Genomic DNA, 72,089 nt, shown 5'->3' on the forward strand with positions numbered 1-72,089 from the left:
AATCCAGCTGAAACTCAAATAGAAAAACAGAGCAAGAACTAAAGTTTTAATGGTTAAAAACTCACCTCAATCTCAGAATTACACCCTCTTCAATGGTGGAACACAACCCAAAACCTGCAAGGCTTGGTTCCTTAGCTTGGTTCCTCAAAAAAGCTTCAAAAATCAAAAGGAAACAGGAAGAGAAATGGTGTACGGGTGAGAAGGAAATGGTGCTCTATTTTGGTTAAATTCCACAGCCTTCTAATGGCTAAATATAACCTTAGGGTGAAAAGACTAAAATACCCCTAGGTCATTTAAAGTCTTCTTAAGGCCACCAAGGGCAAAACCGTCCTTTCCCACCTATTTCGTTAATCATAATTAACACCCTCCAATTCCCGTTATTTCCAATATTCTCAAATTCTAATAAATCATATCCCATTACCCTTTAATTCCCGGCAATGTTCTAATGACCAAATTACCCCGAGACTCACCCCGAGCCCCAAAACTAACCCTGTTGTGACCAGACCGATAACTTCAATTCAAAGATCGTCTCATGCCGAATGGCTCGAAAAAATCCACATATAATGTGGTATTATTCATAATTCTCCAACATGCATGAAAATACACAATTACGCCCTCAACGAGCCAAATTACCAAAATGCCCTTATAATTAAAAATAGACCCATATGCATGCATTTATCATCATATTATAATATAATTTACATAAACATGCATATAAATATCTAATAACTTAATAAATCAATTATGGCCCTCCTGACCTCCTAATCAAGGTCCTAAACCTTATTAGGGATTTTGGGGCATTACAACTTTAACTATTTGGGAGAGGCCTATGATGAGCTTATGCACTACTACGCTGAGCGAGAGAAGAACGAAGCCCCGACCATCCCTACCGAGCGGCCTCCAGCCTCCAGCCTCCGAGCCAGAGTCTGTCGTGCCACCCACTGTGCCAATTATCACAGCCCTTTAAGAGGATGCCTTGCCCCCTGGGCCAAGTGCTTCAACTGAGGTTCCAACCCTTGTCGACCAGTCCAGCAGCCTCCCGACCAAAAACCCTACCATTGAGCCCATCCAACAAATCCAAGGCTCTTAACAAACTCTATCTGTTTTTTGCTTTTAATGTTTCATATTCTTAAACTTCTTTCCTTTAGGCCTAAACAAAGTGGATGAGTCAGGCAGTCTTTATTCTCGTGCAATTATTTACTTTTTGTTGAAACAACATAGCTGAGCCGAGCAGCTTTTAATCTCGAGTACTTGACGCATATCTATAAGATGCCTCTTATTTGAGAATATTTCTGCTCGTACTTTATTCATTATTAATACTTTGCGTATACTACTTTTTGGAGTTGTGCAGCTGTCTTAATCGGAGCTATTCAATTTTTTCGAATGAGTTGTAAATAAAAGTTGTTCAACCCTATCTACAAAAATTATTTTATGGCTCTTTTTGTTGTCTGGATTATATCGAGCAATGCGCAAGCACTTTACACCAATAGGAGTATGTTGGATTTTTTGCGTCTTTCTTCAATCTGGTCTAAGGACTTGCTAGCAGTTAATGGTAACAATCTTGGTCATATGTTGTATGCCGGTGAGATGGTGGAGTCACCTCAACTAGAAGCATTGCTTCCTACCTATACGTGAGTGCAAATGAGCTATCACCAATATGTGTTCGCTCGGTAGTCCTGTATGACCAGAGTACCTTGGGCAATCTTTTGGGCCAATTTTGTTTGGCCTCTTCTAGACGCTTCTTTAGAGTATCTTTGAGAGTTTTGTTAACTGCTTCTACCTGTCCATTTTCTTGAGGGTGCAAGATTGCTAAGAAGTTTTTTGTAATACCATATGTAACGACCCGAATTTTCTAATAGGGCTTAGGGCCTTGATTAGTGTGCCTGGAGGGCAATAAATGATTTAATATGCCAATATGTGGATTTATGTGAATATATGATAAAGATGCATGTTTAGTTGAGCTAAATGTGCATGTGGGCCCCGTTTGGATATTAGGGGTATAAATGTGATAAATGCAATATATATGTGATATGTCTGTGCAGCACGATCCGAGACACTCCTGGGGAGTGGTTAGCCAGAAAGTCACAACGAAGTTGAGATTCCGACTCGGGGCGAATCGAGGGGTAATTTGGGTATTAGATGTGTTATGGGGTTATCGGGTTGTGAAAATAAATATTTGGATATATATTTGAGGATAGAATGTCTAGGAGGGAATATTGGGGAAATTTACCATTTTTCCCTCGGGGACGTTTTGGTACCCCGAGCCTTGAGGTAACCACATAGACTAAGTTAAATAAAACAAAGGGAAGAATCATTTACAAGCTTGTAGAAACCGACACTTATTTTCCTTCCAGCTGAAGATAGTTCTCATCTTCCTCTCTCTTTCACTCTCTAAGAAAAACTCAAGGAAAATTCTGGTGGAAGCTAGTTAAAACAAGGAATTGGGCTGGGAAATCTTAGGAGCTAAAAGCTTGAGGATTAAGGATCAAACTCAGAGATTAAAATCAGCAAAGGTAAGCTCTAACCATGGGAATTAAGCTTGAATTTCTGCTGTGTTTTTAGGGTATGCATGTGATTGGAACTTGATCTGTTCTTGAGTGTTTTAGTTGAGTTTTGGAGCAGGTTTTGATAGGTTTTGATGTTGATATTGAGCTGGAATGTTTGTGTTGATTATCTGGGATTGTTAGCTAAGTTTTGGGTGAATGGGCTTAAGGAAAAATGTAGAAAAATGATGAAGATTTCTGGGTTGGAGGTGAGGGCTGCAGCCCTAGGATGGGCATGCTGCGGCCCGTGTGGACGCACGACCATGGGAGGCCGAGAAGCTTCATGCGCGCCGCAGCGCTTGGTGATGTGCACCGCAGCCCGTGTGGGTGGCAGTGAGGTGCTAGCCTCTGTTTCGAGGCTAGCCGCGGTGCTTGTGGGTAGGGTCGCGGCTCTTAGTACCAGTTTGTTTTTTTAAGGGTGTTTAGGCTTGGGAACTCAGTGGTTAAGGCTCGGGATGGATTTTATCACCCGGATTGATAGAATTCAAGGTTCCGGAGGTTAGAGTTATGGCTCAAAGTTATTTATTAGATTAGAACTTGATGGATGGATATTGTTAATGTGTTGTGACTAGGGTTTCGGCGAGGCTCAAGTTAGAAAACTGTGCTTGGGACATCGGTGCTCGGAGAGCTCGGGACTCAGGTAAGAAAACCCTTGTTTCCATGGAGCTTGTATGTGGGGCTGAGCTCAATGTGCTTGAATTTCAAGGTGTAGCCCTTTGATTGAATTTTCTAGTATTTCGTACTTGTTTATTATGCTATGAATGCAATTATGTGAATGATTGGCAAAAGCCAGGAACGGTGTAGGCCGAGGTCGGTAGGGGCCGGGAAACGGCAAAGGGCTCGGAACGGTGTTAGGCACGTTGAGTGCAAGTCCGATTACGGCAAGGGGCCGGGAGTAGCGATGAGCACGTAGAGTGCGAGTTGCCAGGGCGAGTCCCTAAAGGATACCTAGGATATCCTCATAGTGTAGACCGCGATCCCAGGGCCTGGTAAAGTGCCTGGGACGACTTGGCCTTATGTGTTTAGCCTATTGATGGCCTGTTTGTATGATATGTGTTGATTTTTGCATATGTTATCTGTTATGGGTTTTCTTACTGGGCTTCGGCTCACAGATGCTCTGTGGTGCAGGTAAGGGCAAGGAGAAATCCAACCAACCATGAGTGTAGCAGGCGTGAGGCGGCGTGTACATGTTTGGCCAGCCTGGCTGCCACAGCCAGTGGATTTTGGGAGATGTTTGTAAATAAACTTAGATTTTGTCGTTTAGTCAACTTGGTTCAATTTATATGTTGTAAATGTTTCTAAACTGTATTTTGGGATCCCAGGAGTTAAATTTTTATGATTTTCAATGAAATGGAATTATTTCTAAAGTTTTTCCTCTGTTTATAGCTTAATTATACTATTTGACCTAAAACCTCGATCAGCGAGTTGAATGCACGTTTTGTAAACTCACTTAGTAATGGCTCTAAGAATGTAGGGCGTTACAACTTGGTATCAGAGCGAGTCAAGGTTATTGGTTCTGGAGATTGACCGAACATGTACGCTCGCTGTCAGTGACAAGCTCGACTCAGGGATGGTTGGTAAGATTGACTAATATGTTTGAATATGTGTTTGAATGCCCTGTTTGCCTGCTTATCTTATATAGAGCATGATGAATGAGTTAACATATGCATGATGTTAGGGCATGGCCCGTTGTGTGTTATATGCTACATGAGTTATTGCTTGTGGATGGCTAATGTGTTTGGGAGGTAGTTTTTGGAAGTTGTTATCATGCCTGATGAGCGGCGTCGTTGGTTGCAGGCATATTTGTTAAGATGCCTCGACAATCAGCTAGACTCCGCGGCAGTAGGGCCGAGGATGACAACCAGGGTCAGGACCCTCCACCTGCCCCACAGAATTGGCAAGAGATGTTTGCCGAGATGGAAGCAAGATTGTAGTGAACTGAGGAGGAGCTGCGACAGTTGAGGCAACGGACCTCACCTCAGGTTATTAGGCTGCCAGTGCAGCAGGTTGCAGTGCCAGTGCTAGTGCAGTCTGCTATGGAGAATAAGTAGGAACCTTTGTATGAGAGGTTCAGGAAGCAGCATCCTCCCACCTTCGAGGGTGGATCAGACCCACTGCGGGCAGAACAGTGGATGAATATGACTTCCTTAATTCTGGATTTTATGAGAGTTCAGGGGAATGAGAGGGTAGCTTGTGCTAGCTACATGTTTAGAGAGGATGCCCGCATCTGGTGGGACGTGGTGGTTCAGAGAAGGGATGTATCAGTTATGACTTGGGAAGAATTCAAAAACTTGTTTAATGAGAAGTATTATAGTGTGGCAGTTCGAGCTGCGAAGGTTGATGAGTTTATCGACCTAACTCAGAACCAAACGACAGTGACAGAGTATGCTATAAAGTTTGATAGATTGGTGAAGTTTGCGCCAGATTTAGTGCCGACGGATGTGGCAAGAAGGGACAGGTTTGTACGGGGGTTAAATGTTATGATCGCCCGCGATGTGAATATTACCTTGGATCCAGAGACTACCACTTATGGCCAGGTAGTGGACAAGGCCCTTACTGTTGAGAGGGTCGAAGATCAGATTTGAAAGGAAAGCGCTGTTAGGCGTGATGCTAGGAGGACAGTGCCTCCTTTTGTTGGATTTAGTCGTGGTGGTGGTTCTAGTGAGCAGAAGAGGAAGGCCCCAGATTCCTTTGTTCCTCTAGTTCAGATAGGAGGGCACGGGGTGCTTCCACTGGCCGTCAGGGTGGCAGTGACAACTAGAGGAGCTTTCTAGTGTGTCCGCGGTGCAGGCGACGACATCAGGGGGAGTGCAGGATCAGGGCCTGCTTTGTTTGTGGGAGTGCCAATCATTTGAAGAGGGATTTTCCTCAAGTTAAGAAGGAGGAGCAGAAGCAGAGTGACAGTCTTGCTCCTGCTAGGGGTATTCACTTTGACACAGACCGAGGCGGAGGCTAGCCCCTCAGTTGTGACAGGTCAGATCTCTAGTGCTGGTTCTCTGTATATTGCATTGTTTGATTCGGGGGCTACCCATTCATTTGTATCTGCTAGAGTGATAGATCAACTTTGTAGACCTAGTGGTGTGTATGATAGGGGATTTCAGACTTTGTTGCCAACAGGAAAACTGGTAGTCTCTAGGAAATGGATTAGAGCATTGCCGGTAGAGGTAGATGGTAGGGAACTGTCTGTTGATTTGATTGAGCTAGAGATGGATGACTTTGATATGATTTTAGGAATGGATTTGCTATCAAAGTATGGGGAAACAATTGACTGCAAGCGCAGAATGGTGACTTTTGAACCAGAAGGGGAGGTACCCTTTGTGTTTGTGGGGACATTTAGTGGACCGCGAGTACCAATGATTTCAGCATTGAAGGCTAGAGACCTGATGCAGGAAGGTTGCATGGGATTTCTGGCGAGCGTTGTGGATACCTCTAGAGTGGAGTCGGTTGGACCGGGTGAGACTAGATTGGTGTGTGAGTTTCTGGATTTGTTTCCAGCAGATTTTCCGGGGTTGCCGCTGCAGCAGAAGATTGACTTTGTTATAAAGTTGGTATCAGGAACGGAGCCAGTATCTTGGACACCTTATATAATGGCTCCAGCGGAATTAAAGGAGTTGAAGATTCAGTTGCAAGAGTCACTTGATTTGGGGTTCATCAGACGGAGTTTCTCACCATGGGGTGCTCCAGTGTTGTTCGTTAAGAAGAAGGATGGATCCCTTAGGATGTGTATTGATTATAGGGAGCTAAACAAGTTAACCATTAAGAACAAGTATTCACTGCCTAGGATCGACGATTTATTTGGCCAGTTACAGGGAAGAACACTATTTTCCAAGATAGATCTCCGATCAGGTTACCATCAGTTAAGGATTAAAGAGGAGGACATACCAAAGACTGCTTTCCGAATGAGGTATGGACATTATGAATTCCGGGTTATGTCCTTTGGATTAACCAATGCCCCAGCAGCCTTCATGGACATGATGAATAGGGTTTTCAAGGATTATCTGGACAAGTTTGTGATTGTATTCATCGACGACATCCGAGTGTACTCTCAGTCAGAGACAGAGCATGAGCAACATCTATGGTTGGTTCTACAGCGGTTGAGAGAGCATAAGTTATATGCTAAGTTTAGTAAGTGTGAGTTCTGGTTACCACAAGTTACATTTCTGGGCCATATTGTCAGTAAGGGGGGGGGGGGGGGGATTTTGGTTGACCCAAGTAAGATTGAGGCAGTCAGAGATTGGCCTAGACCGAGCAATGTTCCTGAAGTGAGAAGCGTTCTGGGTTTAGTAGGGTATTATCGACGCTTTGTTGAGGGATTCTCCAGAATAGCTACGCCATTGACAGAATTGACAAAGAAGAAGACAAGGTATGTCTGGACGGACAGATGTGAGAACAGTTTTAAGGAGTTGAAGCGGCGATTGATCACTGCGCCGGTGTTAAGCTTGCCGACAGAGAATGAAAAGTTTGTGGTTTACTGTGATGCATCCAGACAGGGTTTGGGGTGCGTCTTGATGCAAGCCGGTAAGGTGATAGCCTATGCATTGAGACAGTTAAAGGAATATGAGCAGAGATATCCTACGCATGATCTGGAGTTGGCAGCGGTGGTGTTTGCACTTAAGATTTGGAGGCATTATCTTTATGGTGAGAAGTGCGAGATATACACCGACCATAAGAGCCTAAAGTATTTCTTTACTCAGAAGGACCTGAATACGCGCCAGAGGCGGTGGCTGAAGTTGGTTAAGGATTATGATTGCGATATCCTATACAATCCTGGGAAGGCTAATGTAGTGGCTGATGCATTGCGTCAGAAAGGCCCAGGACAATTGTTTAGTTCGAGACAGATATCTGATAAGCTAGCTGAGGAGATGACCAGAGCAGGTATAGAGTTGGTGGTTGGTCAGTTGGCCAACATCACTCTTCAATCTACACTCCTTGACAGGATCAAGGAGGCGCAGGGGAAAGATTCTCAATTGAAAGGTCACAGAGAGAATGTCTTAGTCGGAGCGACTAAGGACTTTTCTATATCAGAGATGGGATTACTGAAGTACAAGGGTCGGATCTGCATTCCAATGGATTCTGATATCCGGCAAGAGATCTTAGATGAATCGCATACCACTCCCTATTCTTTGCACCCGGGTACGATGAAGATGTACCAGGATTTGAGAGTTTTGTATTGGTGGTCAATGAAAAGGGTTGTGGTGGATTATGTGGCCAAGTGCTTAACTTGCCAGCAGGTTAAGGCTGAGCATTAAAGTCCAGCAGGGTTGCTACAACCTCTGGGGATCCCAGAATGGAAGTGGGAAGATATCACTATGGACTTTGTGGTTGATTTGCCGAGGACTGTGGGACAGCATGACTCGGTGTGGGTGATTGTGGATAGGAATACCAAGTCTGCCCACTTTTTACCTGTTAGGACAACCTATACTATAGAGCAGTATGCTGAGTTGTATGTGAAGGAGATTGTTCGACTTCATGGGACTCCGAGGTCGATAGTATCCGACAGAGACCCCACCTTCACTTCCAAGTTTTGGGAGAGTCTGCAGAAGGCTATGGGCACGCAGTTACGGTTTAGTACCGCTTATCATCCTCAGATGGATGGACAGTCTGGGAGGACGATTCAGATATTGGAGGATATGCTACGAGCTTGTGTGCTAGATTTTGGGGGATCGTGGAGTAAGAATCTCCCTTTGATCGAGTTCTCGTACAACAACAGTTATCAGGCGACCATCGGAGTGGCTCCGTACGAGATGCTTTATGGAAGAAAGTGTAGATCACCTATTCATTGGGATGAGACAGGTGAGAGGAGATATCTGGGTCCAGAGATGGTTCAAAGGACCAATGAGGCAATTGAGAAGATTAGGGCGCATATTCTCACCTCCCAGAGTCGACAGAAAAGTTATTTAGACCTGAAACGCAGGAGCGTGGAATTTCAGGTTGGTGATCATGTGTTCCTTAGGGTTTCACCCATGAGGGGTGTGAAACGGTTTGGTGTTTGGGGCAAGTTGAGCCCTAGGTTTGTTGGCCCCTTCGAGATTCTGGAACGAGTTGGAGAGGTAGCTTACAGATTAGCGATGCCTCCAGCTTTATCAGGGGTTCATGATGTTTTCCATGTATCCATGCTCCGGAAGTATATTTAAGATTCGACGCATGTTCTAAGCTTTGAGAATCTGGAGCTTGATCAGAATTTTTCCTATGAGGAGAAGCCAGTTCAGGTTCTTGACCGGAAAGATAAAGTCTTGCGGAGCAAGACCATCACCTTGGTGAAAGTGCTGTGAAGAAACAGCAAGGTTGAGGAGGCGATGTGGGAACTTGAGTCAGAGATGAGGGAGCGGTATCCCGAATTGTTCAGGTAATTTCGAGGACGAAATTTATGTAAGAAGGAGATAATTGTAACGACCCAAATTTGCTAATATGGCTTAGGGCCTTGATTAGTGTGCCTGGAGAGCAATAATTGCTTTAATCTGCTAATATGTGTATTTATGTGAATATATGATAATGATGCATGTTTAGTTGAGCTAAATGTGCATGTGGGCCCCATTTGGATATTAGGGGTATAAATGTGATAAATGTTATATATATGTGATATGTCTGTGCAACACGATCCGAGACAGTCCTGGGGAGCGGTTAGCCAGAAAGTCACAACGGGGTTGAGATTCCGACTCGGGGCGAGTCGAGGGGTAATTTGGGTATTATATGTGTTATGGGGTTATCGGGTTGTGAAAATAAATATTTGGATATATATATTTGAGGATAGAATGTTTAGGAGGGAATATTGGGGAAATTTACCATTTTGCCATCGGGGACGTTTTGGTACCCCAAGCCTTGAGGTAACCACATAGACTAAGTTAAATAAAGAATCATTTAGAGGCTTGTAGAAACCGACACTTATTTTCCTTCCAGCTGAAGATAGTTCTCATCTTCCTCTCTCTTTCACTCTCTAAGACAAACTCAAGGAAAATTATGGTGGAAGCTAGTTAAAACAAGGAATTGGGCTGGGAAATCTTAGGAGCTAAAAGCTTGAGGATTATGGATCAAACTCAGAGATTCAAATCAGCAAAGGTAAGCTCTAACCATGGGAATTAAGCTTGAATTTCTGCTGTGTTTTTAGGATATGCATGTGATTGGAACTTGATCTGTTCTTGAGTGTTTTAGTTGAGTTTTGGAGCAGATTTTTATAGGTTTTGATGTTGATATTGAGCTGGAATGTTTGTGTTGATTATCTGGGATTGTTAGCTAAGTTTTGGGTGAATTGGCTTGAGGAAAAATGTAGAAAAATGATGAAGATTTATGGGTTGAAGGTGAGGGCCGCGGCCCGTGTGCGCGCACGGCCATGGGAGGCCGAGAAGCTTCATGCGCGCCGCGACGCTTGGTGATGCGCGCCACGTCCCGTGTGGGTGGCAGTGAGGTGCTAGCCGCGGCGCTTGTGGGTAGGGTCACGGCTCTTAGTGCCAGTTTGTGTTTCTAAGGGTGTTTAGGCTTGGGAACTCAGTGGTTAAGGCTCGGGATGGATTTTATCACCCGGATTGATAGAATTCAAGGTTCCGGAGGTTAGAGTTATGGCTCAAAGTTATTTATTGGATTAGAACTTGATGGATGGATATTGTTAATGTGTTGTGACTAGGGTTTCGGCGAGGCTCAAGTTAGAGGATTGTGCTCGGGACATCAGTGCTCGGAGAGCTCGGGACTCAGGTAAGAAAACCCTTGTTTCCATGGGGCTTGTATGCGGGGCTGAGCCCAATGTGCTTGAATTGCAGGGCGTAGCCCTTTGATTGAATTTGCTAGTATTCCATACTTGTTTATTATGCTATGAATGCAATTATGTGAATGATCGGCAATTGCCAAGAACGGTGTAAGCCGAGGTCGGCAAGGGCCGGGAAACGACAAAGGGTCGGGAACGGCGTTAGGCACGTTTAGTGCAAGTCCGAGTACGGCAAGGGGCCGGGAGTAGCGATGAGCACGTAGAGTGCGAGTTGCCAGGGCGAGTCCCTAAAGGATACCTAGGATATCCTCACGGTGTAGACCGCAAACCCAGGGTCTGGTAAAGTGCCTGGGACGGCTTGGCCGTATGTGTTTAGCCTATTGATGGCCTGTTTGTATGATATGTGTTGATTTTTGCATATGTTATATGTTATGGGTTTTCTTGCTGGGCTTCGGCTCACAGATGCTCTGTGGTGCAGGTAAGGGCAAGGAGAAAGCCAACCAACCATGAGTGTAGCAGGCGTGAGGCGGCGTGTACATATTTGGCCAGCCTGGCTGCCATAGCCAGTGGATTTTGGGAGATGTTTGTAAATAAACTTAGATTTTGTCGTTTAGTCGACTTGGTTCAATTTATATGTTGTAAATGTTTCTAAACTGTATTTTGGGATCCTAGGTGTTAAATTTTTATGATTTTCAATGAAATGGAATTATTTCTAAAGTTTTTCCTCTGTTTATAGCTTAATTACACTATTTGACCTAAAACCTCAATTAGTGAGTTGAATGCACGTTTTTAAACTCACTTAGTAATGGCTCTAAGGATGTAGGACGTTACACCATGCCTAACACGAGAATCAGTAAATAAATGGCTATCAAATTGCGTGCCATTTTCAAACACTATTTTCTGGGGTAGACCAGACCTACAAATTATATATTTTACCACGAAGTCCAGTACTTTTTTGGAAGTAATGGTTGCCACTGGCTCGACCTCCGTCCACTTGGTGAAATAATCCACTACTATTACCGCATACCATACTTCCCCATTTCCTTTTGGCAACCGACCAATAAGTTCAATTCCCCAAATGGAAAAGGACCACGTAATTTGCATCTGAGTAAGTTCTTTTGGGGCTGCCCGAGGGATTTTGGAAAACCTCTGACACCTATCGCACTTTTTAACATATGCCTTGGAATCCTCATTCATAGTTAGACAGAAGTAGCCTTGCCTTAGGATTTTCTTAGCTAAACCTTGCCCTCTGCATGGTCCCACAGAACCCTCATGCACCTCAGCAGCTATCCTGACTCTGTTTGGTTGGCACACCTAAGCAATGGCATGGAAAACCCCCTTGTGTACATAACCCTATCCAAGATTAGGTACCAAGCATATTTCCTCATTAGTTTCCTGGATTCATTGCAACTGCTAGGCAGGACTCCGTGTTCTAGATAAGCTTCAATCGGGGTCATCCAGGATGGACTATCGTCTATCAGAAGGACTGGTTCTGGCAGGTTGATACTAGGTTCGGTCAGGTATTCAATAAGAACGAGGTTGGTCCTATCCACCACAGCACTGCTGGCCAATCTAGCCAGTGCATCTGCTGTGGCACTCTGCTATCTTGGCACTTGTTGGATGATATATTTCTTGAGCTGAGCGAGCAGGTCTTTGATTTTACTAAGATAGGCCATCATTCTTTCTCCCCAAGCAGTATACTCACCAAGGACCTGATTGACAACAAGCTTCGAATCACTGTACATGTCCAAGAATTCAGCCTTTACTTCTTTTTCTAATTTCAGTCCCGCGATTAATGCTTCATACTATGCTTCGTTATTAGATGCATTAAACCCAAAATGGAGTGCACAGTGGATGTGTTGCCCTTCAAGTGGTTACATTCATTGGTTTCATGACCATAGTCATTATGAAACTGACAGAACTTAGTCATATCCCGTTTGTTAACACCCTTCCTCATTGGTGGAGGTCTTCTGTAAGGTAACACTGCCCGTGTAGCATTGAAAACATATGCACGGGGCTCCAACAGGATGGAGTATGTAGTAAACTTAGGAACATATTCTTGTGGTTTAGGCTGCTCGACGGTCTTAGGCTTCTTATTGTCATTCTGGTTACTGCTACTTCTAGCCCCATTACTGTGTTTGTCGTTCTTAGCCCCATTCTTACCTCCCTCTTCAGGGTTAGTGGTATTCCCAACATCTATTTTCCCCTGCTCAACAACTGTCTGAGTTGGATTATCCACCTTTCGCTCGACTTCCTTAAGCTTTATGAATTCCTCTGCTCGATCAAGGAACTCCTGGGTGGTACGCACAGACTTCCTTTTCAAACTGCTCCAGAACAGACCTTTTACTTTGAATCCCAAATTTATGGTTATCAACTTACCATCATCACTGAGGGATTTTACTCTGATGGCTTCCCAGTCATTCGGCTCGCCCGGAAGGGGCATTGCCGAAGAGAATTGGAAGTAGAATATGCGTACAAATCCATCCCATGATGTAATTGACCTGGTTGTAGCTTGAAGAACCATTGCTGGGTAATTTCCGACAGGGTGGCCGGGATGATCCTACACCTAGCATCATCTCGAGCCCCCTGGAGATCAGTTTGTAGTTTAAAGTGGTGAACATGGGATACTAGGTCTTCCAGTCCAGTGTACATCTTCCATGTCGGCATTTTGAATTTGAAAGTATGGCAAGTGATTAATATGATCCAAAAATGGGGAACCTCTCTACCTCTCCATTTCAATATTTGTTTACTTGAGGGTTGTAAAGTCCCTTACCAATTGGGTTAACGTATCCAGCTGGGCCTGGATGTTAGGGTCAGCAGCTGCCTGGGGTTGTGCTGCATTGCAGACCTCATCCATTCTCGGGTCCCGAACAGGCTTAGGTGGAGCTATGTTGTTCGAATCCCGATTTTCCTTGCTATGATTAAGAGCATCTCAAAGATCTTCACCTCCCATGGGACCCATTTGGTAGAAAACAGAGTTTGGCTGAGGCCTGCCCCCAACATTCTGGTTGTTTGCTCGACCTGGTACTGGAGGTATTCCCTAAAACCCTCCACCTCGGGGTGGTTGGTTGTTCGAGATATCCTGCCCTTGCGGGACAAACAGTCCTTCAGGCTGGTTACCTCTCTGACCTTGGTTATTCTGTTGGCCTTGATTATTTTGCTGGCGAACTTGACTCGCTACCTTATAATGATAATACCGTCCAGCATAGTGGGGTTTGTACACACTACTAACCTTCGGTTCCTCCCTTCTAGATCTTGTTTGGTATTCTTGGTACTGTCTATACCGACCAGGTTGTTGCTAGTAATTTTGGGATTGACCACTCCTATTCGGCGCTGGTGCTCGGGGGTTGGCATCCCATCCTACAACACCAGGATTTCTGTCATGGCCACCGACCTGAGATCTAGACTAAAATTTTCCTACTTGGTCCTATCCCATGTCGCGCCTTAGAAGGACCTGCTCACCAGGCAGTAAGGGTTGCCTATTATCGTTGGCTTGGGCGCCCCAACCAGAACTGTGACTCCTGGTCGGACCCTGATTCCCATTTTGACGTTGAGCCTCTGGTCCATGCATGACACTCTCACCAAAACCAAAAATGAGAGGACGTTGTTGGTTTTGGGCAGTAATTCTAGTTGCAGTTCCCAAACCTTAGGTTTGCTGCTGTTGCATATAATTATGGATGGATTTAGCAGCCTCCCTAGTCTGGTGCTCCACGTCTTCCTAATGGGCTTGCACCTCTCGGGCATGTCAATCCATCCATTCTTGGAAGTCTCTCCATTGTTTTTTTAGAGCCTCATTAAGGGCCTCCTAAGCAGTAGCTCGTCCCTGATTCATGGTGGCAAGCTAGTCTTGTATATGTCCTATGACTTCCTTTATCTGTTCCATTTCGGGGTCAAGTCCTTTGATGTCTATGTGGGGCTCATACCATTTAGGACCTCCAGCTCTTGGCCCTGGCTGCTCAGTGCCTCTTGCAGCAACTCCAATTTATGTTCCTGCATGGGTGATTCCAACAGAGGCAGCAACTCCGCGTCCAAGTGCAGTGGGCCCAGCGATTTGTCCCCCGACACCAGATGGGTTCCTAGGCGGAAAATCACCTCGCTGTCCATTCAAATTTCTCATAAATGGGACTTGGTGAGACTTCGGCCTCGGGCCCTAGAGGCTCTTGGTTTGACCTTTTGGTTGAGACTACCATTCTTGCAGCAATGGAATCTGAATGTGATTGTCTTGGGCTCTCAATGAAAGCACTAAAATGCTGACTGGTTTTCTAGTCAACTAACGTGGAGTTAAATTAATTAATTAGAGAGCTTTCAATTAGACAATCAATGAACCATAAAGAAGCCAAAAAAACTAATAACTATGAGCAATAAATGACAAGCAACACCAGAATTATAGAGGTTCGACCCCAAGAAATTGTAATGACTTACATCCTCTTAGATTTGTATTGATCTTAAGGGTTTACACAAGATTACCAGTGAATACAGATAGATTTCTAGGTGTAAAAGACAATACAAAATGTCAGAATCGCTGCTAAGTATCAAACCAAGCTGCTCGGTATGTTTCTGGTGCTGGTCGGTAGGCTAATTTTTGTGAACCCCCTCCACCCAAGGGTCGCTCCTGAGCGTAACTGATGGAGAAATATCCGTACATTCTCGCAGGTGGTTGCTGTCCTATTCTTTAGGAGCCTTGACTGAGTTTTAGGGCTGTTAGGCGCAAGGTAAGTGTAACTGTCTTCATACGAGCAGGTACGTCTGTTTTTCATACCGGCCAATTTCTCTTCTGGCAAGCGTACCGTGCAGTGATTATTATTCATTTTTCAAGTGTTTGGCGTGAGGTGAGAGAGGGAACCGAAAAAGAGAGAGAGAGAGAGAGAGAGAGAGAGGGAAGAGAGAAGAGGGAAGAGATGGGGATATTTTTGGTAGAGTGCCAAAAAGTGGCATTATTTTGAAATCTTTAATATGCCTAGCATATAACACCCACTACTAAGCATAAAATGTGAAATTTCCCAAACAATAATTGCATAACTACATTCGAAGACATACTAAGGGCTCATTTGTTACAAATTAAAAGCAACATTTAAAAATAAATTAATAATAAAAGTGTTTGGTAAAAAGATTAGAAGTAGCTTAGTAATAGAATTATACAGAAGTTAACCCAACTTTAGATTTTAGCTTCTAGGAGAATATATAGTTATTTTATTTATTATATGTATTATTTTAAATAAACATATTTAAAATAAATTAATATAATGATAAAAAAACTTAAAAATTAAATTATAAAAATATTTAAATATATTTATTCTGTTATAAAAAAATATTTTTATAAATAAATTTATTAGATATTTTAAATACTTTTTAATCAATAAACTACTTTAATTATAGGGTTCGTCAAACACTATAATATTATTTTTGCATATCATAGTACTTATGGTTATGGATTGAAATTTTAATCATGGGGTCCTACTCCTAATACAGGGATTACCCACCTAAACAAGGAATGGGATGTTGATGCTCATAATCTCATCAGGGGAAAGTGCAAGGTCGTCACCTGGGCGTACCCCCTCCATTTCGCATGGCCATCAGATTGGCGAGGCCCCCCTGATCTGCGAGACCACCCCGTCTCGTGAGGCGGCTGTTCCGCGAGGCCACCGAGTCGCCTTCCGCGAGGCCATCGAGTCGCGAGGCTACCCCGTCTCGCGAGGCCCCCCTGATCCGCGAGATCACCCCGTCTCGCGAGGGTGCTGTTCCGCGAGGCCACCAAGTCGCCTTCCGCGAGGCCACCGAGTCGCGAGGCTACCCCGTCTCGCGAGGCCCCTCTGATCCGCGAGACCACCCCGTCTCGCGAGGGTGCTGTTCCGCGAGGCCACCAAGTCGCCTTCCGCGAGGCCACCGAGTCGCGAGGCTACCCCGTCTCGCGAGGCCCTCCTGATCCGCGAGACCACCCCGTCTCGCGAGGCCACGCAAGGTCCCAGACGGGCGAAGCCATCAGATGGGCGAGGCCCTCCTGATCCGCGAGACCACCCCGTCTCGCGAGGCCACGCAAGGTCCCAGACGGGCGAAGCCATCAGATGGGCGAGGCCCTCCTGACCCGCGAGACCACCCCGTATCGCGAGGCCACGCAAGGTCCCAGATGGGCGAAGCCATCAGATGGGCGAGGCCCTCCTGATCCACGAGACCACCTCATCTCGCGGAGCTGCCGATCCGAGAGGCCATTGGGCCATTCCCGCCATGCCCATGCGCGAGGCCACGCAAGGTCCCACGCGCGCACGCCCCGGGAGGTCCACTAACCCACCATCGTCCCAGGAGGCCGACACCCCATGATGATGCGTATGGGCCCAAGACCCCTACTCAACGCCACGTCCAGTACGGACACCAAAGATCCCTTTTTCACACCTCGAAGTCCCTATGCTTAGGAGATCCAGCACGAGTCGAATGAGACATATTTGTACGACCAAGTACTAGGTACGGATACCAGTGCCAGTGAGGTTGCTGGGGTAAGGATCATGGTCCGTACGTCTACGGCCATGGGTCAGAACCGGCACCACTACCTCCTGCACCAATACACCTGCTACCACACCTCAAGAAGGAGTACAGACAAGTAGTGGAAACATCCCCCTGACACCTGCTCCTGTACGGGATGTACAACCACTACCACTGAAACCGCACCCCTAATACAGTACGTTTGTACCACTTGGTCCCCTGGACCACTATGTACCAAAGGCCATTAGAGCCTAATATAAAATGGATTCCAAGGCCACCTGAAAAGGGGTTGGAAATTTTACTGTAGCAGAGGCATTAGTGTGAATGAGATACTGAATTCTTCATTATTGTTATACCATTGTTCTTGAGTTATTGTTCAAGTTTTCATAGCTTTCCAATTAGCGATTTTAATTTGATAATTTTTCCAACTTAACTTCGTTGACGAGTTCTTACCGTCAACAGTTTGGCGCCGTCTGTGGGAACGTTAGTTTTAAGCTACTGTTCCACCATTATTTCCGACAAGAAGAAGATGCCGAGACGCTCGAAGCGACTGAGGGAGACGCAGGAGGTCGAAGTTCACTTAAACGGAGTCCAGCTGAAGGCCTCCATGAAGGACGCTCCTCCACCCAGGGACGTGGAGCCCCAGAAAGACCCTGAGGTTCACGGAGGAGACAGGGTGGCCTCATCACCGGCTGCTCCACCTGGGGGGAGTCCTCCCAGAGCACCACCGGCGCACGCTGACGAGTTCCCTCCTCCAAAACCGCCGCGGGCACCGAACTCCGGCCAGCAAGACCCGGGCCCTTCTGCCCATAGGCCTGACAAACACCCCCGGGTCCACTCCGTGAGCTCGAGTTCAAAGTCCCGATTTTACGAAGAGGAGATACGTGAGCTCCACCGTAAAAACCAAAGGTTAGAAACTACCTTGGAAAACATGCAAGAGGTCCTTAACGGCCTACTGCAGGGTAAGTCCAGCATAACCTTGCCTAAGAGAAAAGAGAAAGGCAAAGCTGGGGTGGAGACCACTGTGCCAGTAGATGATGGAAGAACCCGACACTCAACTAGCAACACCCCCCGCGCGAAGCAACATGATCACCCCGAACCGCCTAAGCAGGCCCAAAGGCCAGCGCCGAGAACCACCGCTGCCCCTCGACGTGAGGATGAGGTCACCTCCAAAAGAACGCCCCCAGACTTGCGGGAGGAGATCAACAAGAAGAGGGCAGGCAAAGGGACCACACCCCCTGAGGCGCCTCGAGAAGGCAAGGGAAAGGCAGATCCTAGCCCATCCACTCTAAGAGACTCCCTCAGCAAAAGGAGGCAGGACTTAGACACGGAGATGCGGAGCTTGCGGAGCAAGATTGTCACCGTGTCGGGTGGCCAGGCCTTTGAGGAAGACTTCGACCATGAGTCACCCTTCGTGCGAGAAATTCAGGCAATCCGGCTCCCTACCAATTTTAAGGAGCCCAATATGACCCCTTACGAAGGGAACACGGATCCAAAGTACCACCTGGATGCGTTTAACGATCTCATGAAATTGAGGGGGATTGGAAGTGGTGTCAGGTGCCATTGCTTCGCTGTCACTCTGAAAGGACCCGCCTACAAATGGTTCAAAAGGCTAAGGCCAGGGTCCATCAGGTCCTGGCAGCAGTTCTCTGACGAGTTCCTCCAGCAGCACCATGCCGTGCGGGACTACACGATGCCAGTTACCAGCTTGGCCAACGTGAAGCAAGGGGAGAAGGAGAGCCTAAAAAGCTACATTCACCGGTTCAGTATGGAGGCCGCAAAAGTGGAGAGCCTAACGCGCCGGGAATTAAAAATGGCCATTACTGCTGGGGTGCTCCCAGGGAGCAAGTTGTGGGACAACATGCTAAAGAGGGAAGTCACCGACTTGGATGACTTCTATGAAAGAGCACAGAAGTACATCCGTGTGGAGGATGGCCACGCAAACCTGAAGGCCGGAAAGGAGGAGCCCCACGCAAAGCCCCCAATTAACGACGGGCCGAATATAGCTAAGAAGAAGAGGACGTATGAGGGGTCGAGAGAAGACCCGCAGAGGAAGACCAAACGAGGGGGTGATCATAGGCCAACAGCCTATACTTACTATACGAACCTCACTGACACCAGAGAGCATATTTACGTCACCAACGAAGATCGAGTGCCCTTCAAGAAGCCCCCACCAATGAGAAAGGATCGGTCCAAGAGGGACCCCAGTAAATACTGCCAATACCACAAGGACATTGGACACACCACGGCAGAGTGTATCCACTTGAAGGAGGAAATTGAGGAGCTCATCCGTCGAGGGCACTTAGGCCGCTATGTCAAGAGAGAAAGGCAAAGGCCAGAAAACGAGCCCACAGCGCCCCAGGCACAGGAGCGAGCCCCAGAGATACAAGGGGAGGTCCGCACCATTTTTGGGGGCCCAGGATTTGGAGGAGATTCTAGGAAGGGACGAGATAAATATGCAAGAGAGGCTCGACGAAGTCCGCCCCCCTGCGTCATGAGTTTAGAACAGCGACCCCCGAAGAGTTTCAAGGGGGAAAACAACTCGATAACGTTCACTGAGGAAGATGCACGAGGGGTACACTTCCCCCACAATGATCCGCTGGTGCTGACAGTCCAGTTGGCAAATATGCGTGTACATCGAGTCCTGGTGGACAACGGGAGCTCAGTGGACATCCTATATCGCCCGGCTTTGGAAAAAATGGGACTGGGCATTCGTCACCTAAAGCCTTGCCAGTCGTCACTATACGGATTCACAGGGGATTCAGTGCAAGCCCTTGGGATGATTGAGTTGACACTTACCATGGGGGAGCAACCCCGCCAAACCACAATCATGTCTAACTTTGTTGTTGTAGATTGCGCATCAGCTTTCAACGCGGTATTAGGGAGGCCCTCCCTGAGAGAATTGAAAGCCATAACTTCAATATATCACTTAGTTGTCAAGTTCCCGACTCCAGGGGGGATCGCGAGTATGAAAGGAGAACAGAAGGAAGCAAGGGAGTGTTATAACACCTCACTTCGCGCGCCTGCAAAGCCACGTGAGCCGATGGCCATGGTGGTGCATGAGGCGATAAGCATGCCCACAGGGGGTCCGCAGGAGCTGGACCCTCGGGTTGTGGATGAGGCAAGAGCAGAACCAGTAGAAGAAGTAGAGGAGGCTACGGTGACGGAAGAGCCCTTAAGGAAATTGAAGATAGGGAGAAGCCTACAAGGTGACGTGAAGGAGGAATTGATAAGATTTTTGAAGGATAATCTAGACGTGTTTGCATGGAGTCACGAGGACATGGTGGGCATAGACCCCAGCGTAATGTGCCACCACCTGAACATCTCCCCAGGAGCAAGGCCCGTCAGGCAGAAGAGGCGGGCACTTGATCCAACAAGGTACGCAGCGTTAAAGGAAGAGGTTGACAAGTTGAAGGCCAACGGGTTCATCCGTGAGTCCTTCTATCCTGTGTGGGTATCAAACCCAGTACTCGTGCCGAAGCCAAACGGGAAGTGGAGGACTTGCGTTGATTTCACGAATTTGAATAAAGCTTGTCCCAAGGACAGCTTCCCACTCCCCAGGATAGATCAGTTAGTAGACGCAACAGCGGGGCATGAGTTACTAAGTTTTATGGATGCCTACTCGGGATACAACCAAATCCCAATGAACCCTGCAGATGAGGAACACACGTCAGTCATTACAGACAAAGGGCTCTACTGTTATAAGGTGATGCCCTTCGGGCTCAAAAACGCGGGAGCCACCTATCAAAGGCTGGTGAATAAAATGTTCGCAAATCAGATAGGAAGGAATATGGAAGTGGATGTGGATGACATGCTAGTGAAGACCAAAGTAGCAGCAGAGCTCAACAAAGACCTTGGAGAGATGTTTGACACGCTCAGGAAATATCGGATGAAACTGAACCCTGCCAAATGCACCTTCAGGGTATCCTCAGGAAAATTCTTGGGCTTCATGGTCAATTCCAGAGGAATCGAGGCCAACCCCGACAAGATAAAGGCACTCATAGAAATGAGCCCGCCGAAGAATAAGAAGGAGGTACAATGCCTAACAGGAAGGGTGGCGGCCCTTAATAGGTTCATCTCAAGATCCACCGACAAGTGCCTCCCATTCTTTGACATCCTCAAAGGGAGAAAAAAGTTCGCTTGGGATGAAAAATGTGAGGAAGCCTTTGTCAGGTTGAAAGAGCACCTGGGGAAGCCGCCCCTGTTAGCAAAGCTAGAGAAGGGCGAGAAGCTGTACCTATACTTGGCGGTGTCGGAGCATGCCATCAGCGCAGCCTTAGTTAAGGGAGAGAAGAAGCAACAACAGCCCGTATACTATATCAGCAAGCGTCTGGTGGACGCGGAGAGCCGGTATCCAGAGATCGAAAAACTGGCCTATGCGCTAGTAGTGGCGTCGAGGAAGTTGAAGCCTTACTTCCATGCGCATACGATTGATGTCTTAACAGATAGTCCTTTGAGACAAGTCCTACATAAGCCAGAGACCTCAGGGAGGCTAATGAAATGGTCGATTGAGCTAAGTCAGTTTGATATTGTCTACACCCCAAGGGCCTCCATCAATGGACAGGTGCTGGCAGATTTTATAGTAGAATTCACCCATCAGCCGAATGAAGGACAGAGTGAAGGAGGGGCGCAGCCTGTTGTGGAGGATGAACTGGGAGATGTAGAGGAGTGGAGTTTGCATGTTGACGGGGCGTCAAATGAAGGAGGATCAGGAGCGGGCATCATGATGAATGGGCCCGAGGGACACAGAATGTACTGCGCAATCCGGTTTGGGTTCGAGGCCTCCAATAATGAGGCGGAGTATGAGGCGCTCTTAGCTGGCCTGCGCCTAGCCCAGGAACTGAAAGTAATGCGCCTTCATATTTTCAGTGACTCGCAACTGGTGGTATGCCAAATAAAGGGGGAGTACCAGGCAAGGGGGCCCAAGATGGCAGCATATTTAGAGAAGGTGAAGGGCTACCTGGGACGAATGGTGGCATATACTATAGAGCAAATCCCCAGAGAAAAGAACACCCATGCCGATGCACTTGCAAAGCTGGCATCTACCAAGGATGGTGATGTCTTGGAATCAATACCCGTGGAATACTTGCCAAAGCCCAGCATCGAAGGCGCAGATGTGCACATGATCGGCGTCCCAAAGAAATTATGGACCAAGCCAATCAAGAGGTACCTGGAGGAAGGAGTCTTGCCTGCGGATAAAAACGAATCTCGGAGGTTGGTGTACAAGGCCGCAAGGAACGCCTTGATAGATGGGGTCCTTTACAAAAGAGGATTCTCCATGCCTCTCCTGCGGTGTGTAGAAGAAGAGGAGGCGTTGAAGGTGTTACAAGAGATCCATGAGGGAGAGTGTGGCAACCACGAAAGTGGACCCTCCACGGCTAGGAAGGCCATAAGACAAGGATACTACTGTCCTTCCATGGAGAAAGACGCACAGGACTTTGCCACGAAATGCGACAAGTGCCAGAGGCACTCCAATTACCCTCGAAGACCCCCAAGCGAACTGACCAGCATGCCCAGCCCCTGGCCCTTCGCTATCTGGGGGATAGACTTAATCGGCACTCTTCCTACAGGCAGAGGTGGAGCGAAGTACGTGGTGGTGGCAGTGGATTATTTCACCAAGTGGGTAGAAGCGGAACCCCTTGTGAAGATAACCGCTAGGCACATCACCTCTTTTGTCAACAAATTCATTGTGTGCTGGTACGGGGTACCCTACAAAATTATTTCTGACAATGGCACCCAATTTGAAGGAGGAGCCTTCGATGAATACTGTAAGGAAAGAGGTATAAGGAGGAGCTTCTCCGCGGTGGTACACCCCCAGGCCAATGGGCAAGTGGAGGCCATCAACAGGGTCCTAAAGAAGAACCTAAAGACAAAGCTGGAGAAGATGAAAGGAGCTTGGGTAGATGAGCTACCAAATGTGCTGTGGGCTTACAGAACCACCCCACGCACGACAACTGGGGAGTCCCCATTCTCCTTGGCCTATGGATGCGAGGCTGTGCTCCCAGTCGAAATGCGAGTCATGTCCCGCAGGGTGCAGGTGTATGAAGACGAAGCCAACCACATAGCCCTGACCGAAAGCTTAGAACTCCTGGAGGAAAAGAGAGAAAAAGCCCAGATGAGGGTGGCGGTATACCAGCAATGCGCCGCAAGGTACTACAATTTGAGGGTGCGAGAGAGAACTTTCAGAGTCGGTGACCTGGTGCTGAGGAAGGTGCTCCCAAACACACGAGACCCAGGTGCAGGAGTGCTGGGGGCAAATTGGGAGGGACCCTACCAAGTTGCTCAGTGCATCCCCCCAAACACTTACAAGCTGGCGCGCATGGACGACACCATCGTACCCCGGGCATGGAACGCGGAACACCTGAGGAAGTACTACCAGTAAGGCGCCCATGCCCACGGATAAAAGCACAAGTGTAGCACGCTGCCTTGATATGGTAGGAAGAAATCAAAGAGGTTACCTAGATAACCTCCTAAGTAGGCGTGAGCCTTTTTATTTTGTTTTATGTGAAAATCACCTATGTACCGTTGCAACTACGTGTATGAGACCATTATGTTACGAATATAATGAATGAAACCACGTATTATAAGTAAAACTGTTAGCCTCTTCGTGTGTTATTTTTTCTTCAGTACCCGGGCATCAGCCAAAGTGTCCGCCGAAATAAATTTCACCAAACACTTGGGGGGCAGGACAGGGGGCGGTAACACAGCTAGCAAGGGAAGCCTGAAAAGGACCCTCTAACGGAGGGTCTTGGAAAGGACCCCTCGCCCTCCTAAAAAAGAGGCTCCTAAAAAAGACCCTCTGATAAGGGATCTTGAAAAGGGCCCTCAATTAGGAGTAACCTAAAAACGACCCCCTATGCATTAGGAGGACCCGAGAAGGACCCCTTTTATCGGGGCCCTAGACGAAGTCCCTAAACATAGAAAGTAGTAAAAAGACCTTGCAAGGCCTCCCCTGAGTTTACGAGGATTAGCTACCCTCGTGAACATCAAGGAAGCCAAAAGGCCTTGCAAGGTCTTTTTACTACTTTCTATGTTTAGGGACTTCGTCTAGGGCCCCGATAAAAGGGGTCCTTCTTGGGTCCTCCTAATGCATAGGGGGACGCCTCTCGCAAAGAAATAATAAGCGCGCGCAAGAAAAACCTAAAAGGATAGCTAAGACCCAAGGGGTCAAAATATCCTTACAAAAACCACCAAGAGGCACCAAAAGAGGTCCCAGTGAACCCTCTCACATGGGATCCAAAGGACCTCCAGCCTGACAAATAAAAGAAGGGAACCAACCAAACCGCGTCATACAGGCATAAAAGGGCCTCAAATGCAGTAGGACAAGAAATAAACAACAACATCACATGTATTCATACATTAAAAAAAAAAAAAAGAAAGGAGTTCTCAAGATAATACAAGGGTTACTAACAGAAAAGTAGCACTAGTGATGACGTTACAAAATAAAAAACAAAAAAGGAGCGAAACTATTTCAAGGCCTCCTGTAGTGGGCACTCCACCAGGCCGCTCGGGCAACAGCTTGCTCGCCAAAAGAGGAGAAGTCGAAGTTGGGATCCTGCCTCCACACATTGTAAAGAGCCCGGTCTATAGACTTGCGCTCGGTTATGACCCTCTCCGCCTCCAGGGAAGCGACCTTCTCCTGAGCCGACTGCAGTTCAGCCCTGAGGGCCTCAACTTCAGTCCCCATTCGAACAACCATCTCATGCGACCCGGACGCAGCGGCCTTGGCCCCCTTGAGCTCGCTCTCCAAGCATTTGGCCTTGCCCCTCAGCTCCTTGATCTTAGTCTTCAGCTTACCATTCCTCGAGTCCGACTTGGCATACTTAGCCTGGGCTTTTGACAATTGGACCTTAGTTGCGCTAAGCTCATTTTCGAGCTCCTGGACCTGGACTATGAGGCCGTCCCTTTCAATGGTGGATGCGGAAAGGATGCCAGTCGAGTCAGCATGTCGAAGAGACACGATATAGACTTGCACAAGAAAACCAATGGCATCAGCAATAGGTAACAAAAAGAAGAACACAGGTGCATCTGTGCATAATGCTAATCAACGCAAGGTGCAAAGCCTTACCCAGGCCGCGGCACGCCTTAGCATCTCCCCGAGGTCTGATTGAGTCACATTCCCCAGGCCCCTCCAGTCGGAGGCAGGGAGACTCGCAGCTATTGGAACGAAATGCTGCCCATAAACTGAGGCCATCCTGGTCACCCAAGCCTCTGCCTCAACGCTAGGAGCATCTGGTTGCAGATTCAAGACACCTTTCCTGATGAGCAATTGGTGGCTGTGGAACAAGAGGAAGTACCATGGTATGCGGACATCGTGAACTTTTTAGTTGGGGGCGTGTATCCACCAGATTTTACCAAACAACAGCTCAAAAAGTTCCTACATGATGTCAGATTTTACTGTTGGGATGAACCTTACTTATATAAACAGTGCCCAGATCGAATAATGCGAAGATGTGTCCCAGAAAGTGAAGTTTCCAGCATCCTAGAGAGCTGCCATTCAGCCCCTTATGGTGGTTATTTTGGTGGGCAACGAACTGCTGCCAAAATATTTCAGTCAGGATACTATTGGCCTTCTATTTTCAAGGATGCCCATAATTTTGTTCAACATTGTGATCGCTGCCAGCGAGTGGGCAATATCTCCGCTAGGAATGAAATGCCTCTTAATTGCATTTTGGAGGTGGAATTGTTTGACGTGTGGGGTATCGACTTTATGGGTCCCTTCCCGCAATATTTTGGGAATCTCTACATTCTAGTGGCGGTGGATTATGTATCGAAATGGGTAGAGGCAATTGCTAGTCCGACAAATGATGCTAGAGTGGTTATGAAGTTCCTTCATAAACATGTGTTTACAAGGTTTGGGACACCTAGAGCCTTAATTAGCGATGAGGGAACACACTTTGTGAACAAAGTATTGGCTGCTCTCTTGGCAAAGTACAGTGTTAAACATAAAATTGCCACTGCCTATCACCCACAGACCAACGGGCAAGCTGAAATATCAAATCGAGAAATTAAAGGCATTTTGGAGAAAGTTGTAAATCCAAGCAGAAAGGATTGGTCCCAGCGCCTAGACGATGCACTTTGGGCTTACCGGACAGCTTATAAAACTCCACTAGGCATGTCCCCTTATCGCCTAGTTTATGGGAAGGCATGTCATCTTCCCGTTGAATTAGAGCATAAGGCGTTTTGGGCGTTGAAGAAGTTAAATTTGGATCTTGTAGTGGCTGGAGAAGCAAGAAAGTTGCAACTGAATGAATTAGATGAGATGCGGCTGTTTGCTTATGAAAACGCCAAGCTATATAAAGAGAAAACGAAGAGGTGGCATGATCAAAGAATTAAGGAGCGGGTGTTTGAAAAGAACCAGAAGGTTTTGTTGTTTAATTCCAGGTTGAAACTGTTTCCTGGCAAGCTAAAATCCCGTTGGTCGGGCCCCTTCACAGTGACTAAAGTCTACCCCTTTGGAGCTGTTTTAATTCGCGAAGATCAGTCTGGGAGGGAGTTCACAGTTAACAGACAGCGGCTGAAACATTATTTTGGTGGGGAGGTTGACAGAGAAAAGACCTCCGTCCATCTGAAGGATGCTTGAAGGAGAAAGGCTATGGGTTGCCATGCATTTCTTGTGGCACATTTGGGCAACCCATGAGTGAAAGAGACAGTTGTACATAAATAATGGATGTAATGAAGTTTGGGGTGTATTACCCTTTGAAAAAAATAAAAATAAATAGAGCATCAAGAAGCAGGTCCGCCAGGAGTTGGTAACACTGGGACTAGGCTGAGCATAGAAATCTGGGCAGAGGAACTAAGTTTGGGGTGGAAAGTGTTGCCCAGTTGCTATAGCAACCACTCAGCAATGCTGGGCAGCAACTCAATGAGTCTGGGTCCAAAATAGAAATATCGGGATTTCATCGAGGCTGGGTGGTCCGTAAAGTGTGAAACTGGCACGTGCTGAAAAAAGGATTAAATGATTAAGAAATTAAAGGTGCAATCATTGGGTGCATTTCAATTGTTTTTGGACCAAAGAGCTGTCAAAATTTTGGATTTTTGTGGACCCAGCAGCCCGTGGACTTTATACAAAGAAATAAAGAAAGGGTCCATTTGACCCTATAGTATATTGGGCTCCCAAGAATTAGTCAACTGGGCCCCTTGCAACAGACCCTTTTCGTATCAGTTATTTTGGATGTACTGAATATATATATATATATTTATCTAAAAGAAACGAAAAAAAACATATCAGTTACTTTCCCTTTTATTATATATATATATATTCGTATTTCATTTTTTTTTATATATTACTTTTCTTATATATTACTTTTATTAAATACATTAGTTTATTACCTTTAATATATATATATACATACTCAGTACATCCTCACCACATTCTCAGCAACCCTCGTTGACCGCCACCCCTGAAACCCCAACCAAAGAAATCCCTCAGCCGACCACTCGCCCAAGCCACCCAGCTCCGCCTCTCACCACTCCGAGCCATCCCATCCGCCCATCTCATTACACCGCCGAACCCATAGGACCCATCCCAACAGCCACCGAGCCATCCCATCGCCTGTTCCATCTCACTTAACCACGACTCCGCCCCTTCGACCCATCTCGTCAACCTCACGACAACCCACGGCATTTACCCCACCACGACCCTACGGCGACCCCAGACCGAGAACCACCTCACAACACCAGCTACGACCCCTTCGTGAGCCTTTCCAGTGATCCCGAGAGTCCCTGCCTCCATTGTGGTCCGACGAGACCCACGCCTACGGCACCCCTACTCCGTGAGTCCCAGTTGAGCATCATTTCTCTCCAGCCCAAGAATCTCGGCAACAACCCAGACCGTGCCTGCCTCTTCTCCGCCAAGGACATCTCGGCTCAGTGACACCATTTGGGGTAATAGTCCTGTGTTCAGAATATACACTTGTGGCTGTGTTTCTCTTATTGCGGGTTTTTAGTTGTCTCTATTGGTGTTCTGTTCTGTGCTGCCTCCCTTTTGCTGTCGTCCATTTGGGCACTCTCCCGATTTCAATCATGCCAAGAACTAAGAGAGTGGCACATAAAGTGAAGAAGAAGCCCTTCCATGAAGTAAAGAAATTCTATTGTCCAACAGCCGAATCAAAATACAGCAACCAAGTGGTTAGTCGGGATCTGTACATTGAGAGAGGTTTGGTGGCTGACAGAGCTGGAATAGAGGAGTTACCTGAGTGGTTACGTACCACAATCAGTGAGAGGCGTTGGGAGAATTTTGTGGTGCCGCCCAAACCCTCCGTAACCGAGATTGTCCGAGAGTTCTATGCGAACTTTCTGTCTCAAGAGTGGCCCACTACAGTCATTGTGCGAGAAGTTGAGGTGCCTTTCAATGCTGAAGCAATTAATTATTTGTTTGAACTAGAATCAGTTCAGTGCTCTTTTACCCCATGCCGAGGGGAGGTGACAGGGGACGCACTAATAGAAGTTATGGAAACAATCGCTCAGCATGATTCTACCTGGGATGTGGATGAGCACGACAACTTACGTTTTCGGAGGACGGAATTGGAGCATGATCTTAAATGTCTGTACTCATTTGTTCAGACCACTCTCTGCCCTACTTCGCATGATTCTACGGTGAGCAAGGCTCGCGCCTTCATGCTCTATTGCCTGCAAAAGGGATTCCAAGTAGATGTCGGGACAGTGTTAGCTCAAGAGATCTTCGAGTGTTCCCAACGCGGAAAAGGGAAATTGTTTCTGCCCGCCACCATCACCGCTCTTTGCCGTGAAGCTGGAGTCCCTGTTTTGCCCGAGGAAGGTTTGTTACATCCCAGAGCAGCTGTCAGTTTTGGCCCACCCCGAGCCGCCAAGAACCCCCGCAACTCTGCCTCTTCATCGGCACATGCTGCCCCGGTCGACGATGCCCTTTTGGAGCGGTTCACTCAGTTTGAAGTGATGCAACAACAAATGCATCGCAGGCAGGAAGAGCTTTGTGGCCGTATGCACTCTTTTTGGCAATATGAGCAGCAGTGTGATGGCATCATGGAGCGGACCTTCAAAAAGCTCACTCCGCGAGTTGTTCCCCAATTCCCACCATTCCCGCAGCAGATTCTTGACCCATGGACTACACATTCAGCACATGCGCCTACTCCGGATGCTCCTAACGAGGACTCCGAGTGAAGGGGGTTTCCTTATCCTATTCACTATTTTAATTCCTGTTCTGTGCTTGTGTTCTTATGTTAGTTTTTTTTTTATATATGTTTTAGACTATATTTTTCGTATTCTGTGTCTGTAGTGTCTTGTACTGTTTTGTTTGTGTTAGTGTGTGTTGAGAGATTTAAAGTATTTTTCCTGTGGCCTAGTGTTTCGCTCGATGATGATATTTTTCCATTCGCTCCATTTCTGTGACTGCCTGGCTTTATATGCTGTCTCTGACTATTTCATTGCTGGATATTATGAATGTGTCTTTTTAGTCTCTTTTCAATACAGTATAATTTTGTTTTCCCACCAGACTTTGCATTTTTTTTACTGATTGCTAAGTATATGCTGTAGCGTCTAGAATTGATTAGTGCATTTCCTTGAGGCGAAATCCTAGCTCGACTTGTCCCTAAGATATGATTTAGGCCATCCTTGGACGCTTGTGCCTTTCTAGCCTTCCTAATAAACATATTGTTCCCTTAGTCACCCAATTTTGAGCCAATGAGCCTATTCTTTTTTTAACCCGATCATGCATCCCATCTTCCCCTATATTACATTTTCCATATGTTTCCCAACTTAATTGCTATCACTTGTCAAAAATTGTTTCTCATATTAAGTTTGGGGTGAGTGTGGTGAGTGTAGCTTGTGGCGAGCTAATTCTTGATCATTATTTTAGCCACATTAGGGACAAGGTTGGGTTGTAAGTTTGGGGTGGGGAATTAGCTCACAAGGCATATCATTATATAATATCAAGCATATTCTCTTGCTATTTATCATATAGTTTTCTCTTTTTGTTGTGAATTTGTGTAGTTCTAAAAAAAAAAAAAAAAAACAAAAATATAAATATATATATATAATGGTAGTAAATGAAATATCAGGAAAAAAAAAAAACAGAAAAGAAAAGCAAAAGAAAAAAAAAAAAGGAGATCAGAAGAAAACATAGCAAGAGAATTACAGTACAATAACATGTCCTTGTGAGTAAAAATAATTATAGGGAAGTGAATCAAGAGTGATAAATCATGAGGGAGAGGCTAGATTTTTGACAAGTGAGGTGGTTAGGTTTAAGCTAGTAAAAAAATATCATTTATCATACCCTAGCCTAAGCCTTACATTACAAGCTTAGTAAAGTCCTATTGATCAAGGGGATAAGTTGAGACTACATTAGTGGAGAGGAGTGCACTAATTCAACTTATGGAGCTATTATGAATGAAAAATCAAAGGGTAATTGTAGAGAAATTCAAAGTTCGGTGGGATGCAATTTTATACATTATTGATTAGAGGACTCTAGAGAGATGTTAGTGATATCCAGTGAGAAAAATTTGAAAGGGCAGCATATACGGTTAAGGCAGAAACATTTCTTTATTCCACTTAATTCCATTTTTCTGAGAGCATCAATGTTCACTAGGCCATTTTGAATTCTTTTGAATCTCTCATCGGTTGTGCGTGTGTTGTGTGTGTTTATTGTTGTGTTTACTGTGGTGTCATCATTACTCGAGGACGAGCAATAGGCTAAGTTTGTGGTGTTGATAACTCTAGGATTTAGAGTTATTTTCACATCTTTGAACTTAATTTTCAAGCCAAAACAAAAGAGTAATGAGTTGTAAGTAGTGTAATTGTGTCCATTTAGTGTATATTTGTATCAAGGGTCTGTGTATCTGTATTATCATATTTTTCTTAGTGATTTATGTAGTTTCGTGTTTATGTTAATCAGGAAAGGAGACTAAAACAGGTGATTGGGAACTTTGGATCATGAAGAGGAACAATTCTGGAAAGAGCATGTTGCTGTACTCTTAATGCTGTAGCAAACATACCGTAGCAATTGGCAGAGCCCAGGAAGAAAACGTGACAAATGCCAGTTGGACTTAATGAGACATAAGTGGCGCTGAGGTGGCGAGAATATTGTACAATTAAGTCAGCTGGATGGTGTGGCAAAGGACAGGGGGGCAAGATTGACTTTGACTTGCTAATTAGGGTAAACCAAGTACCCTTAAAGAGGGCCCAGCCGAAATATTGAAGGGGGGGATCATTTTTGGAGGATTCTGAATATTTTTCACTAAGCAAAGTACAGAGAGAAGCAGAAAGAAAGAAGAAGAAGGGAGTACGAAATAGGAGAGAAAAAGAAGACAGACGCCTAAGGGGGACTAGAGCTCAACACTCAATTCTCTCTAATCTCTATCTCTCTTTAATTTTGTATTATTTTCTCATCTCAATTTCTGCTCAAACTCCATGGAAATATTCTGTACTGGTTTTATGTTTATAATTTCAGCCATGAACTAACACTCTAAAGATTTGGGTCGTTATGAACCCTTATGTATGAGCTAAATTTCTAAATGCATGGTGAAGTTGTTTATGTCAAAGTTCAATTGAATGTGCTGTAATGTTAATTGAATGTTAATTACTGGCCATATTTAGCATTTATTAAGTTAGATCTAACTTGGAAAAGGGAAGTCTAGTTGAACCCATTCAATTGATGCAAGAGATTCATCTATTCTTAGGTGATTTTTAGTAGTGGAATAGGACTATTTTGCTGCCTTGCATAACCTAAAGATTTGGTGTTTGATGGATTGTTTATAGTTTGTTTTAATACAGGAATGTATTGAGGGAGGTTATAAACAACAGATAGTAAGTTTTGCGAAAAACTTACTGGGTTTTACGAAATCTGTTAACTGTGACATAAATTGCTGACCCATTGCTGAGCCATTGCTGTATGAACTGGAACGTACCGAGGGGAAATAACCACCTAAATCTATTTTTCTCATATCTGAAATCCACCCATAATTCTTTCATTTTAATCTCTGATTTTTAGTTGAATTAATTTGCTCATTTACATTTATTTTCAGAACTAATTACACAACCTTTCTCTTGATTTGGTTACTGTATTATAAACTGTTTTTGGTTGATTTTACATTAATTTAGTTGAAAAGTCCCTGTGGAGACGAACTTTGATACATTATCACTGTATTACTTGTTGTCGATTGTGTATACTTGCGCATATTTTAATCGTTAGAAAATTCACAACAAGTTTTTGGCGCCGTTGCCGGGGACTTTTAAAATTAAATTCTGTTTTATCAACTATTTGACAATTTATTTTCATTGTTTTTAACCTTGTTGGTTCGGGTTGTGAAATCTCAGGTACCTACAGTGTATGAACCAGCAAGAGGACAGTGAACTTGCTCCTATTGACCCCGAGATCGAACGCACTTTCAGAAAAAGGAGAAAAGATCAAAAGGCTAAAAGCCGAGGCACTATGGCTGAACGTGTTGAAGATGAGGGGGATGGCCAGCAAGTTACTAATCCCATTGTTTTGGCGGATGACAGAGCCAGAGCAATACGGGAATACGCTGCCCCCATGTTTAATGAGTTAAATCCAGGCATTGTGAGGCCGGAAATACAAGCAGCTCAATTCGAGCTCAAGCCAGTGATGTTTCAAATGCTCCAAACTGTGGGGCAGTTCAGCGGGATGCCAACGGAGGATCCTCATCTCCATCTTCGTTCATTCTTGGAGGTGAGCGATTCCTTTAAGCTTCAAGGAGTGAGTGAAGAAGCATTGAGGCTGAAGCTATTTCCATTCTCATTACGAGACCGAGCTAGATCATGGCTCAACACTTTGCCTCCTGATTCCGTCACAAATTGGAATGATCTTGCTGAAAAGTTTCTGCGCAAATATTTCCCTCCTACCAGAAATGCAAAATTTCGAAGTGAAATCATGTCATTCCAGCAGCTTGAAGATGAATCAACCAGTGATGCATGGGAGAGATTTAAGGATCTTTTGCGGAAGTGCCCACACCACGGTATCCCACACTGTATACAAATGGAGACATTCTACAATGGTCTCAATGCAGCCTCTCGAATGGTCTTGGACGCTTCAGCCAATGGAGCCATTCTTTCCAAGTCTTACAACGAAGCATTTGAGATTTTGGAAAGGATTGCAAGTAATAACTATCAATGGTCAAACACTAGAGCTCCTACAAGTAGAAAGGTGGCGGGAGTTCTTGAGGTAGATGCACTAACGGCTCTAACAGCTCAAATGGCCTCAATGACCAACATCTTGAAGAATATGAGTTTGGGAGGAAGTATTCAGCCAGCTGCTGCCATTCAAAGTGCAGAAGTGTCATGCGTGTATTGTGGGGACGGGCATACTTTTGAGAATTGCCCTTCAAATCCAGCCTCAGTTTGTTATGTGGGAAATCAGAATTTCAACCGCAACAACAACCCATATTCGAACACTTACAATCCAGCATGGAAGAATCATCCTAATCTGTCATGGGGGGGTCAAGGAGCAAGTTCAAGCACAGCACCAGCACAAGGAAGACAAGCATATCCACCAGGTTTTTCACAGCAGCCAAGACCTTCACAACATGTTCAAAACTCCCAGCCGAACTCTTTGGAGAATCTAATGAGGGAGTATATGGCTAAGAATGATGCAGTAATACAGAGCCAAGCAGCTTCTCTTCGTAATCTTGAGATGCAGCTCGGCCAGCTAGCCAATGAAATGAAAACTAGGCCGCAAGGATCTTTGCCTAGTGATACAGAAAATCCAAGGAGAGATGGGAAAGAACACTGTAAAGCTATTCAGCTGCGGAATGGTAAAAATCTGGGAAATTCTGAGGAGATACAGGGTAGTGGAGAGCCCACTTAAATCCAAAGTGAAGGAGAAACAAGTAACAAAACTGCCCAGGAAATTGCTGAAACTGGCCCAGTTGCTACAGCAAAGGGTCAGCAAACTGCTCCAGTAAATTCTGGTCCTAAACCGCCCCTTCCATTTCCGCAGCGATTTCGCAAACAACAACAGGATGGTCAGTTCAGAAAGTTTTTGGATGTACTGAAACAGTTGCACATTAACATCCCCTTCGTCGAAGCATTGGAGCAAATGCCGAATTATGTCAAGTTCTTAAAGGATATTTTGACAAAGAAAAGGCGATTGGGGGAGTTTGAGACTGTGGCTCTCACAGAAGGATGTAGCGCGATGTTGAAAAGCAAGATCCCTCCTAAGTTAAAAGATCCTGGCAGATTCACGATTCCGTGTTCTATTGGAGGTAGAGATGTGGGAAGAGCATTATGCGATTTAGGCGCTAGTATCAACCTTATGCCTATGTCAATTTTCAAGAAGCTGGGTATTGGTGAGGCACGACCCACTACTGTTACTTTACAACTTGCAGACAGATCTATGGCTCATCCCGAGGGCAAGATTGAAGATGTGTTAGTTCAAGTGGATAAATTTATATTCCCGGCGGATTTCATCATTTTAGACTATGAAGCGGATAGAGAGGTACCTATAATCTTGGGTAGGCCTTTTCTTGCTACAGGGCGTACTCTTATTGACGTGCAGAATGGTGAACTTACCATGAGGGTGAATGACCAACAAATCACCTTTAGTGTGTTTAAAGCTATGAAATTCCCGGATGAAGTGGAAGAATGCTCTAGAGTTGACGTTGTTGATACTTTGGTAGCTGAGAAGTTCAATGAAAGGGTGGAAAAAGCTGCTATGGAAACTCAGATTTTTGGAGATGAGGAGGAGTATAGCAGTGAAGATGAGGAGATGCTTACATGGGTAGATTCTTGCCAACCAACCAAGAAATTTAGTAAGGTGTTTGAAGCTCTAAATCTGCTAGAAAAGCACTTTCAGGCCCCTAAACCATCTGTTGAAGAACCACCTCAGCTGGAGTTAAAGCCGCTGCCAAGCCATTTAAAGTATGTATACTTGGGCGAAAATGACACTTTACTTGTGATAATATCTAGTTGTCTGGAGTCTATTGCTGAGGAGTCATTGCTGAAATTGCTGAAGCAGCATAAAAGGGCGATTGGATGGACAATGGCTGACATTCAAGGGATCAGTCCAGCGCTTTGTATGCACAAGATCTTGCTGGAATCTGATTGTACTCACTCTGTGGAGCAGCAAAGGAGGTTGAATCCAGTAATGAAGGACGTGGTTAGAAAAGAAGTCATTAAGTGGCTTGACTATGGGATTATTTATCCCATTTCTGACAGCAAGTGGGTAAGTCCTGTCCAATGTGTTCCGAAGAAAGGGGGCGTTACAGTAGTTACTAATGACAACAATGAGCTTATTCCCACTCGTACAGTCACCGGATGGCGGGTTTGCATGGATTACAGAAAACTCAACAAGGCCACTAGAAAGGATCATTTCCCTTTGCCCTTCATCGACCAAATGTTGGACCGCTTGGCGGGAAAGGAGTTCTTCTGTTTTCTTGACGGGTATTCTGGGTATAATCAGATTTCTATAGCGCCGGAGGACCAAGAGAAGACCACTTTCACCTGTCCATACGGCACATTCGCTTTTAGAAGAATGCCCTTCGGTTTGTGCAATGCACCGGCCACATTTCAGCGGTGCATGATGGCGATTTTTTCAGATATGGCTGAGAGTATTTTGGAGATATTCATGGACGATTTCTCTGTCTATGGGGATTCATTTGAAGGTTTCTTGGAGAATTTAGAAAAAGTCTTAAAGAGGTGTGAAGAAACTCATCTAGTGTTGAACTGGGAAAAATGCCATTTCATGGTGCAAGAAGGCATTGTGTTGGGGCATAAAGTGTCTAGCAAGGGGATAGAGGTTGACAAGGCTAAACTGGAAGTTATTGAGAAACTACCAGCCCCTACCACAGTAAAAGGCATTAGAAGTTTCCTCGGTCATGCTGGCTTTTACAGGCGTTTTATCAAGGATTTTTCGAAGGTGTCCAAACCTTTATGCAGCTTGCTGGAGCAAAATAGGCCTTTTGATTTTACTGATGAATGTCAAGAGGCATTTTTGAGATTGAAGTCAGCCCTTGTTACAGCACCAGTGATCACAGCTCCTAACTGGTCTCTACCTTTTGAACTTATGTGCGATGCTAGCGACTTCGCTATTGGGGCTGTTCTTGGGCAGCGGAAGAACAAAATTTTTCATTCTATTTACTATGCAAGCAAAACATTGGTGGATGCCCAGATTAATTACACTACAACAGAAAAAGAGCTGCTGGCCGTGATCTTTGCCTTTGAAAAATTTCGCTCCTATCTTGTGGGGACTAAAGTTATTGTGTACACGGACCACTCCGCTATCAAGTATTTGATAGCCAAAAAGGATTCTAAACCGAGGCTTATACGTTGGGTTCTCTTGCTGCAAGAATTCGATTTAGAAATCCGAGATAGGAAAGGCACTGAAAATCAAGTAGCGGACCATTTATCAAGGCTGGAATCAAGCACTTACAGCAGCAATTCAGAGGAAAAATTGCAGATTCAAGACACCTTTCCTGATGAGCAATTGCTGGCTGTGGAACAAGAGGAAGTACCATGGTATGCGGACATCGTGAACTTTTTAGTTGGGGGCGTGTATCCACCAGATTTTACCAAACAACAGCTCAAAAAGTTCCTACATGATGTCAGATTTTACTGTTGGGATGAACCTTACTTATATAAACAGTGCCCAGATCGAATAATGCGAAGATGTGTCCCAGAAAGTGAAGTTTCCAGCATCCTAGAGAGCTGCCATTCAGCCCCTTATGGTGGTCATTTTGGTGGGCAACGAACTGCTGCCAAAATATTTCAGTCAGGATACTATTGGCCTTCTATTTTCAAGGATGCCCATAATTTTGTTCAACATTGTGATCGCTGCCAGTGAGTGGGCAATATCTCCGCTAGGAATGAAATGCCTCTTAATTGCATTTTGGAGGTGGAATTGTTTGACGTGTGGGGTATCGACTTTATGGGTCCCTTCCCGCAATCTTTTGGGAATCTCTACATTCTAGTGGCGGTGGATTATGTATCGAAATGGGTAGAGGCAATTGCTAGTCCGACAAATGATGCTAGAGTGGTTATGAAGTTCCTTCATAAACATGTGTTTACAAGGTTTGGGACACCTAGAGCCTTAATTAGCGATGAGGGAACACACTTTGTGAACAAAGTATTGGCTGCTCTCTTGGCAAAGTACAGTGTTAAACATAAAATTGCCACTGCCTATCACCCACAGACCAACGGGCAAGCTGAAATATCAAATCGAGAAATTAAAGGCATTTTGGAGAAAGTTGTAAATCCAAGCAGAAAGGATTGGTCCCAGCGCCTAGACGATGCACTTTGGGCTTACCGGACAGCTTATAAAACTCCACTAGGCATGTCCCCTTATCGCCTAGTTTATGGGAAGGCATGTCATCTTCCTGTTGAATTAGAGCATAAGGCGTTTTGGGCGTTGAAGAAGTTAAATTTGGATCTTGTAGTGGCTGGAGAAGCAAGAAAGTTGCAACTGAATGAATTAGATGAGATGCGGCTGTTTGCTTATGAAAACGCCAAGCTATATAAAGAGAAAACGAAGAGGTGGCATGATCAAAGAATTAAGGAGCGGGTGTTTGAAAAGAACCAGAAGGTTTTGTTGTTTAATTCCAGGTTGAAACTGTTTCCTGGCAAGCTAAAATCCCGTTGGTCGGGCCCCTTCACAGTGACTAAAGTCTACCCCTTTGGAGCTGTTTTAATTCGCGAAGATCAGTCTGGGAGGGAGTTCACAGTTAACAGACAGCGGCTGAAACATTATTTTGGTGGGGAGGTTGACAGAGAAAAGACCTCCGTCCATCTGAAGGATGCTTGAAGGAGAAAGGCTATGGGTTGCCATGCATTTCTTGTGGCACATTTGGGCAACCCATGAGTGAAAGAGACAGTTGTACATAAATAATGGATGTAATGAAGTTTGGGGTGTATTACCCTTTGAAAAAAATAAAAATAAATAGAGCATCAAGAAGCAGGTCCGCCAGGAGTTGGTAACACTGGGACTAGGCTGAGCATAGAAATCTGGGCAGAGGAACTAAGTTTGGGGTGGAAAGTGTTGCCCAGTTGCTATAGCAACCACTCAGCAATGCTGGGCAGCAACTCAATGAGTCTGGGTCCAAAATAGAAATATCGGGATTTCATCGAGGCTGGGTGGTCCGTAAAGTGTGAAACTGGCACGTGCTGAAAAAAGGATTAAATGATTAAGAAATTAAAGGTGCAATCATTGGGTGCATTTCAATTGTTTTTGGACCAAAGAGCTGTCAAAATTTTGGATTTTTGTGGACCCAGCAGCCCGTGGACTTTATACAAAGAAATAAAGAAAGGGTCCATTTGACCCTATAGTATATTGGGCTCCCAAGAATTAGTCAACTGGGCCCCTTGCAACAGACCCTTTTCGTATCAGTTATTTTGGATGTACTGAATATATATATATATATATATTTATCTAAAAGAAACGAAAAAAAAACATATCAGTTACTTTCCCTTTTATTATATATATATATATATTCGTATTTCATTTTTTTTTTTATATATTACTTTTCTTATATATTACTTTTATTAAATACATTAGTTTATTACCTTTAATATATATATATATACATACTCAGTACATCCTCACCACATTCTCAGCAACCCTCGTTGACCGCCACCCCTGAAACCCCAACCAAAGAAATCCCTCAGCCGACCACTCGCCCAAGCCACCCAGCTCCGCCTCTCACCACTCCGAGCCATCCCATCCGCCCATCTCATTACACCGCCGAACCCATAGGACCCATCCCAACAGCCACCGAGCCATCCCATCGCCTGTTCCATCTCACTTAACCACGACTCCGCCCCTTCGACCCATCTCGTCAACCTCACGACAACCCACGGCATTTACCCCACCACGACCCTACGGCGACCCCAGACCGAGAACCACCTCACAACACCAGCTACGACCCCTTCGTGAGCCTTTCCAGTGATCCCGAGAGTCCCTGCCTCCATTGTGGTCCGACGAGACCCACGCCTACGGCACCCCTACTCCGTGAGTCCCAGTTGAGCATCATTTCTCTCCAGCCCAAGAATCTCGGCAACAACCCAGACCGTGCCTGCCTCTTCTCCGCCAAGGACATCTCGGCTCAGTGACACCATTTGGGGTAATAGTCCTGTGTTCAGAATATACACTTGTGGCTGTGTTTCTCTTATTGCGGGTTTTTAGTTGTCTCTATTGGTGTTCTGTTCTGTGCTGCCTCCCTTTTGCTGTCGTCCATTTGGGCACTCTCCCGATTTCAATCATGCCAAGAACTAAGAGAGTGGCACATAAAGTGAAGAAGAAGCCCTTCCATGAAGTAAAGAAATTCTATTGTCCAACAGCCGAATCAAAATACAACAACCAAGTGGTTAGTCGGGATCTGTACATTGAGAGAGGTTTGGTGGCTGACAGAGCTGGAATAGAGGAGTTACCTGAGTGGTTACGTACCACAATCAGTGAGAGGCGTTGGGAGAATTTTGTGGTGCCGCCCAAACCCGCCGTAACCGAGATTGTCCGAGAGTTCTATGCGAACTTTCTGTCTCAAGAGTGGCCCACTACAGTCATTGTGCGAGAAGTTGAGGTGCCTTTCAATGCTGAAGCAATTAATTATTTGTTTGAACTAGAATCAGTTCAGTGCTCTTTTACCCCATGCCGAGGGGAGGTGACAGGGGACGCACTAATAGAAGTTATGGAAACAATCGCTCAGCATGATTCTACCTGGGATGTGGATGAGCACGACAACTTACGTTTTCGGAGGACGGAATTGGAGCATGATCTTAAATGTCTGTACTCATTTGTTCAGACCACTCTCTGCCCTACTTCGCATGATTCTACGGTGAGCAAGGCTCGCGCCTTCATGCTCTATTGCCCGCAAAAGGGATTCCAAGTAGATGTCGGGACAGTGTTAGCTCAAGAGATCTTCGAGTGTTCCCAACGCGGAAAAGGGAAATTGTTTCTGCCCGCCACCATCACCGCTCTTTGCCGTGAAGCTGGAGTCCCTGTTTTGCCCGAGGAAGGTTTGTTACATCCCAGAGCAGCTGTCAGTTTTGGCCCACCCCGAGCCGCCAAGAACCCCCGCAACTCTGCCTCTTCATCGGCACATGCTGCCCCGGTCGACGATGCCCTTTTGGAGCGGTTCACTCAGTTTGAAGTGATGCAACAACAAATGCATCGCAGGCAGGAAGAGCTTTGTGGCCGTATGCACTCTTTTTGGCAATATGAGCAGCAGCGTGATGGCATCATGGAGCGGACCTTCAAAAAGCTCACTCCGCGAGTTGTTCCCCAATTCCCACCATTCCCGCAGCAGATTCTTGACCCATGGACTACACATTCAGCACATGCGCCTACTCCGGATGCTCCTAACGAGGACTCCGAGTGAAGGGGGTTTCCTTATCCTATTCACTATTTTAATTCCTGTTCTGTGCTTGTGTTCTTATGTTAGTTTTTTTTTTATATATGTTTTAGACTATATTTTTCGTATTCTGTGTCTGTAGTGTCTTGTACTGTTTTGTTTGTGTTAGTGTGTGTTGAGAGATTTAAAGTATTTTTCCTGTGGCCTAGTGTTTCGCTCGATGATGATATTTTTCCATTCGCTCCATTTCTGTGACTGCCTGGCTTTATATGCTGTCTCTGACTATTTCATTGCTGGATATTATGAATGTGTCTTTTTAGTCTCTTTTCAATACAGTATAATTTTGTTTTCCCACCAGACTTTGCATTTTTTTTACTGATTGCTAAGTATATGCTGTAGCGTCTAGAATTGATTAGTGCATTTCCTTGAGGCGAAATCCTAGCTCGACTTGTCCCTAAGATATGATTTAGGCCATCCTTGGACGCTTGTGCCTTTCTAGCCTTCCTAATAAACATATTGTTCCCTTAGTCACCCAATTTTGAGCCAATGAGCCTATTCTTTTTTTAACCCGATCATGCATCCCATCTTCCCCTATATTACATTTTCCATATGTTTCCCAACTTAATTGCTATCACTTGTCAAAAATTGTTTCTCATATTAAGTTTGGGGTGAGTGTGGTGAGTGTAGCTTGTGGCGAGCTAATTCTTGATCATTATTTTAGCCACATTAGGGACAAGGTTGGGTTGTAAGTTTGGGGTGGGGAATTAGCTCACAAGGCATATCATTATATAATATCAAGCATATTCTCTTGCTATTTATCATATAGTTTTCTCTTTTTGTTGTGAATTTGTGTAGTTCTAAAAAAAAAAAAAAAAAAACAAAAATATAAATATATATATATATAATGGTAGTAAATGAAATATCAGGAAAAAAAAAAAAAACAGAAAAGAAAAGCAAAAGAAAAAAAAAAAGGAGATCAGAAGAAAACATAGCAAGAGAATTACAGTACAATAACATGTCCTTGTGAGTAAAAATAATTATAGGGAAGTGAATCAAGAGTGATAAATCATGAGGGAGAGGCTAGATTTTTGACAAGTGAGGTGGTTAGGTTTAAGCTAGTAAAAAAATATCATTTATCATACCCTAGCCTAAGCCTTACATTACAAGCTTAGTAAAGTCCTATTGATCAAGGGGATAAGTTGAGACTACATTAGTGGAGAGGAGTGCACTAATTCAACTTATGGAGCTATTATGAATGAAAAATCAAAGGGTAATTGTAGAGAAATTCAAAGTTCGGTGGGATGCAATTTTATACATTATTGATTAGAGGACTCTAGAGAGATGTTAGTGATATCCAGTGAGAAAAATTTGAAAGGGCAGCATATACGGTTAAGGCAGAAACATTTCTTTATTCCACTTAATTCCATTTTTCTGAGAGCATCAATGTTCACTAGGCCATTTTGAATTCTTTTGAATCTCTCATCGGTTGTGCGTGTGTTGTGTGTGTTTATTGTTGTGTTTACTGTGGTGTCATCATTACTCGAGGACGAGCAATAGGCTAAGTTTGTGGTGTTGATAACTCTAGGATTTAGAGTTATTTTCACATCTTTGAACTTAATTTTCAAGCCAAAACAAAAGAGTAATGAGTTGTAAGTAGTGTAATTGTGTCCATTTAGTGTATATTTGTATCAAGGGTCTGTGTATCTGTATTATCATATTTTTCTTAGTGATTTATGTAGTTTCGTGTTTATGTTAATCAGGAAAGGAGACTAAAACAGGTGATTGGGAACTTTGGATCATGAAGAGGAACAATTCTGGAAAGAGCATGTTGCTGTACTCTTAATGCTGTAGCAAACATACCGTAGCAATTGGCAGAGCCCAGGAAGAAAACGTGACAAATGCCAGTTGGACTTAATGAGACATAAGTGGCGCTGAGGTGGCGAGAATATTGTACAATTAAGTCAGCTGGATGGTGTGGCAAAGGACAGGGGGGCAAGATTGACTTTGACTTGCTAATTAGGGTAAACCAAGTACCCTTAAAGAGGGCCCAGCCGAAATATTGAAGGGGGGGATCATTTTTGGAGGATTCTGAATATTTTTCACTAAGCAAAGTACAGAGAGAAGCAGAAAGAAAGAAGAAGAAGGGAGTACGAAATAGGAGAGAAAAAGAAGACAGACGCCTAAGGGGGACTAGAGCTCAACACTCAATTCTCTCTAATCTCTATCTCTCTTTAATTTTGTATTATTTTCTCATCTCAATTTCTGCTCAAACTCCATGGAAATATTCTGTACTGGTTTTATGTTTATAATTTCAGCCATGAACTAACACTCTAAAGATTTGGGTCGTTATGAACCCTTATGTATGAGCTAAATTTCTAAATGCATGGTGAAGTTGTTTATGTCAAAGTTCAATTGAATGTGCTGTAATGTTAATTGAATGTTAATTACTGGCCATATTTAGCATTTATTAAGTTAGATCTAACTTGGAAAAGGGAAGTCTAGTTGAACCCATTCAATTGATGCAAGAGATTCATCTATTCTTAGGTGATTTTTAGTAGTGGAATAGGACTATTTTGCTGCCTTGCATAACCTAAAGATTTGGTGTTTGATGGATTGTTTATAGTTTGTTTTAATACAGGAATGTATTGAGGGAGGTTATAAACAACAGATAGTAAGTTTTGCGAAAAACTTACTGGGTTTTACGAAATCTGTTAACTGTGACATAAATTGCTGACCCATTGCTGAGCCATTGCTGTATGAACTGGAACGTACCGAGGGGAAATAACCACCTAAATCTATTTTTCTCATATCTGAAATCCACCCAGAATTCATTCATTTTAATCTCTGATTTTTAGTTGAATTAATTTGCTCATTTACATTTATTTTCAGAACTAATTACACAACCTTTCTCTTGATTTGGTTACTGTATTATAAACTGTTTTTGGTTGATTTTACATTAATTTAGTTGAAAAGTCCCTGTGGAGACGAACTTTGATACATTATCACTGTATTACTTGTTGTCGATTGTGTATACTTGCGCATATTTTAATCGTTAGAAAATTCACAACAAGTTTTTGGCGCCGTTGCCGGGGACTTTTAAAATTAAATTCTGTTTTATCAACTATTTGACAATTTATTTTCATTGTTTTTAACCTTGTTGGTTCGGGTTGTGAAATCTCAGGTACCTACAGTGTATGAACCAGCAAGAGGACAGTGAACTTGCTCCTATTGACCCCGAGATCGAACGCACTTTCAGAAAAAGGAGAAAAGATCAAAAGGCTAAAAGCCGAGGCACTATGGCTGAACGTGTTGAAGATGAGGGGGATGGCCAGCAAGTTACTAATCCCATTGTTTTGGCGGATGACAGAGCCAGAGCAATACGGGAATACGCTGCCCCCATGTTTAATGAGTTAAATCCAGGCATTGTGAGGCCGGAAATACAAGCAGCTCAATTCGAGCTCAAGCCAGTGATGTTTCAAATGCTCCAAACTGTGGGGCAGTTCAGCGGGATGCCAACGGAGGATCCTCATCTCCATCTTCGTTCATTCTTGGAGGTGAGCGATTCCTTTAAGCTTCAAGGAGTGAGTGAAGAAGCATTGAGGCTGAAGCTATTTCCATTCTCATTACGAGACCGAGCTAGATCATGGCTCAACACTTTGCCTCCTGATTCCGTCACAAATTGGAATGATCTTGCTGAAAAGTTTCTGCGCAAATATTTCCCTCCTACCAGAAATGCAAAATTTCGAAGTGAAATCATGTCATTCCAGCAGCTTGAAGATGAATCAACCAGTGATGCATGGGAGAGATTTAAGGATCTTTTGCGGAAGTGCCCACACCACGGTATCCCACACTGTATACAAATGGAGACATTCTACAATGGTCTCAATGCAGCCTCTCGAATGGTCTTGGACGCTTCAGCCAATGGAGCCATTCTTTCCAAGTCTTACAACGAAGCATTTGAGATTTTGGAAAGGATTGCAAGTAATAACTATCAATGGTCAAACACTAGAGCTCCTACAAGTAGAAAGGTGGCGGGAGTTCTTGAGGTAGATGCACTAACGGCTCTAACAGCTCAAATGGCCTCAATGACCAACATCTTGAAGAATATGAGTTTGGGAGGAAGTATTCAGCCAGCTGCTGCCATTCAAAGTGCAGAAGTGTCATGCGTGTATTGTGGGGACGGGCATACTTTTGAGAATTGCCCTTCAAATCCAGCCTCAGTTTGTTATGTGGGAAATCAGAATTTCAACCGCAACAACAACCCATATTCGAACACTTACAATCCAGCATGGAAGAATCATCCTAATCTGTCATGGGGGGGTCAAGGAGCAAGTTCAAGCACAGCACCAGCACAAGGAAGACAAGCATATCCACCAGGTTTTTCACAGCAGCCAAGACCTTCACAACATGTTCAAAACTCCCAGCCGAACTCTTTGGAGAATCTAATGAGGGAGTATATGGCTAAGAATGATGCAGTAATACAGAGCCAAGCAGCTTCTCTTCGTAATCTTGAGATGCAGCTCGGCCAGCTAGCCAATGAAATGAAAACTAGGCCGCAAGGATCTTTGCCTAGTGATACAGAAAATCCAAGGAGAGATGGGAAAGAACACTGTAAAGCTATTCAGCTGCGGAATGGTAAAAATCTGGGAAATTCTGAGGAGATACAGGGTAGTGGAGAGCCCACTTAAATCCAAAGTGAAGGAGAAACAAGTAACAAAACTGCCCAGGAAATTGCTGAAACTGGCCCAGTTGCTACAGCAAAGGGTCAGCAAACTGCTCCAGTAAATTCTGGTCCTAAACCGCCCCTTCCATTTCCGCAGCGATTTCGCAAACAACAACAGGATGGTCAGTTCATAAAGTTTTTGGATGTACTGAAACAGTTGCACATTAACATCCCCTTCGTCGAAGCATTGGAGCAAATGCCGAATTATGTCAAGTTCTTAAAGGATATTTTGACAAAGAAAAGGCGATTGGGGGAGTTTGAGACTGTGGCTCTCACAGAAGGATGTAGCGCGATGTTGAAAAGCAAGATCCCTCCTAAGTTAAAAGATCCTGGCAGTTTCACGATTCCGTGTTCTATTGGAGGTAGAGATGTGGGAAGAGCATTATGCGATTTAGGCGCTAGTATCAACCTTATGCCTATGTCAATTTTCAAGAAGCTGGGTATTGGTGAGGCACGACCCACTACTGTTACTTTACAACTTGCAGACAGATCTATGGCTCATCCCGAGGGCAAGATTGAAGATGTGTTAGTTCAAGTGGATAAATTTATATTCCCGGCGGATTTCATCATTTTAGACTATGAAGCGGATAGAGAGGTACCTATAATCTTGGGTAGGCCTTTTCTTGCTACAGGGCGTACTCTTATTGACGTGCAGAATGGTGAACTTACCATGAGGGTGAATGACCAACAAATCACCTTTAGTGTGTTTAAAGCTATGAAATTCCCGGATGAAGTGGAAGAATGCTCTAGAGTTGACGTTGTTGATACTTTGGTAGCTGAGAAGTTCAATGAAAGGGTGGAAAAAGCTGCTATGGAAACTCAGATTTTTGGAGATGAGGAGGAGTATAGCAGTGAAGATGAGGAGATGCTTACATGGGTAGATTCTTGCCAACCAACCAAGAAATTTAGTAAGGTGTTTGAAGCTCTAAATCTGCTAGAAAAGCACTTTCAGGCCCCTAAACCATCTGTTGAAGAACCACCTCAGCTGGAGTTAAAGCCGCTGCCAAGCCATTTAAAGTATGTATACTTGGGCGAAAATGACACTTTACTTGTGATAATATCTAGTTGTCTGGAGTCTGTTGCTGAGGAGTCATTGCTGAAATTGCTGAAGCAGCATAAAAGGGCGATTGGATGGACAATGGCTGACATTCAAGGGATCAGTCCAGCGCTTTGTATGCACAAGATCTTGCTGGAATCTGATTGTACTCACTCTGTGGAGCAGCAAAGGAGGTTGAATCCAGTAATGAAGGACGTGGTTAGAAAAGAAGTCATTAAGTGGCTTGACTATGGGATTATTTATCCCATTTCTGACAGCAAGTGGGTAAGTCCTGTCCAATGTGTTCCGAAGAAAGGGGGCGTTACAGTAGTTACTAATGACAACAATGAGCTTATTCCCACTCGTACAGTCACCGGATGGCGGGTTTGCATGGATTACAGAAAACTCAACAAGGCCACTAGAAAGGATCATTTCCCTTTGCCCTTCATCGACCAAATGTTGGACCGCTTGGCCATCAGATTGGCGAGGCCCCCCTGATCCGCGAGACCACCCCGTCTCGCGAGGCGGCTGTTCCGCGAGGCCACCGAGTCGCCTTCCGCGAGGCCATCGAGTCGTGAGGCTACCCCGTCTCGCGAGGCCCCGCTGATCCGCGAGACCACCCCGTCTCGCGAGGGTGCTGTTCCGCGAGGCCACCAAATCTCCTTCCGCGAGGCCACCGAGTCGCGAGGCTACCCCGTCTCGCGAGGCCCCCCTGATCCGCGAGACCACCCCGTCTCGCGAGGGTGCTGTTCCGCGAGGCCACCAAGTCGCCTTCCGCGAGGCCACCGAGTCGCGAGGCTACCCCGTCTCACGAGGCCCTCCTGATCCGCGAGACCACCCCGTCTCGCGAGGCCAGGCAAGGTCCCAGACGGGCGAAGCCATCAGATGGGCGAGGCCCTCCTGATCCGCGAGACCACCCCGTCTCGCGAGGCCACGCAAGGTCCCAGACGGGCGAAGCCATCAGATGGGCGAGGCCCTCCTGACCCGCGAGACCACCCTGTCTCGCGAGGCCACGCAAGGTCCCAGATGGGCGAGGCCCTCCTGATCCACGAGACCACCTCATCTCGCGAGGTTGCCGATCCGAGAGGCCATTGAGCCATTCCCGCCATGCCCATGCGCGAGGCCACGCAAGGTCCCACGCGCGCACGCCCCGGGAGGTCCACTAGCCCACCATCGTCCCAGGAGGCCGACACCCCATGACGATGCGTATGGGCCCAAGACCCCTACTCAACGCCACGGCCAGTACGGACACCAAAGATCCCTTTTTCACACCTCGAAGTCCCTATGCTTAGGAGATCCAGCACGAGTCGAATGAGACATATTTGTACGACCAAGTACTAGGTACGGATACCAGTGCCAGTGAGGTTGCTGGGGTAAGGATCATGGTCCGTACGTCTACGGCCATGGGTCAGAACCGACACCACTACCTCCTGCACCAATACACCTGCTACCACACCTCAGGAAGGGGTACAAACAAGTAGTGGAAACATCCCCCTAACACCTGCTCCTGTACGGGATGTACAACCACTACCACTGAAACCGCACCCCTAATACAGTATGTTTGTACCACTTGGTCCCCTGGACCACTATGTACCCAAGGCCATTAGAGCCTACTATAAAATGGATTCCAAGGCCACCTGAAAAGGGGTTGGAAATTTTACTGTAGCAGAGGCATTAGTGTGAATGAGATACTGAATTCTTCATTATTGTTATACCATTGTTCTTGAGTTATTGTTCAAGTTTTCATAGCTTTCCAATTAGCGATTTTAAGTTGATAATTTTTCCAACTTAACTTCGTTGACGAGTTCTTACCGTCAACATGGGATAAAGACAATTTTTCATCCCTGAGTGTTAAACGAGGTGGGGATGGATAGGGGTGTTCATTAAACCTCCCACACCACACCAAATTTTACGGTTTGGAAGCTTTCGCTGTGCGGTTGCATTTTGCAATTTTGCCAAATCGCGCGATGCAGTGCGGATTGCAGTTTTGAATTTTATAAATATGGTTCAAAATGCACTGCATCGCATCGTTTTATAAAAAAAAAATTCAATTTGACTACATTTAAACTTAACGCATATATATATATTTATATACTATAATATACACAATATCTAAAAAGATTATCATATTTCATAGGATAATAATACATATTCTACTTTAGCTTCAATATATTATTTCTTAAAAAAAATATTTACTTCTATATCATATTTTTTCTTTATTATTAGTTTGTTGTATTTTTATTGTTTTGCTAAAAGTTTGTTAATTTAATGTATATTTATTGTTTTGTTAAACACTCTTTAGTTATGAGCTTTATTATGAATATTTATTAATTATAATGTTTAATTTTAAAATTATTTTGTGATAAGTATAACCCGCTCACACCAATGCGGTGCGATTTATGTGGTTTGAGGTCTATGAAGTGCAGTTTGGAAAATTGCTCAAATCGCATATGCGGTGCGGTCCAATAAATTTGCAAAAAATCGCATTGCCCGCGTTGCGAACACCCCTAGGGATGGGGATGACACTCCCTACCCCAACATGGCTCTGTTTAATTTCTTATTTATTTTGTAATCATTTTACATGTTTATTTATGTATTTTTGCATTATATTAGTAACTTTTTAAATATATTTAAATTTTTATTTTGGATAATATTTATTATTTTGAATAATTTACATGGTATAATATTTTAATTTTTATGTAACCCACCTTTACTATTTATAATTTTATTTTTATGTTTTAAATAAATGAGTCATCATGGGGATTCCCCGCCTTGTTTCTATCCTATTCATGACTCAGCTATTTTGTAATGCCCTGGTTAGCCAAGATCGTTACACTGTGTATTTTAAATAGTGTTAGGCTCGCTAATCGAGTCATTTGGCCATAAACATGCAACTAAACATGATTAACGGTTTAGGGTTAAAAATTTCAACCAAAAGGAATAGTTATTTCGTTAAAACGTTAAGTTGTACATGGAATCCCATAATAAATGTTTACCAAGTTGTTTACAATTCCAACAGGGTAATTACAATTCAAAAGTTACAACCCGTCGACCTAAGCGGCAAAAATAGGGTTTAACCCTAGTTCCTTTGAACAACCTTGATCGTGGTGGACAAGCGGCCGCATATGTACACGTCGCCACCGAAGCTCTTCAACTCATGGTTGGTCGAGCTTCCCTTTCCCCTTACCTGCACCACATAGCACCTGTGAGCCAAGGCTCAGCAAGAAAACTTAAACATGATCATAAGCAGTTAATAACACATTACCAAAGCACAATAGGCATGCCTAGCAGTAATAACCCTACTCATTCATGAATACCATTCATATAAATGACTACATCATCATATGGGGCCAGCTGTCCTAATTACATGATTAATGAATCATACCTGGGCCCATTGCCCAAAACACATGATTAATAAATCACACCGGGACCCAGCCCTAGGATATGGGACTAATATGTCACCCCATGGCTCATTGCCCTATCCTCTGTATAACCAACCTTGGAATTGGCCCAGCGTACCTGGCGCTTAATTTTTTACGATCATTGAGTTGGTCAAGTGTATAATGTGCTCCTGATTAGGCCTAACCATATCGACTAGTGATCAACGCGTTATTTCCTCCCTTAACTGATAAGTCAATGCTTTTAACCAACGCCCAGTGCGATATTGCCATTCTTGACTTATAAGTCAAGTCTTTTTAATCAAATAATGCAGACAAGCATATATCCAGATACAGAGCATTCAACATGCTTAATCAACAATCACACAAATAATCATAATCATAATCATGCGCATTTACAAGGGCCCAAACCCTAATTAAATCTATATTCAACATTCGGGCCAAGCCCTAATCATGTACATCACGTATTGGGTGCAGTTTTCTTACCTCAGGTCTGAGTGTAATATATAATAAGAACAACCCTCGAGCATGATCCTGATTCTGAGCCCCTAGCGATAACCTAGTCACAACCAAGTATAGAATACCATCAATAACGAGCGAATAAAGGCTTCCGAACAGAGTTCTAGCCTCCAAGATATCGAATTCTACTAAACTGGGTAGTAGGATCGATCTCGAGCCCTTAGGTTTGAGTTCCCGCACTCAAAACACTTTTTGGCCAAAATCATCTATTTGCGTCGTGACGCCCCCACAATTAGAGTCACGACTCTCATAAACAGAGAGCCTAGTCCCTAAATCATTTGGACACGGGCCGCGGCGCAGCTCCACAAGCGCCGCAGTGCGATAACGATTCAAAGAACCCCCCAGGCTCCTTGGTTCATTACGGTCGTAGTGCGACCCAGCGAACCTAGCTTTCTTTGATCCGAATCCTCTCAAAACTCACCCCAACACCACACCAAACCCACAATTCAATCTCAAAACATCCCTATAACATCCCAGGCAACAAAACCCAATTTTCAAATGGATCAAAATCTCACCAAACCATAAAATCCAAATCAAAACTTAAGAAACTTAAGGAAACAAAACTCAGAAAACTTTAAACTTAATTTCCCTCTGATTAAGTTGTTTTCCAACTAAATCCTTCGGCTATCAAGCTTCTAATCTTCCCTAAAATCATTATGACTCTAACCTCACTTGAATCCGAGCTCTAAAACTCGAATTTCCTTTGAAAATGCAAATGAGCATCAAGAGAGATAATGAGAGAGAAAACGAGAGTGTTGAACGTGTTTTCTGTTTATGACAGGTTACTTAGGGCTCAAGTAACCCTTAAGCAAATTCCAAGGCTCGGGGTACCCAAAAACGTCCCCGAGGGTAAACTAGTCAAAATCCTCAGAACTCCCTCCTAATCTCACTAACATTGAATATATCCTCGAATTATTCATTCCCATTACCCAATATCCCGGTAATGTACTAAATACCCAAAATACCCCTTGACTCACCTCGAGTCGAGTATTGGTCCCATTGTGACTTCCCGCTAACTTGCTCCCTAGGATCGCCTCATGCCGAGTAACCCCAAATATATCCACATAATATTGTGGTCTCTCACATATATGCCAAATATACCCATAACGGGCCAAATTACGAAAATTGCCCTTCTGATAAGAAACTGGCCCATATGCATATTTAATACACCTACACCTACACATGCATATCAAATCATATTATAATATAACTCACATAATCATACAATAATACACATAATATCACATAAGCACATAATTTTCGATAGTTTTCCATCATGGCCCCCTAATCAAGGTTCTAAGTCTTATTAGGTAATTTGGGACGTTACATACTTTTTCTCACAACACAATTAAAGTTGAATGATGAATAAGCTACATATCTACCGAATTGGCCCCAACTATAATCGTCATTTTGAGATTGTTGCCTTGTTTTTAGAAAACTCGTAAAATATCCAAAGATTTTGTGAGAGTGGACTCAAGTATTTGATGTGTGATTAATGCATAATAATTGCTAAAAAGAGTAATAAACAAAGAAAGGGTTTTTAGTGGTTCAACCATTGATGAGACCTATGTCAACTTAGTCATTGTTATTGATGTATGAGCTTGCAAGCTTAAGTTATATTTGATTACATTTGAGCTCTCTAAGATGTGGAGCTTCTAGGTGTTGGGAACTAAGAGGTGCCTCCTCTCCCTTTGAACTCCCTTCTCCTCTATAGTGACGATTGTGTGTTACATTCAGGTTGTGGGCCTAAGGGCATCTCCAATGGAGTGTCAAAAAGCTGGTTCAATGCTATATTTAGCACATCTTACAAAAAGTGTAACTCCAATGATGTTCCAAAAAGTGTGCCAAATTTGGCACATACTAAAAGTTGTGCCAAATTTGGCACAAAATATAGCATGGGTCAAATTTGGCACATCAATGAATGCTACTTTTTTATTTACCATATTGTCACTAATTATTATAATTGAGTAGTGGACAATTAATGACCAACCATATATCATTTTTTACTTATTTTTTTTAATGAAAAATTTCTTGGAGTACATAATTTGGATAATAAAAAATAATAAAAAAATTATTTTTTGTATGTTCTCAATAAATATTAAATGAATTGTTGACTTTTTTGTGTTAATTTGCATCTTGTGCCATTGAAGCACAATTGCAAATATTGGGCCAAATATAACATTAAATAATTTTTTGTGCTAAATTTGGCACAAAATTTACATCTTGCATTGGATATGGTCTAGGCTATTGAGCTTGGCCTTAAAATATTACACACAAAGTTATGAGTGAAATGATTGGGTCACATGTCTTGGATAAGTAGCGACCTTGAATTATACAAATACAACTTGACTTGAGCATCATTTGGGCGACCATAACCTTTAGACGATCAAGATTTGGGTGACCAGAAATTTGGTGATGCTTCTTTGAGCAACCCAAGGCTTGACACTTCAAAGATGGTAACCAGAACCTGGTGCCAAAAGATAGGTGACCAGGGCCTACTACGTGGGCTTTACCAAACTCGTCTTGAATCATAGTCACCTTATGAATAAGGCGACCTTGATGATGGGTGATATTGGACCTCAGAAATCTTGGACCTTGGCAACTTTCATAGGTGACATTAGTGATTTCCCACTAGCGATGTCACTTTGAAATTAGTGAGGTGGTCTGTTTAGGCAGTTTAATCAGCTTATTTTTGCCCCATCTGTTGTCACGTCATTGTGCCAAAAATAGGTATAACAGAGATAATTAAAGATAATCTAGATTAATGTGCAAATCATCAAATGTTTAAAGATGAAGAAAATCAAGCTCAAAATAAATGGATAACATTCTATTACTGCAAGTTAATAGTGAATAGTTAAATCAAAGAAGATTTTACAACTTTTTATATTATCTAAGTTTTTTCAAAATATGTTGTATACTTGCTTCACAAGAATTTAGATGATTTAATATTAGTCCAAATTTATTTTAGTTTAACATATTTTAAAAAGATACAAGAAAGTTATTCAAATCTATTTTTTTAAATCTCTTTTGGAATTTTTTAATAAATAAATATCATGATAATAAAAATAATAAATTCGATGATGTTCTAATAAATAAAATAAATTATAAATATACATTCTATGCGAATAAATTTTATATTCTTATATATATAAATTATTGTTAAAAGAAAATTTATAATTTTTTTAAAAATATTTAAATTATAATAAGGGTAAATATCATTTTAGACCTTATGTTGTGCAAAAGTTACTGATCAGACCCTCTATTTTGTTAAATGACAATTCAGACCATGTATGTTACAAAATGAAACAAAATAATACCTTGAGCCCAATTTTGATCAAACTTTTTTTAAATATTGTAATAACTAAGGTTATTATTTTCTTATAAGCTCCTTAATTATGACCTTAGGTTTTTTTTTATGTTATAGTTTATACTTGAGTGGTGGAATTAGAAAGATTGCTTTAGAATATTTTTATTATAAGCTATGATTTTATGACTTAGAAAACAATTATAATATGGATAATTATAATTATTATGGTTAGTATTTATAGAGTTTTTATTTACTTTATGAAACTTAGAAATATATGATTGAATTAGAATATAATCTTCTTTAAGAAAATAAGAAATTATAAAACATGTACATAAGTTATTAAAGATAGATGTTGAGTACATGTGGTACTAATTAAAGTCCTAACTATTTGAATTACTAAGCATGACCGAAATTCACTAAGGAATAGCTAGTTGAATTCTTTTAAAAAAATTAAATAATAGGTGGCATGAAAAGCTCGTAGTGAGGAATTAAGTTTTACTTGGTTGGAGACCAAGTATAGGTGGCGTGGGAACTAGTTTGAATTAAGTAACGATGTGTCAATGAAAGCTTGTTAAGTGGAGACTAGAAAGCTATGTTTATGGGAGTCAAAAACTAAGTGGAGAAAGTAGTGTGTTGGTTGAACTTGAAAGATCAAATTTGAATTTGAAAAGATTAAGTCATAGGTGTGGAGGCTATTTAGGAGCAAAGACTTGGACATTAACTTCATCTTGGTTCATTGGAGGCTATGTGGCATTAAGAGAAGAGTTGTAGCCCTTGACTAGGGTAGAAGAAGGGCTGGTCGAAACCACCAAGGGAGAGGAATATTTGAATTTTAAAAACTTGTTGAAGGATGGTGAAGAAAGTTAAGGAAAGTGGTTGAGGTTTAGAGCCTTATAGCTCTTTATTTTTCACACACTCAAAGCTTCCAAGCTCTCCTATTTTTGAAATTTCTAAGCAATATTGTGCCTCGCAAAGTTCTTCCATTTTGCTCACAAATCCCCATACATTTGAAACCTCCAAAGGACACTAGTGTTGTTCAAACTCTTCTTCTTCTTTTTCTTTTAAGTTGAAACCTAGCCTCATCACCATCATCATTATAAATCCCTCACTTGACTGAAATATACCAAGCCCAAATAACCATTTATATAGATGAAATACCATAAGTATATTAAGGTTCAAACTCGAATTGTTTTGAAGATAGTCGTTGTTCTCGGAAGCTTGGGATATTAAGATCATTTCTAGGGTGGAGGTATGGTTTCTATGAGGTTTTAGATTTTGGAATTAAGTTACTATTATAGATTCTAATTTTAGTATTTAATTTATATGATTAAGGTATTGGACGCAATCCACTAGTATGTACAAGCAAGTTCTCTACTCTCTTTCTCTACACTTAAGGTAAGGAAAATTAGATAGAACTAGATTATGATCTTAATTAAATGTTATGACCCTAACGTTTCAGGTACAAGAGAATAAGTGTGGCTGGACCTAAGTGATGTACAAAACTGTATGACGGACCTAAGCAATGTTCGGAGAGCTCAGATGCCCAAAACCCCTTATGAGCACTTTACCTAAACTTGACTAATGCGTTATTATAGCTATTATGACTAATATTAAGTTTATGATTATGAATTTAAGTTTGTATAGATTGGTATGATAGTGTTTCTTTATGAAATGTGTTATTATAGCAATATATAGTTTTATGGTGTGCAAAAATTATCCAATCCAATTAGAACCGATCGCCAAAAATTGGATATTCAATTATGATTGGATCGAATCATATTTTGAAGAGCCAGATTGGATTGGATCGGTTGTTTGATGATATATGCAAAAATCCAATAAAACCGAACTGATCCAATTGTATATATATTTTTAAAATATATTTATTTATTTAGGATTATACTTATAATTTATGTTGTATTTGTATGGTGTTGTATCATTTTGAACAAATTAAGCTAAATAAATGTTCAAAAATATTGGATGGATCCAATCCCATCAAATACATAACCAAGGGGACACATACAATGGATAACTGGATCAGATCGGATCGGATAGGCCTAAAAATATTTGATGTGATCCAATGAACACCCCTAGTTTTATGGTATAGTGAAATTGTGCATATCAAGGTAATTAAAGAGATAAATAGTCGGTGGCGAGTTGGACCTAGAAAGTTGTTGGTGTATTCATGAGTGTCGTATAGCTATTGGAAGATCTAAGGCTTATTTTTCTGTTTCTTTATTAGCATTTTTATCTCTTTAAATAATGTTGTTGTATTTTGGTTTTAAATATTTCTTTTTATTGTAAAATTGGGATCCCCTCTACATTTTGTTATTTTTCAATAAAATGGCAACATTTATGTTTTATGTTTCATCGTTGGTTCTCGGTATTATATTTATGAGAAAATAAGGGCACCACAAGTGGTATCAGAGCCATAACTATATTGGTCCCGAACGTTCTCACAAAATACACATGACAACCAAAAAGGAGACCGACTCGTTACCAAGTATGTATAACTCACTTTATGTTATGTTTTGTATATGTGAAATAATGATTTTTGATGATTTATTTCAGAATTTTGCACCATTAATCCAAGCGTCGTTAGGGCTATTCAAGCTATAAGAAGAATACCTGACCCAGGTGGCGAGACAACATTTGAAAGGGTATTCCTTAGGATAAACCAGATCCATCAAGAAATAGAAAGGATCATTGCTAATCATAGCGCACTGCTTAAGTCCCATGAGAAATTTATAGTTCTCATGCATTCCGTGAAACTACCATTAGCTAAACCAAGTTTAAAGATAGTCTCAAATGAAGTCCTCTACGATCAAAGCATTCCAATCGAGGACAAATAAGATATATTAATGGATAAATTTTCGCGCAATTTTTAGAATTATTGAGGATATTGATTTACCAAATAGGGAAATAGGTGAAAGGATACACTAGTTAGCAAACAACCATAGAGAAGGATTCCTTAGTAATATATCTTTCACTTCACGCTTTATTTACACCCAAGATGACTATGAGGACCTTACTCAAGAAATGTTAGAAGATGGGTTCGGCATAGAAGATTAAAATAGTGCATGATAATTAGTCTTATTTTCGAAGTTCTAACTTTACTAGTTTGCAAATAATTCTTTTTCATAAAGTTGTTATTTTTTTTTCTTTTCTTTTTCTGTTATTTAGTAAATATTATGATTACGATACTTTGGGCTCAATTAAAAGTGTAAGGTTTAAATTCCTCTCTTATGGGTTAGCCCATTTGTGAAGGCTCATTTGCTTTGCATTATTATATTGGACTTAATTCAAATGAATAACAATTAATAAAGCGAGGGTTTAAATTCCTGTCTTTTGAGTTCAAGTGGAAGTTAGGAGGCCTAAGTAGTGGCTACGACATATTGAACCCAATCCTCCTCCATGAAAAACTTAATTATTAAGGTCCATTTACCCAAGTTGGACTTAACTGTATTAGGGTAATTTATAGATGGGCCTTAATATATATTAGTATAGTTGGTTAGGATAGAATCTTGTTTGCTTTTGTTAGACTAGTCTTTTTTCGCTTAATATTCTCTTTTGGGGATTAGAAGAGAACCTATGGATCCAAATCCCAGGAAATAAGTTGGAGTGAACAGATGAGGTCGAGGTTGTTGAAGAGGTTGAGGCCGAGGCGGTGGACAAGGAAGAAGTAGGGGAGAAGTTGTTGCCCCGATAGAAGAAGAATTTCTAGACATACAGGAAGCCCCCGAAGTACTAGAATCACCATTAGTCCCAGAAGTAGCAGAGGGAACGATGACTGTGGCCACTAGAATTATTCTGGAACGAGAGAATGCCTATCTTAGAGCGGAACTAAGAAGAAGGGAGGAGGAGCTACAACAAAAAATGAATCAAGGCCAACAACAACAAGTAGCGCAACCTGTCATACCCCTAGCACAACTTATGCAAATGGCTAAGCCTCGTTATAAGGCAGTGTGCAAGCGATTCAGAAAGCAACAACCGCCTAACTTTGACAGCGGATCTGATCTGGTAGAATCGGAAGAATGGCTTCGATCAATAGAATCCATCTTAGAGCATATGAGACTAGGAAACAAAGATAGAGTCTCTTACACTTTAAGTCTGCTTAAAAAGGATTTTGCATCTGGTGGGATGTGGTAAGACGAACCAAGAACATAGCCACCATGACTTCGAATGAGTTCATCCAAGTCTTCAATAAGAAGTATTATATTCATGCAATTCTAGGCACTAGTGTGGACGAATTCATCATGCTAACTCAGAGGAAATCGATTGTAACTGAGTATGCTAGAAAATTCAATTTTTTGGCTAAGTTTGCACCAGACACAGTACCCATAGAGACGCTAAGAATCCAAAGATTTGAGAGGGGACTAAATCCCATGATAGCTCACGATGTAAAGCTTATTTAGGGAGTAACCACCTACGCAGTTACATTAGAAATAGCCTTGGAGGTTGAGCATGCAGAGGAAAGGATTTGGAAAGAGAACGCGGCTAGAAGAGACACTAAAAATTGTAGCAATGAGCAAAATGACCGCAAACGAAAACATGCCAATTGTAAAACTCAAGGGGCCGATAAGAAAGGAAAGATTTCACCAGAAGGCAATGAGAGTAACAAAACCTATGTTGAATATTCCCAATGCCCTACCTTACGAAGGCAACGAGAGTAAGAAACCCTCTGCAATGTACTATTCGATTCTAGAGCTACACATTCATTTATCTCTATGAATATGATAGATAGCTTAGATAAAACCTTACAGACTATTTAGAGATAATTTTGTTACGAAATTACCCTCAGGGGAGGTGATGCTATCTAGTAGAGGAGTATGCAGCGTTGTAGTTAGAGTCGAAGGCAGAGATTTACCAGTAGACTTAATCGAACTAGACCTCAAGGATTATGACGTAATATTATGAATGGATTGGTTGGCAAGTCACGGAGCGACAACAGACTGTAAGAGTAAGATAGTCAATTTTAGAACAAAAGACGGAGGGTAGTTCACTTACAAAGGAGATGTTTCTCGAACTCTCATACTCTTAAACTCGGTTCTCAAAGCTCAGAAGAGGATCAATAGCGGATGCCCAGACAATGTCCATATTGTTTGTGAATTCCCTTAGGTATTTCCAAAAGATCGATTGGGATTACATCTGATTAGGGAAATTGAATTTGAAATAGAACTGGCACCAGAAATGGCACCAATTTCAAAAGTTCCTTATCGAATTGGTTCCTACCGAGTTAAAAGAGATAAAGACACAACTTCAGGAGCTATTAGACAAGGGCTTCATCAGACCTAGTTATTCACCTTGGGGTGCACCAGTATTTTTCTTCAAGAAGAAGGACGGTAGCATGAGGATGTGCATTAACTATCGAGAACTAAATAGGGTGACGTTTAAGAACAAATATCATTTGCCCTGCATAGACAATCTTTTTGATCAACTGCAAGGATCCACAATATTTTCAAAAATAGATCTACGGTCGGGGTATCATCAACTAAGGGTGCGGGAAGAAGACATTTCAAAGATGGCTTTCAGGACAAGATATGGACACTACGAATTTTTAGTAATGTCACTTGGCCAAACAAACGTGCCAACGAGATTCATGGATCTTGTGAATCGAGTTTTTAAGGATTACTTGGATAAGTTTGTAGTAATGTTCATAGACGATATTTTGATCTACTAAAAAATGAAAGTCGGACATGAGGTGCACCTTCGACTGATGTTGGAACAACTTAAGAATCACTAACTTTACGCCAAATTCAAGAAGTGTGAATTTTGGTTAGAAAAAGTGGCATTTTTAGGTTACATTGTGTCTAAGAATGGAGTCGAAGTAGACCCTGCTAAGATAAAAGCAATTAAGGACTGGCCCAAGCCCAAGAACACTACTGAGGTGAGGAGTTTTATGGGCTTAGCAGGGTTCTACAGATGATTTTTTTAAGGGTTCTCCAAGATAGCTACACCCTTATCAAATTTAACTCGAAAACAGCAAAAATTCACATGGATGGAAAAATGTGAAGAAAGTTTCCAAACATTAAAAGACAAACTCGTATCGACACTAGTCATATGTGTTCTTAATAATAAGGACAAGTTTGTAGTATACTGTGACGCATCAAAGCATGGACTACGATGTGTGTTGATGCAAGATGGGAAGGTTGTCGCCTATGCCTCAAGGCAGATAAAGGAGTACGAATAGATTTATCCAACCCATGACTTAGAATTGGCAACAGTGGTCTTCGCACTAAAGATTTTGAGACACTATCTATACAAAGAGAAGTATGAAATTTACACGGACCACAAGAGCATAAAGTACTTCTTTATGCAAAAAGAGCTCAATATGAGGCAAAGAAGGTGGTTGGAGCTGGTGAAAAACTATGATTGTGAGATTTTATATCACACGGGAAATGCCAACGTTGTGGCAGACACTCTCACCATTCAAAGTTACGGAAGTGTATCGATACTTAGGGGAAGAGCACAACCTCTACAACAAGATATTATGAAATCTGGGATTGAACTGATAATGGGACAATTAGCCGACCTCACAATCAAGTCTACACTACTGAAAGAAATTAAGGGGAAGAAACAACAAGATGAGTTTCTTCTCAAGAAAATGGCATTACTACATAGCTCAGAAAATAGAAATTTTTCAATGACAAAAGTAAGCATGTAGCGGTATAGAAATTGAGTGTGTGTGCTAAACAAATGGGAATTGAAGAACCAACTTCAAAACCAAACAAAAACTTAAACAACACCCACATCCCATTCAAGACCCACACTCGTCATCGCCATTGTAGCAGAACCACCCCATCCACCAAACCCGTCGTCACCCATTGCAGCAGATCCAGCCAATCCATCAGATTTGCATGTTGCACCAACGACCTAGATCTACCTGTTTGGGTTTTATGCCCTAATTAAAACCCAATTTCCTTGTAATCTCATTTATTATCAATAAAAGAATAGAAATAATAATTTGACTTGGTCAATCACTTTACTCACATGTTTTATTTTCATGATTATATGTTTAATATATACTTATATTAAATCCCGAGCATATAGCTAATCATATTTATAGTGACGTAATCACAGTAGAATATAAATATGATTATATGTTCAAAATAAGTTAGTCCTAAGATTAGTCAGTGCACAAGATTTACACTGACTTGCCAATCTACGATATGTTCTACTTACACATCACAATGTTATCTTCTTTCCAGAACATTAGCAAAGTAGATAAGATCAGATGTATTTGTTACATTTGATTGGACCGATATTGACAGTTTATAGGATAAGTAAACATATTGTTACTATCTATTCTAGTCATATCATATGGTTGACCATAGGTCAATTCATTCTCAATTCTGACTGGTTAGTATTCTAACTGATTTTTTGACTTGTTCGTTACCATCTTACCCTACGGACTAGCCCATACTTACATCTTGGGAACTCGGTAGTATAATTGAGTGAGAGTGTTAATCATAGATATGAACATCTATAGCTTTTGATGAAGAAGTGAAACGATGGTTTTCTTTTAGTTTGGTTCAATGTGTTAAATGATAGAAATCTCATTTCAGTAATTAATATTAGTTTACTGAAATATCATTTACAAGGAACTAATTGTTTTAAAGATAAAATATAATGAGGGGAAAAATGGTATTTTAGTCTCATCTCATTGTAGACCGTCTATAGAGGATTGAGTGATAACTATGGTTGTAACAATGGATAATTAATAACGTATCTATATTGCTTATATAGCATTCTATGAATTAAAGAGTGCAATTTCGAGTCTTTAGTGGAGTCACGAGGAATTAATAAGTTAGTAAATTTATTTGTTAGATTTATGATAGCTTATTGGAGCTTGATTTCATAGGCCCATGGTCCCCATTGTACCTTGGATAAAATCATCTAGATTATCTCAATTAATTGATTTAATTATCAAAGTTGACCAGGTCAATTTTGGATAGTTTCGCAGAGTTATACAATTTAGAGAAGAAAAGAGAAATTATGGCAGATTTATTAATTAAGATAAATTGGTATCTAAATTAATAAAAAGTTTAAATCAAGGTTCAAATTATAAATAATTAATTTGATAAAGGATTTGAATAATTATTTAATTAATTAAATCAATAGAAAATAATACAGACCTTGTTTTTAAGTCCAATGAGATTATAATCAAATGGGAAATTTCATGGGCCTAAAGCCGATGATAATTTCGACCTAGGGATTTTAATTGGCTAGTATTTTATTGATTTTTAAATTAAATAAATGACCTAATTGAGTCTATAAAAGGAATGTTAAGTGAGAGTTGAAATCAGATGACAAACACTGGTTTTCTTATAGGTTTTAGATTCTCTCTAAACATAAGTCTCTTTCTAAGCCTCATTGTTATTTTCTCTTCTTCTCTCTGTATCTATCTCATGTGTTGAGAATTGCACACTCTAGTCTGGGTGATTCTAAGGATACTTTGGAAGGCTGTGAAGAAAATTGAAGATCGGTTCAATTTCTTGGTAATACTCTATGACAAAAATGATACAAGGGTTAGAAAAACTTAAGGAAATACTCATTCATTCCGCTACGTATAATGTAAGTATTCTTATCATTATTTCTCTTTGAATTCAATTTTAGAAACATGTTCTAGGCAATTTCATATTAACTTGTTTAATATTAGATCCACATGAAAATAAATAAAGATCATGTATAAGTATTTCCTAACAACTGGTATCAGAGCCTTTGGTAATCTTTATTTTCATGCATGAACATGTTAAAAATTGAATTATTTAATGTGTTTGAGTAATTGGATAGATTTCATGTTTATATGAAGCATCTTGAATTCTATGTGATTATTAGCAATTTTTAGGTTATTTTGTTGTGTTTTCTATGCCATTAATTTTTATATATGCTTTATTTTGTGTAAATCATGGTAAAAATTAATTGGAAAATGGTTTTGGTTTGAAAAATTGAACAAAAAAAATTTCTGAACATTTTTGGCTTGGCTACCCATGCGTGTGCGCACCCACGCGCACCAACGCACGCACATGTGCGCACACCCAGCAGCCGCACATGCACCCCTCAGCAGCCACACCTCTCCGCGTGCACACCTCGACCACAATGAATAATACCCGTCACCCAGATTTTTTTTTCAATTTTTTTAAATTAAAGAAAATAAAATTGTGAAAATTGATTATTTATAATCAAAACCAAAAATATCGAATTTAATTTATCATTTAAAAATATTCTTTAAAATAAGATATTTTTGTTAGTTGAGGTTTAAATAATTAGAAATTTTCTACAAAGATTCAAATTCAAATTTAAAAATAGACTAACAACTTAATTTTAAATCTTTTAATATATATAAATATTAGAATTAAGATATCAGATATTTTCTTTTAAAAACTTGTTATTTTTATGTAATGTCTTGACTATTTCTAAGACATCAGACCATTAAAAATACTAAGACATAGTTACTAATTTGAATACATACATCAAGAAATAATATAACTTTAAAACCCAAAATAGTGTACGAAATATAAAATAAGGTATGGGATCCCATTGTTTAATACATAAAACATAAACTTTAAATCAATTATTTAATTACTAAGTGCGGAAATACATAAAAGATAATTTAAAAGACTTAAAAACAACGTCATCCTTGATCTTCCAGCAGTCCATTCAATCCATCCATCTTCAGCAAAGTTCTAACAGTCGAGAAAAACATGTTAGAACTTACCCTAATAGGCTCTAAGGCAAGACTTAGTCTAAGCAAACATAACTCGAACCTATCAGTTATGATTTCTTATGAAAAATTATGTAAGCCTTCTTTATAATTAGAGTGTGTTTCTCTACTTAGAAAATCAGACATCTTTATTATTTTCTAAGTCTGTTCCTAACCATCCTATATGACTAAATTCTCAGGCTCGAAACTCGTCGATGTTCCAAAGTTAACCATATTGAGGGAGGGCTGGGATCAATAAAATCGTTCCCAATACTATGCCCCCCTAAACTCTCAATACAGAACCCGATCCATTGATTTGTATCCACCTTCACTGAACTTGGTCATTATTTATTTAACTTATTATTTATTATGATTGTAAAAAAAAATCAAACTCATACATGTCATACAAAAATAACAATTATATTCATTTGGAAAAATATTTTCACTAAGTACAATCATAAATGCAAATAAATAAACTAAAAATAACTAAGGTAAATCTAAAAATCAGGATCTTCTACATCTCACCCTTCATCTAGCATATCATCATCTATTTCTTCATAATCATCATTAGCTTGAGCCTCAAAACTACCTCGAGGAAGATTCATGAAGATGCTTAGTGAATTAAAATTCCAACTTAGAGGTGAACCTAAGTATGAGAAAATAATATCTCATAGCTACAGGTAAATCATCTTCATCATCTATAGTCTCCCATATTTCTTCTAATGTTGAAATTACAGAAGGAAAATCTTTAAAAATCCCAATTACTAGGATATATTGTTTCGTAGCTCTCATCATAATTTTCTTAGTAGTTTGAAGGTGGACTATCTGTAATGCCCCGAATTTCCTAATAAGGGTTAGGACCTTGATTAGGAGGCCAGGAGGGCCGTAATTGAGTTATGATGTTATTTAATGATCATATGTGATAACTCTACAAAATAGAGTTATTTTATCATATTTTATATGCTAATTGTTGCTTAGTTCTTGAGTTTTTAATTGACTTATTAAGTTTTTATGTAATTTTTAATTTATTAGTCTTATTGTAGTTCTCTAGATTTTTATATGTTTTTATAGATATTTTATTGTAAAATGTTATAGTTTAATTATTTAAAATTAATATTGTTAAGTTAGGAGTAAAAAGATGTAATTTTGAGTTTAAATGTTTAAGTAAATTAAATTTTAATTAATATTTTCATGGACTTAATATGAGTTGTTTTACAATTGAAAGTATTTGATTCTAATTTAATGTTTACTTATTTTGTAGATAAATTGTTGCCTCTTTTATTGCTCTTGAAAAGAGAAGAAAAAATGTTAGAGTTGAAAGAAAAGAGAGAAAAGTTGGTGTTTTTGAGCAAAGGCCCAAGCCAGCCACCTTCAACAGCCGGCCCACTTCAGCAGGCCCAAAGACACTCTCCAGCCTTCATTCCATCTCCATACAGCCATGCATCAATCACACAGCCAGCTTCCTTCTCCACCAACGCCAGCTGTCAACAATTTCCTCAGCATTTAGCATCATTCCAACTTCTTCCAGCCGTCCGTACCAGTTGCCTCCCATGCATTCTTCAGCAAACATTTCTGTGCCTGAAGCAAGCTGCAGCAGCCCAAGTTTCCAGGCCCATCCCAGCCACCATTCGGTCCAAAGCAGCTCAGCTGCCAACAACTTTGCATGCCACTTTTTCAGCCTAAATTTGCCTAAGTGTACCATTTGTCCCCTATGCTCAAAATGCCACTTTTTACCCATTTTCTATACACTTTTTACCCCAAAATCATCATCACTCCTACAATTTACCCATATTTACCATATTATTATTAATTTAATCAATTTACTTAATTTAAATTGATTATTTTAATAATCTCATTTTGGCTATAAATAAGGGTTTTGAAGACCATTTTGGGGTGCTTAATTTTTGGTTACCATCTTTTTTCTCCCATTTTCTCTCTGCCATTCTCTCTTCCATTTGGGTATTTCAAGAGCATTTTGCAAGTATGTATGCCATTTATTTTGTAATTTCTACTCTAGTCATGTGCTTCTAATCTTTTTCATAAGATTATTAAGATCATGATGAAGCAACTTGTAACTAGGTAATATTTATGTGTATGTTGATTTCCCTTGTAATGCAACAAAGTTTATGGGTTTTTCTTCTTCATATATTTCTTTCATCTTAAATATCTTGTATTTTAGATTGTTAGAACATATTTACACTTTGTTCTTCATTAGTGCATAAACATAATATTCTTTGTGTAAGATGTGTCATTAAATTGTACACATCCATGCTTAGAACAAAAATATTATGTTTTGCCTTATAAATAATGTTCATTGATTTATTTGTTATTTCATTAGATTGATTTACACTAAATGCTTTGAAATTATAATTTTGAAAAGTGAAGAAAAATCCTATCTTTTTATAAGAAATTTGTGCTTAAAATTATAAATCTTTTTTGGAAAATGATAGTTTAAATTATTTTAACTATCACTAAAACTTGGGAATCAATATACTAATAAATCTTATTAAACTTACATTTTGTGGATTCTAGTATCTTAATAATCTTTTCCTTTAACACTTATTGTCAACTCATTATTGCTTTATTTTTATTCTCTTAAACAGCTTTATTTTTCAATATTTTATTTTATGTTCATACTATTAAAACTCATCAATCTTTGGAGCTAGGTTAGAATTTATTACTTTTGATTTAAAATAGTTTTCTTTTTTATTTTAGACAACTCCTTTGGGTTCGATCTCGTGCTTACACGAAAACTATTCTATAAATACGATTCGTGCGCTTGCGAGTATAAATATTTAAACATACCCGTTTTGGGTCCATCAATATGCATGTTTATGTGAATTATATTATTATACGATGGTAAATGCGTGCATATGGGTGTATTTATAATTATAAGGGTATTTTGGTAATTTGGCCGCTGTGGGCGTAATTGTGTATTTTGGGTGCATGGTTGTGATTAATTAATATAGTCATATTATAAGGTGGATTGGTTCGAGCTATTCGGCATGAGACGATCATGAGATGTAAGTGTTCGGTCTAGTCATAACGGGTTTAAGTTCGGGGCTTGGGGTGAGTCTCGGGGTCATTTTGATGATTAGAACATTACCGGGAATTAAAGGGTAATGAGATATGATTTATTGGCATTTGAGAATATTGAGAATAGCGGGAATTGGAGAGCGTTAATTATAATTAACGAGATAAGCGGGAAAGGATGGTTTTACCCTTGGGAGTGTTTAGGAGCCTTTATTTGACCTAGGGACAAAATAGTCTTTTCACCCCTAAGTTATATATCAGCCTTTGGAGTTTAGAAGGTTGTGGAAGTGTAAAAAACAGAGCATCATTATCCTCATCCTTCTCCCTCACCCGTACACCATTTTCTCTCTTTCTTCCTTTGGAATTTTGAAGCCAACTTGAGGAAACAAGCTAGGAGATCAAAGGTGGGAGCTTAGAAACTTAGTTCAACCATTGAAGAGGGTTTAATCCCAAGTTTGAGGTAAGAATTCATCCATGAAAACAAGCCATACTCTGTTTTTCTTTATAGTTTTCAGCTTATAGTTTTGGTGTGGATAGTTGGAATCAATGGGAGCTTTTGTGTAAGATTGATTGGGTTTTGATGAGGGTATGATGTAGATGAAGTTTAGGGGTTGAATTGGGTGTTTTGGTAAGGTTTTGGATTGGTTTGGAGGGTTGGTTTCAAGAGAAATCGCAAGGAAGAAGAACCAGAAAGTTTCTGGTCTGTAATTGGCGCAGCAGCTCCATTCAGGGCGCAGCAGCATTAGGCAGGGCAGGGAGCTGGGCTCTCTGACTTGGAAATAGGGCTGCAGCGCTGGTCCGTTTTTCAGCAAGCCTATTTTAGGGCTCGAAATGACCCTTAAGGCTCGGGGATTGGTTCCTTTGCCCCGTTTGAGTATATTAAGATTCCCGAGAGTGCGGGATGGATCCTGGGAGTGTGGTTTTAGATTATAAACCTTTTTATGATTTATTTTATTGATGGGATTCTATATTTGGTTATGACTAGGTGACCGCTAAAGGATCAAAGGATTGATCGTTCTCAAGGGTCGTTCTTTTACTAGTTCTTGGTCGAATCTGAGGTAAGAAAACTGCACCCTGTGTATATGTGACATGCATGATTATTCTTGATGCATGTTGGTTGATTATTAAACGTGACATGCATGGCTATTATTGATGCATGTTGGATTGTTAAATATGATGCATGTGATGCACGAGAAACATGTGATTAGGACATGCTTTGTACACTGAGTATGATATCGTTCAGAGCTTGAGCCTCTGTGTTTGTGCATGGTCCTAATTGTACTAGTACCTGTTAAGTAAGCATGCTGAATACCTTGTTTATGGATAATGAACATGTGATATATGTTTGGTGGCATGGCTTACTTGTGTATGGCACTGACTTATTAGTCAGAATCGGCAATGGTGTCAGATCCGTCTGTGAGGCTGTGACTTATTAGTTAAGTTCACAACGGGTTGAGCACTGGTCGTGTTTCACTGACCTGAGGGTCAGACACGGCATGAGCGTCGAGGACGCAGGGCCGAATGAAGATTAGATCTAATCGATATCAGCATTGAATGGCTCTATGGCATTAATGCTGGACCGACCCTAAGGTCGATGAACTTATAAGCGCTTGACTAGTCTAAGACTAGCACTCAGAGCCAGGGCATAGAGCCCCGGTGACTGTCTGTCACATGGCTAGGGAATGCTATTCCATAGTTATGACTCTAGAGTCGGGAGGAAGGTTATGTTGGTGACCAATCACCATGCACCTATCTTGTTAAAGCTAGTGAGATGCTCACTCGTTTGTAAAGCCCTGGTGACCCTACCGTCACATGGCTAAAGGGTGTTGTTCCCATATTCATGGCTTTTGGTATCTGTTAAGCTCTAGTGATCCTATCATCACATGGCTAAAGGGTGTTTTCCCCACATTTGTGACTTTTTGTGATGGTCACCTATTTTTTTGGACTGTTAGTCCTGAATAAGTAATGCAATCACTGTTGATATTATATCATGTTATACTATGTTTTTTCTTGCTGGGCTACGGCTCACGGGTGCTATGTGGTGCAGGTAAAGACAAAAGGAAGCTGGACCATCCTTGAGTTGGAGAGCTTAGGTGATGACGTGTACATATGCAGCTGCTCGTCCGCCACGGCCGAGGTTTAAAGAGGAACTAGGGTTAAACCCTGTTTTGCCGCATAGAACGGCCTGTTGTAAATATTTTTCTGTAATAGACTCCAAAATTATATTTTTGGGACCCCAATGTATATATTAAACGTTCTAATGAAATGTTACATCTTAACCAAAAATTTTAATCCCTAAACCACTAATCATACTTAGCTACACAATTTTGGCCAAATAACTCGATTAGCGGGTTTAGCACTGTTTACGAGGCACACCGTAACGGTCCCTGGAGTTGAGGCGTTACACTATCTCTTTGTGAAATAGGATCAATCTCTGAGTGATTCTTTCTAGCACTCCTATTGTATTCATTGGTTCTCTAATCCTTTTCAATGCCTTAATGGCTCGGATATCCTGACAGGTTAAGGCTCCATCCATATTTAACTGAAAACATAATGACTAAAACGTTAGTTATAAACATAAACATAATAATCATAACATAAACACTTACATTGGCGGTTGGATCAGAGCTTGTGCGTGTGTATCAAGGAGAACTTCATGCATATGAACTATGGTCTCTGATACCAACTGTAATGCCCTAACTATTTCTAAGACCTCGGACCATTAAAACTACTAAGACATAGTTACTAATTTGAATACATACATCAAGAAATAATATAACTTTAAAACCCAAAATAGTGTACGAAATAAGGTATGGGATCCCATTGTTTAATACATAAAACATAAACTTTAAATCAATTGTTTAATTACTAAGTGCTGAAATACATAAAAGATCATTTAAAAGACTTAAAAACAACATCATCCTTGATCTTCCAGCAGTCCATTCAATCCATCCATCCTCAATACATATGCTGAGCTGCCACGAATCCGACCCGCCTTCCTAGTTCATTTTCCTGCACCATCTAAAAAGAAAGGAATGAGCCTAATGCCGAGCAAGAAAAATCTACTAAAAACATATATGTCATAAATCATAAAACAGAAGACTATATCATAAAGCATATAATATAAAATATATGACGTAAAAACATATGTCATAGAGGACTACAATACTAACGGCCATTAACTCATTAATGTGGTATGTGATAAAACCGTCTAGGTCCTCAGTCTACTAATCGAGGTAGGTTAGATCACAACTATAGTATATGATAACCCATCTAGGTCCTCTGTCTACTAATCGAGGTAGGGTAAATCATAATTCTAAACCACGAAAATGATAAAAATTCTTGGGGTTTGCTATCTAATCAAATCATATGCCCAAGCGACTCCAAAACATATATCATATCACATATCATAGCATAGCATAGCATAAAATATATCATATAAACACATATAATCTAACCTATTTTCCTTACAAAAAATTGGGATATGGAGACAAGAACGGGATTGGAACACTCCTAAAACCAACAGTAAAAATCATGAGTTTCTTAAAGAAAAGGAGATGAAAAAGAGAACTAAACCATCAAAGTAAAAACTTACTGAAAACCTTAAGTTTCAAAGAACTTAAACACCTAACCAAGAATCATAACAAAGAGTTAGGATCTGAAAGAAAATAAAAGAAAACTAAAGAACTATGAAGAACTGAACTTGAGAATAAGAATACCTTGGATGAACTATGACTTTGATCTACACCTCGATACCGAAATAACACTCTATCTTACTTCCCAAGTGTTTAGAAAAGCTTAGATTGGAAAAACTTTTAACCCAAAACCCAAGTGTTTTCTCTCTCTATAGTAAACTTAGCAACTTGGATGCTCTAATGAATGCTTGAATGATGAGTGGAATGGCTGAGTACTAGGTCCTATTTATAGAGTTCAAGGAGTGAAACTAACCCCTTTTAAATTGAATAAATAAATTAATATAAATTGAAAAGATTTGAATTTTTGTTTCAACAGATGCCCAAAACTCAGTCAAAAACGTTCAAGAGCAAGTTCAAGTGGTTAAGGGCTGTTTCTAGCTCGGATTCCACAGACTTTCAAAATATGAGTGTGAAGCCAATATATCACCCCCTATAGGCGATATATCGCCTCCCCCATATTCCCGAGCCTCCATGTTTTCGTTTGTGCGAAGTCGACGTGTTTTCCGTATCTTCCGTAGGCGATATATCAACCCATATAGCTATGATATATCGGCATATGCTGATATATCAAACACCTTTTTGCACTCTTTCAGCATATTTGAAAATGATTAAACAACTTTGACTGAGTAAAACGTGATCCTAACAGCTGCTGGAAGGTTCTAGAGCTTCTAGATTTTTCTTTTATTAAATAATTCATCCAAAATGCTTAAATCCTTAATAAACATGCTTGTGATAAGTGTTACGTTCTTAATAATTCTATCTAAACCTTAGGTTATAATAAATAATATTTCTAGGACCAGCTATATTAATCAAACATTATGTTATAATTAATATTTTTAAACTATAGGTTAAACTTATAAAATCCATAACTGTTACTATGAGTTTCCAACTAAATCCTCGCTTGAACCAATATCTACGAAAACTAACATACTACTACTACTACATTTTATTAAATCATTATTTGAAAATATAAATATATGTTTATTCTATTATTTTTAATATTTAAATTATTTGAAATTTAAAATTTGTTAGTTAGATAGTTTTATGGATATTTGAATTTGGTTAACTGTTTTGAGATATTTTAGGGTTGTTATAACTATTAATATTTTTTTTAATGGCTAAAATATTAGGTTATAGTTGTAACAACACGAGATATTTTTGAAAAACACTTAATATATTGATTTTAAAATTTTAAATTAATTAAATTTTGAAAAATATCTTTTTTTCAACCAATTATTAAAATATATTTTTTAATGGGATTTCAATTAACTTTGGTTAATTGTTGATAAATCCTATTTAAATTAAATTAGTATTTTTCAAATTAACCTAAACCAAGTTGATTGTTGATAAATGAAATTTAAATTAACTATTGTAAATTGTTGATAAATTTCATTTAAATTGACTTATTTTTGTAAAAAAATTAATTAATTCGAATTTTTGATAAATTCTAGAAAATTAATTGTGGTATTTTTGCATAAATTCATAGACTTGCTCATATAGTAACATAATTAAACTCATCCAATTATAATATGTTTGTGTTGCATTATATGTGGTATTTTTGCAATTGGACTTAGATGCATATAGTGGTCCATATGTTTGCTAGATATATGGATTTTGCCAAATAAAATATTCATAAAATTATAGGTTTTATTTTGGCCCATTAGAAAATGTAAAGTTTAAATTCCTCTCTTATGGGTGGTTCCACTTGTGAAGGCTCATTTGCTTTGCATGACTATAGTGGGCCTAATCAATTAATAACAATTAATAAAATAAATGTTTAAATTTCTATCTTTTGGACCTTGTATGGAAGTATGGGGGCTTTAGTAGTGTGAACGATATACTGACACAACCCTCCTCCATACAAGCCCAATTGTTAAGGCACAATTACTTGAGTTGGACTTAATTGTACAGGTTCATTATATTAGTTAAACATAAATATTGATTAGCAAACAAATTAATTCTAAATTAATTGAATTTTTTTTCAATGTGACACTTTAGAATTAATAGGAAATTATAGGACTTTGGTTTTAAAAATTTAGTCTTTTCAATTTTTTGGAGAACCATAGTCATTAATTTTCTAAAAATAAATAATAAAAATATTATTTTTAATTTTATAATTAACTTATTTTAAGAATTATATTCAATCTTTACCGTTGGTTTAATAAGGTTAATAGTTTAATGGGGCCTCGAGACGCTTTGATTCGTCCCCCTACGGAAGGTGTTCATTAGTTATTTTGACAAGGTTAAATTTCGAAAGATAGATAATTATAGGTCAAATTCTACTAGACTCACCCCTACGGTGACTACTAGGACTAAATCTATTGATTATCGAAACCATGGGTCTAGCTCATAAAATAAGAGATTTTGTTTTCTTATTTTGATCGAATGGTAGGTTGTTAATAATGGTGTCCATTATTAAATAAGTTTACAACTTTATTTAACTAGTGGTATTTTTGACTCTCGCCAACCTGGACAAGGATATCATAGATTAGTTAAAAACCTAAAGAAATAGAGATATGATTGTTTTTGGTATTTTTTTTCTCATATCTTACATATTTTGGTATATGTTGTGCTATTTCTTGAATTTTGTGTGAATAGAAGTTTTATTGAGCAAAAGTGATTGATTTCTATTTTATTGATAATTTGTAGTATAAGTATGGATGTGTCTACTCCCATCCTTTCTCAACTTTCGATG

At 41.3% G+C, this 72,089-nt stretch overlaps 2 non-coding genes across 2 annotated transcripts; both read right to left on the reverse strand.

Moving 5' to 3' along the window:
- Nucleotides 1–32,560: 32,560 nt before the first annotated feature.
- On the reverse strand, nucleotides 32,561–32,667 carry LOC133813271 (small nucleolar RNA R71). The gene has a single exon (XR_009884301.1). It is a non-coding gene; the product is annotated as a small nucleolar RNA R71 (small nucleolar RNA).
- Nucleotides 32,668–43,720: 11,053 nt separating this feature from the next.
- Nucleotides 43,721–43,827, reverse strand: LOC133813272 (small nucleolar RNA R71). The gene has a single exon (XR_009884302.1). It is a non-coding gene; the product is annotated as a small nucleolar RNA R71 (small nucleolar RNA).
- Nucleotides 43,828–72,089: the final 28,262 nt, after the last annotated feature.

The sequence above is a fragment of the Humulus lupulus genome, chromosome 1 (assembly GCF_963169125.1).
Source record: "Humulus lupulus chromosome 1, drHumLupu1.1, whole genome shotgun sequence".
In the NCBI taxonomy this organism is placed as follows: domain Eukaryota; kingdom Viridiplantae; phylum Streptophyta; class Magnoliopsida; order Rosales; family Cannabaceae; genus Humulus; species Humulus lupulus.